Source organism: Hyposmocoma kahamanoa, unplaced genomic scaffold (assembly GCF_003589595.1).
Source record: "Hyposmocoma kahamanoa isolate Upper Pololo Valley unplaced genomic scaffold, ASM358959v1 88, whole genome shotgun sequence".
Lineage (NCBI taxonomy): Eukaryota > Metazoa > Arthropoda > Insecta > Lepidoptera > Cosmopterigidae > Hyposmocoma > Hyposmocoma kahamanoa.
Genome location: NW_020654466.1, coordinates 6,465,658 through 6,537,746, shown reverse-complemented (window position 1 = coordinate 6,537,746; position 72,089 = coordinate 6,465,658). Strand labels below are relative to the sequence as shown.

The 72,089-nt window shown below is 35.6% G+C and overlaps 2 protein-coding genes across 2 annotated transcripts in view; both read left to right on the top strand.

The window, feature by feature from the left end:
• The window catches only part of LOC113235892 (charged multivesicular body protein 2b), a 9,437-nt gene extending 6,351 nt beyond the window's left edge, over nucleotides 1-3,086 (top strand). Inside the window, exons 5-6 of the mRNA XM_026471813.1 lie at nucleotides 985-1,091; nucleotides 2,814-3,086. Coding sequence (XP_026327598.1) covers nucleotides 985-1,091; nucleotides 2,814-2,909 — 203 coding nt within the window. The 3' untranslated portion in view covers nucleotides 2,910-3,086. The remainder of the gene's footprint in view (nucleotides 1-984; nucleotides 1,092-2,813) is intronic.
• A 15,913-nt stretch (nucleotides 3,087-18,999) lies between these two features.
• On the top strand, nucleotides 19,000-45,928 carry LOC113235890 (gustatory and odorant receptor 22-like). Its single transcript, XM_026471812.1, has 9 exons — nucleotides 19,000-19,107; nucleotides 20,730-20,868; nucleotides 22,846-23,096; nucleotides 23,716-23,976; nucleotides 24,880-25,007; nucleotides 32,298-32,457; nucleotides 33,589-33,660; nucleotides 34,293-34,382; nucleotides 45,851-45,928. Exons 1-9 carry the CDS (start codon nucleotides 19,000-19,002, stop codon nucleotides 45,926-45,928), a joined length of 1,287 nt encoding a protein of 428 aa, XP_026327597.1.
• Nucleotides 45,929-72,089: the final 26,161 nt, after the last annotated feature.

Sequence of the window (72,089 nt, the reverse complement as noted above, 5' to 3'; positions counted from 1 at the left end):
CAGCTAAATTACACTTAAGTTTGTCACAGATAATGAGAATACGGGAAGGTTTTATGTATGTAACTCGTAACGTTTGTTATCGTAAGATGTTGTAAGATGTAACATCATGACCATCTGTGGGTGTAGAGCGATAATGCGAAATATCGCACGGAAACAAAATACTGTCGCAATTCAAAATTGTCGAATTAAAAAAATTCGTTATGAAAGTTCAATAATCTCAGTACAGACTACTTAAAAAACCGACCTCAAAAGTACGTGGAATTTCATCTATTTGGCAAGTTTTATTGAAATATCCCCTAGTTCACCACTATACAGGACTTGACACATGAGATAATAAAAATCGGTTCTCACTACTCAAAGTATATTGAGAGAGAAAAACGCCTTGAATTGGAGAATGGAGAAGCAAAATCAACCATTAAACTAATTGCTCTTTATAGTAAAATTTAGGCGCTATTTATAAAAATGAATGTTCATGCGTGATCAGCCACCCTTAGAGGTGGATGAATTTCTTCGAAATGAAATGGAACCACTATGGAGGTACCCTCTTCCCAACAAAAAAAGAATCATGATAATCGGTTCATAAATACCGGAGTTATCGCGTAACATATATACAAAAAAAAAACAGTCGAATTGAGAACCTCCTCCTTTTTTTGAAGTCGGTTAAAAATTTACTAAATGAAATCAATTAATTTATATTATTACGTGTAAATAAAATAATCACATAATTAGCAAAAAGATCCATTCAGTATTTTTTTTAATTTCAAATTGTGTTTTCTCAATTCCACCAATTTTTTAGTTATTACAGTATTAGTTGCAAGTGCAATATGTTGTATGTTACATTTAAATTTTAAAGTAATTTTGTATATAGGAATGAAACTATTTTTCCGGATTTAAATCTTGTATAGTAAATTTTGTATAGTATCTTTATTTTCTGTGGCAGGCTTTAAAGTCCGTTCCATAATGTTTCAAGCATGGTGTATACAGTTTCAGAAACGCTGGATGACATAATGGACGAGTCCGATGACGAACAGGAGTCCGAGAGAGTCATTGGCCAAGTGCTCGACGAGATTGGTATCGAGGTCAGCGGCAAGGTGAGATATTTTTTTTTTCATTAGCTTCCTATTTGTTATGGGACTTTATAATGAGAACAAAACGTGATTATACAGGGCTTCAATATTGTTAATTTTAAATCATCTCAGTTGTGTGTCGATAGAGTGCAATGGCAGAACGTTTGGCATCATGTTATAAGTTAACACTAGTGGCTTATCAATGGTTAGCCATCAAACTATTATTTAATTGCTGTTGCATTTTTTTCGTGTTCTGACTTGAAGAAACTACATTTAATTTGAGGACTGAATTGCAGATTAAACAAGACAATAATTGTAACTTTAAAAAAAACCGACTTCGAAAGTTCGTTCTTCGTGTTTATGGCGCCGTAAACACGCGTCATCTGCGCGCATGCGCGCCGCAGATGCGCTCGCGCGATGAGATCGCGTTGCAAGCAAGACACTTATATACTCCACTGGAGTTTACACTTAGAATTTCATGTAGTTGCTTCATTTAAAAAATTTACTGAAATTAACAAACATTTATAATTAAAACTATCTCTTATCAAAATGCGCGATACATATGCGCGACTACAGCAGATGACGCGCGTTTATGGCACGTAAAAGCCCGCCTCTCTTAGAAGTAAGGAAGTATGTTTAATAATATTGCAAATCGGCAAGTGACAAAATATTTTTTTGAGATATGTAAAACCCATAATCCAGTTTTAGAAAATTCAAATTGTGTAATGGTATTTCAGCTATGCATCGTTAGGGTAAGTTCCGATAAGTCGAACACGTGAACTAATTTTAACTGTTTTTAAAAGAGACTTTTGTGCTCTATCTTTTTCTGTTTAAAACGGTCATTTGACCATTTGCCACTTAGCCGCATTTTGGTTAGTGGATTACAAGGATTATACTGAGCCTGTTCCTTCCACGCACTGTTGTTGTTCCCACAATATTGTTATATTATTATGTTCTGTACGTATTACTGTGTGTGGTAAATAAATGGTTTAAATGTCGATTAGTGTAGAGCCTTACACATTGGCCTTTACGAGCGATTTTAAATCGAGGCGGGTTCGTCGTGAGTTCGCAGCGACAACGCCGCGGGTGCCTGGCGATATGCGAGCAATTTGAAAGATCCCGCTGCGCTGTCGCGTCGCTTTCAAGTCGTTCGCAAATCGCCAGTGTGATAAGTCTTAAGAGTGAGCAGAAGATAAATTCCTAATCTTCGATTTGATTTTAGAGGGGTATATCCACTTTAAAGTTAAAAATAAAATATTGTATGAGTAACTACACGATATATTCAAGCATAGACATTAAATCAGAAACATAAAACAATAAAGTTTTCTCGATAGATCAAAATCACGAAATGACCTCTAAGTTTCACATTTTTTCGATTTGTCCTCGAAATGTTACAGGTTATTAGGACAATAATAAGATAATTAATTATATTTATGCATGATCGACAACTGTCACTACGGTTTTTTTTTTGGTACGAATTTGGTACTTTTAATGCGCAAAATTCAACATCTCCTGTCGCATGTCACGCGAACTTCAGGCATATATTTGTTTCACAAATTTGGGCGGAGCCAACGTCAAGACATTTTTTGGCATGAGAGCTCTTATAAACGATCCAAAGTGGTTGACGTACTTAGTCATGTGGTTTCTGAACTGTGTATAATTAATTGTACCATATGCACACACTACCTTGTCTTTTTTGTAAATAATAATATAGGTACATAAATAGTTTGCTTGTTTGATTTTCAGATGGCTAATGCTCCGTCAGTGGCAGGGAAAGTTGGCGAATCGACTAAAACGGCCGATAGAGAATTAATGGAGCAACTCGCCAGACTCAAATCGTAGGGTCAGACCACAGTTGGTTAATTTAGGGAGGTCGCGCACTAATTATCCAAATCGAAGACTCGGCTACATAGTCCTGTCCAATGGTGGTCTCACAACCTATGATCTTATTTAAATAAATTAAAAAAAAAATTGAAAAATACATTTATCTATCCATGAAACACAATATCGGTACACAAGTATACAATAAAGATGAGTAATGTTAGACAGGTTGACGAAGTTCACCTTGACTATATAAAATATAATGGGTGTCTGTGTTATATTTTATAAAAAAATTGTTTTATATAAAAAAAAAATAAATTTAGTGCCTCTAGGAGATAGTTAGATACTGAATCTACTACCTATTTTGACAAAATTATATACTTATTATTACAAAAATGAATACTTATTAATTTTAATAGGGCGCCGCAACAAACAGCTGAGTAAGTTCATCAGTGAACCGCAATTCAAAATAAATTTGCTTTTATTAAGTGCGAAATGTCGATACGGTTGTAATTTTTTATTACAAAAAATATACTTAAATACATTTCTCCCTTTCCTGACAACATATCGTAACAGCGCAACTATTTTTTAACACATAGAATCTAGATCAACTGTAAGTTTGTGTCAAACATGTTCTAGCAATGAGTTGTTTTCGTATATAAAAACGGTAGATTTCGCTTTTGAAAGCCGTGTAAAGTTGTCTTACTACGATGCAGGTGTACAGGAATCTCGTCAGATGCCTGTAAATCTCAGGCTATAAAAAAACGAACTTTGACTTCCAGTACGCAAAAACGGCGAGCTAATTAAGTATTTCGTACTTATAAAACGAACTTTACCTAAGTTTAAGCAAAATGTTAAATTAAACTTTGTGTTAACTTCGAAATTGTTTGCTTAAACTTGGGCAAAGTTCGTTTTATAAATACGAAAAACTTGTTTAGCTCGCAATTTTTGCTTAGTCGAAGTCGAAGTTCGTTTTATAAATCTCAGATTTGAAATATATTCCTATTCAATTCATTTATTCATTCATTATTACAGGTATATGGTATAGATGATAATATTTTTTGGAATGTCTGCCATAGGCCAAAATGGCATACAAAGTCAATTAAATAAAAAATGCAATGTCACACAAAAACAAAGGAAAAATAAATAATAATAATAATAGGTACAATGTCACAAAAGTCTAATAATATTAATAACTAATCGGTACCCAACTGCCAGCATGGTGACATTTAACTATTTTAAGAATACTTAAACTGTCATTGAAATATTCTTCTATGTTGTATTAATTTTTCATTTTCTATTTTTAGTGGGCAACATCAATATAGTGGGAAAAATTGTACTTGATGCTTAATACATTTTTATTATCCAGAGTTGTTTTATCGTCCTCGTCCATTTAGTACTTCAACCATTCGAGTTTCAACCATTGCTGTTCAAAAAATTGTAAGAACACTATTGATGTTATGAGTATTGATATCATTACAATCGACCCATCACGACGCCTGTCAATTTAATTTGGTCGCATTTACATAACTAGCTTTATAATAATTGCGAACTTGAAGACGTTTAAACAAATACGAATTAATAAGTTAATTGAGATTATCGATGTCACCGGTTATTGCCGGGTATTGCTGTTTCAACAGATTTTTTCTCCACATGTTATTAAGTTATAAAAATAAGATTATGCATTAGGCAGTTTTTTGAGAGAAACCTATTTTCGGTCTAGCACTTTACATGTTGAGGTTTAGCTTAAGTCAAACTGGTTCCCTCGACGAACTAAATTAATGTATTAAATAGCTAAACATTCGACGACTGCGGGAGATGGTTCGTTTTTTAAATCCGATTAAAATCGTCACGCTGAGGTTTAAAAAACTAATTTTGAGTTCGACTAAGCTAAAATGGCGAGCTAAGCAAGTTTTTCGTGCGTATTAAACGAACTTTGCCTATTTAAGCAAGAAATGACGTAGTAAACTCTAAAGTTTTTTAAAATATTTTGCTTAAGCTTAGGTTAGGTTTATAAATACGGAAAACTTGCTTATCTCGCCATTTTTGCTTAGTCGAACTCAAAGTTCGTTTTAGGAAACTCGGCCTTAGTTACGATAATAATGTCACATTTCGTCGGCTAAATTCATCAACTCGCACCTCCAGTAATGTGAACTTTTGAATAAGCACAAAAAAAATTAAATGCAAAAAATTATAAAAGTTATAGGACTGTCTATGATTATATCTTTATTTTGATGTTGTGTATACTTATATAACTAAAGGTAACGGTGCAATCGTATACAAAGGCACAGAAAATATATTTTAAGGTTGATTGTCCGATATTGCGCTTAAAGAGGAAAAAGAGAATGTCGTCTAAAACGGAGTTACGAGGTTTTCAAATTTATCCGACAATATGGCAGTCATTAGGGCCAATTTTTTTATAAACATGAACTACTTTTTGGGTACAGTCGTTCTTAGAATACGTATTGTAATTACGCGATCTGAACTACCAAAAAATATGTATTGACGTGTAATGCCGACTGTACTTTAGAAGCATACTTTCAGGCTCAATTTACATTGGAACAGAATGCAAGCGAATTTTTCTAACGAAAACATAGCATAACGAACTTAATGTCAATTTTGTAACGTACAAACTAAATTCAATATCTGCGGGAATTCCGAGGTTATGTGAGAATTTTCCGGACGAAGCGTGACTTGCGACACTGCTTCTCGGGGTTGTATCAAGTTTGTACGTTAAACAATTGACATAAAATAGCTTCTTAAATTGAGCTTTAGACTTAATGTTGGTTGTAACCAAATACAATGTGAATTATAATATCCATCCGTTAATGTATATTAAATTATCAATTAAGTTATTTAGGTGTTATAAAAAATTACTTAATTATATGAATATTTATCTCGCACCAACTTTTATATAAAAATAACGGTGTTGTTAAATGTTTTAAACACTATATTTAAATGTACATATAATGTAAAAATAAATATCTGTGATATTTTTGTATTATATGATACAACGTTATGGGAGTTTCATTTTTAATTTACCTGTTATCATATTTTTTTATGATATGTTTTTTTCCTTTTTGATCTCTATCTCAACTCTCACGATTCCAAGCCACCATTTGCGATTGACCTTGATGCAACGCTGGTATACTTCAAATTTTGCATTTTTGCACTTTTGCCGACTAGAACCGGCTAAATGGCGACTTTTTACTTTTACTGACTAGTAATATTTTAAATGCTCTATAGTATACAGGGTTTAAGTGCGTCCAGGCGATTATTCTATAAATATAAGAGATATCAAAAAGCTTTAAACTGATATCGAAAGTACGTTACTTAATGAGTAAATCGAATTCAATAACTTTCTTAAAATAAAACTAGAAATATCCTAAATTTTAACATTAAACGCTCCCATACATTTAATATGACATTCGTAGAGCTTTATTTTTTGAGACAGATAGATATAAATGATAGAGAGGCTTTAGTTTTCCTGTTGTACGAGGTAACAATGAGTTAACAGGTAATAAAACTGATGTAAATAAAGTAATAAAACTATCTTGTAATTGAATAAAAATATGATGGCATAGTCATTTATTTCGTCAAGTGTGAGTTGTCCATTAAAATGAATAAAATTGATAATTCTTTTGTGGCGATTGACTCAGTTTCATGTAATGATTATTTCATTGTGCGGGACGTAAAAAATCAGGACTGCAGAAGTTGATCAAATTTAATCAATTTTTTTTTCATATTTCTTAAATTTAACTCGACTTCACTCACTGCTGGGTATATATAAAGCATTAGAGATCCTTGTGAAAGAGTGCGTCCAGGTAAGTACTGCCTTACCTATTTTTGCCGCCAAGCAGTAATGTGGGCTAAAATTACTACGTTCCAGTTTTCAAGGGTAAGGGTGCTGGTGAAATTACACGCACATGGGACTTGTCAACTTATGTCTTAGGGTGGCAGGCGCAGTGGCACTGCCTCTCAGATCTTTACGATTTAAAGTTTTGCACTGCAACTGTTATGGACAGGCGTGTAGCTTACCACCAGCCACACGGCTTGTTCGTTCCATCACTTGATATTATATATAAAAAAATAATGTTACTTATTGTTTCGATTTTATGTTACGAAGTAAAAAAAAATATTTACTTAAAAAGACTCGAAGAACTCATGCTACAGTACAAAAGTTCATTTAAGATATTATAGTTAAAAGTTGATTTAATTTGTCTATGTTACTCGTAATGAATCCATAAAAAAAAAATGATTTTTTCATAATTAATAAATATACGTTAATAAATTATAAAATCAGTAATATCAGGTTTCTTACCACGCTATGACTTCTTCTGATATTAGTGATAATCATTTAGTGAATAACCAAGAAAGTCTTAAAATCTATATATAAAATCAGTGTTTGGTTTTGGTGTCCTCTTCTCTATCAGACCGTAAATTACTTGGTATAAATAGTGTTAAACTTTTACTGATACTATAAAAGCTGTCAATGAAAATTATCGAAACTGGTAGATTCATCATCATTCATCAATTCAAATTTCACAAGCCCTGAATACTAACGAATGTACCACTTTCGATTAATTTCTAGCAAATTCTAACGAGGTAAACTATTATTATTATAATTATTATTATATCCCATAGTCACGATTGACGTCAGGTTCCGGATGATGTGATGGGCCCGAAACGTCTACTGCATTATTAAGTAGTTATATTTTATTGAACAAAATCCAATAAACAGCTACTGGTTGGTAGTTTGACGTTTGCTCCAAGTTTGCCAATATTGTGTGGTCCTCTAACCATAGTACCTATCGCAAATAGTAAAATGTATCAGTGACAACTACTTTTAAAATAAAAGAGAGACATTTCACCGGAAAGGCAGTTGAGAAATTTTTGGAAATCGTATGTTACGTATACTATCAAGTTCTTAGGTTTTTGCGATTGTTACACATAGGAAATGAAACTATTTTTTCAGCCGTGTTTAGTAGTTTTAGTCAACCGTGACCATGGGACCTGTAAAGGGCCCGAAACGTCGGTTTGTTTGAAAAAACAAATATACGCGATTTAAATCCGGAAAAATAGTTTAATTTCCTATTACGTATACTATTTTTGATGTAGTTTTATTTGCCATCATGTACATTTTACATAACTTGTGCTTTCGATTTTCGTGCGGTTTCCTTGTTTGAAATGTACTTGTCATGAATCGACACCTACTCTTCTGTAGAGCTTCATCATCATCATCATCATCAACCTTTTTATACGACCCACTGCTAGGCATAGGTTTCCTCTCAGGCAAAGATTTAGATCATAGTCATATTTCCTTTCAGGCAAAGGTCCAGACCATAGACTAATGCGGTTGGGGACTTCACACGTTTTCCGAGTTTTGTGAACCTTCTTCGACAGGTTTCATTACGATGTTTTTCATAACCGGAATGCTCATAGTAAATTTCAAACCAAATTTCGCACATACATTCTAAAAACTCAGAGATGCGATTCCGGATTCGAACCCACGGCCTCTGCTTGAGAGTTGGTAGATCAAACTATTGGGCTACTAAACGCTATGGAAATTATTTATCAGACCATCACATATCTTGTCACCCTCTGTAGACGAAGCGGAAAAGACATCATCGTAAATATCATTTAGAAATTTGAATTGTTCTTCAGTATAATTATTGTCAGGCACAGGAGATTCTAAAAAAATATATATTTTATAGTAACGTGCTTTAATTATGAAATCAGAATAAATCGTGTATATTTATTTTTTCAGACAAACAAAGGTTTCAGGCTCCTTACAGGTCCCATGTTCACGGCTGACTGAGATGGTAAAGTCGTCAACCAGTTATGTCTAATATTAGGGGTTAAAGTATGAAATTGCCGTTTTATTGCAATAGGTTCTTTGAATTTTCATAGAATATTCATGGTTTGAGGTTTTCGAATGAAACTTTTTTCAAATGGTTTCTGTGATTTTTTTTTTTTAATTTGAAACATTTGAATATCGACTTTCAATTGTTTTTGTTATTCAATTTAGACAAGAAAGATGGATACTGCGAAAATTCGAGTGATTTTTGAATACGAGTTCCGACGCGGAAGTAACGCGGCAGAAACAGCCCGCAATATCAATGCTGCGTTTGGAGAGGGGTCTACTAATGAACGCACCGTGCGATTTTGGTTTAAACGCTTTCGTGATGGAAATTTCGACTTAAAGAACGAGCCACGAGGAAGACCGCCCACACAGGTGAATAACGATGAATTAAGAGAGATAGTGGAAGCCGATCCTAGTCAAACTACCCAGGAATTAGCGGCATGGTTTAACGTTACCTTACCCACAATATTGACTCACTTGCGTCAAATCAATAAAATAAAAAAATACGAAAAATGGGTGCCTCATGATTTGACTGATCTGCAGAAAGAAACGCGTGTTGAAACTTGTGTTGCCTTGTTGAACCGGTACAGAAATGAAGGAATATTGGATCGAATTGTAACATGTGATGAAAAGTGGATTCTTTATGATAACCGGAAAAGAAAAATGCAATGGCTGACCCCAGGTCAAATGCCACAACAGTGTCCTAAAGCAAAACTTACCAATAAAAAGGTAATGGTAACTGTTTGGTGGTCTCAGCATGGTGTTATTCACTATAGTTTTCTCCGATCTGGTCAAGCAATAACGGCAGATGTCTATTGTGCCGAACTCCGAACCATGTTGACAAAACTAGCAGTAAAACAGCCCCGACTCATGAACCGATCTTCACCATTATTGCTCCACGACAACGCGAGACCTCACACAGCACGAGAAACCATTTTGACCCTTCAGGAACTGCAGTTAGAAACCATTCGTCATCCTCCGTATTCACCAGACCTTGCTCCAACGGACTACCATTTTTTTCGTGATTTGGACAATTATCTACGTGACAAGAAGTTTTCTTCCCAGGAGGCAGTACAAAATGCTTTCACACAGTTTGTGCAGTCTAGATCGTCGGAGTTCTATCGCAAAGGCATTAATAACCTTCCCATTAGATGGCAGCAATGTATAGATAATAATGGCAACTATTTTGATTAAATAAATTTGTTAAAAATTTAAAAAATAAACAATTTAGATTTTCAGTACAAATCGGCAATTTCATACTTTAACCCCTATTATTAATGCAAACCACCCTATTTTACCCTCAAAGTAAAACATTTTAAAAATCGAATCTGCCAATTTGCGAAGTATCCAGCGTAGAACACACAATTCGAATCGAGTCTACCAGTTACAATGTGTAACTGGTAGATTCGATGGATGATTTCCATAGAAAACCATGGAAAGTGGTACATTCGATAGCTCTAAGACTAGAAATAAACACGTACCTATACTATCGAAAGTGCCAGTTACAACTTTGTCGAAATTACATACACCTAGAACACTATCGAATCTCCCCTTTTCGATAGTTTTTCTTGTCTGACCAGCCATCTGATCACTTGGATGGAAAAAAAAGACACAAAGAACTAATTATTTTAAAAATATTTAGGAACTAGTTACATAAGTGATATTTTAGATAATTTATTTTTGATAGTATGAAGGGATAGAAGGGATAAAAAAATAAGTAACTAAAAGAATTAAATTTTTATTGAATTGATATTCAATTATTTTTTGTGAAATTACTCCACTAGTTTGTTATAATTATTAATACAAAGATCTAACACTCAGAAAAAACACTCAGAAAAAATTCTTTCGATCCGGTCGGATTCGAACCGACGTCTTCTTGCATACCGTGCCAGACGCTATACCAACTAAGCCACGGAACGAACCAACGGACCTCACGAATTTTTCTATGTGCTTGCGTCGTGTCTTTGTACTGGGTCTTTCAACGACTTTTTAGTCGTAGCGCCATCTATGAGAAATCTTTAACAGATTTATCACCCAGTTAGTACCTTTACAGCTACCAGTCCTGGCGAGAGATGTCTTTCTACGACTAAAAGGTCGTTGAAATCGCCTTTGTTTATTCGTCGTACTGGACTTACTGTTCTACACAATACAACTTCTCGACTCGATTGTACTTATTATAGGTTAGTAGATAATTTTAATAATTTATGAAAATTATGTTTAAGTTTAAACTATATTTTTTGTGGAATTACTTCACTACTTTGTTCTAATTATTTATACAAAGATCGAACACTAATGAAAAATTCCATCGATCCGGCTGGATACGAACCAGCATCTTCCAGCAAACCATGCTAGACCTTATGCCAACTAAGCCAGGGATCGAACCAATGGACCTTACGAATTTTTCTATGTGTTTGTTGTAGATCTATGTTTTTTTATTTTTCAACGACTTTTGCCGTAGCGCCATCTGTGGGAAATCTAATTAAATCTAAGTGAATTATTCCGAACACTTATTAAAGTATAGATGTAAAATTGAGACACCATGCGACTTCTTAACATTCATTGCAAAAACGACGTCGATTAATTTCAATTTCCAGCACATTTAATTCATAAGTCTTAGAATATTTTGTTCCTAAGTCAAGGAAATTTTTTGATCGCTATTATTGAGTTTTCCGTTTCAAAGTGATAAAAGAATTTCTATTATGTTTCCTTGTAAAATTTGCTGTAGAGAGTCACGAATTTTAGAAAACGTGCACTATTCACGGGCTGTTTTCATTTATATCTAAATTATCGTCTCGATATTACTCAGTAGTAGTGCCTACGATATAAAGTTCGTTTTTCTTCCGTGAATTATAATCGTACCCTTGGTTATTTCATAGACACTTGTGATCATTCGTCAAAAGTGTTTTTAGCACATGAAAGTCGTAAAAAATACGAACTACATGTAACAAATTATGTATATGTGAAATTTTATGTCTCCTATTTAGGTATAAAAAGGTTACCGACTAATTTCGTTCGTAGAACCTTGAAACTTCTCTCGTGAAAAGTTATCAACTTATCATTATGCAGATATGGCTTTAATAAACAAAAGTATATTACTAAAATATTTATTTAATACAATAATATTTGTTTATTTGTATAAAACCTAGGCTCCCAAAATTTTGACTCATCGCTCACTTAGAGCGCTTACACACGGCGAGTTTTAGCATCGATGCAGTCGCTAATCGGCTACCTTTATCGCTACACTTGGGATTTATAAGCGATTGCAACGTTGCAATCGCGAATTTGTAGCGATGCAGTCGCGCGTTTATATCGATGCAGTCGCGCGTTTGCACCGATGCAATCGCCTGTAAATGGCAAGTATATGGCGATGGCGATGCCATCGTGCGTTTTAGTCGCCATGTATAACCACTCTAAGGCAAGATAAAGAAATTTCATTGCTCACCACCACAAAAAATAATTGAAACCATCTACTTTTTATATTAACACAAAAAATCACAAGAAAAAGAAATATATATCTTGGTGTAGTTTATATCGATAATTCAGGTTTTTTTAAAAATTAATTAGGATCACTTTGTGAAATCGTAAAAAGCAATTCTCGAAAAGAATCAGATAGACGAAGAAATGGAGAAGTTATCGAATTACCAACTGGTTCAGAAGATGTAGTAAGAGGGGAAAATCTTGAACTAAGTCCAGAGGAAGACTTACAAGATATAGAGGAAAGACGTAGTCGTGAACTAAGTTCTGGTCAAAGACGTGAAGTAGTACTGAAAAGGGGATGTGGTAGACCCAGGACGGTCCGCACAGGACTCGCAGGCCGACCAAAGAAAACCTACAATTACATCGAAGTAGAAGAAAGAAATAGCGAACCCGAAGCAGACGAGTACAGAGATTGCATTGACTATGCAGGCGCAGCAACTGAAATGACTTTGGATGACGCTTTGCGTAGCCCCGAACGCTCGGAATGGGAAGACGCGATACTGTCGGAGGTACAAAGTTTGGTGCAGAAGGGCACATGGAGTATAGTTAAAGCACCACCAAACACCAACATTGTTGGGCGTAGATATGTGTTGACCACCAAAACGAATGTTGACAAGACGACCAAGAAAAAGGCAGTTTGTGAGCAATCCTAGTTCGACCCACTGGAAGGCAGCGAAGAGGGTCTTACGTTATCTCAAGGGTATCGCGAACTATGGTTTGATTTATAAGAAAACTGGTAAGCACGTTCAGGGGTACTGCGATGCAAATTGGGGTAGTTGCCCAATAGATCGGAAGTCTTATTCTGGTTTCTCTTTCATTCCAGGAGGTGCTAGCATTTCTTGGTCCTCTAGAAAACAAAAGACTGTAGCGACTTCCAGTTGTGAAGCGGAGTACGTCAGTCTTGCGGAGGCAATGAAAGAGGGTATTTATCTACAAAGTATCTTGAACGAAATGAACTTACTAAGGTGTGCCACTATCTCTATTGATACCGATAGTCGATCAGCTATGTTTCTTGCGCAGGACCCCGTCTTTCATGGTAGAAGTAAACACATTGATATTAGATACCACTTTATTAGAGACGTTCTAAAAAACAACAAAAGCATAAAGTTGGGACATGTACCCACGGAATCCATGCTAGCAGATGTCTTAACAAAAGCACTGCCTTGCATAAAACATTACAAATACATGGATGGTCTAGGTCTTAAACCGCGCGTTTGTGAAACGCGCACCTTGCAATTTATAGGCGATTGCATCGATATTAACGCGCAATTTTTATTTTTTTTTTTAAATTTATTTCCAATCAACTACTTAGGTATATTACAATCACAATTTTACAACATTTAAAAACCATTAAGGTTCGAGTCAATGCTGTTATTAATCTACATCGAAAAAATATAAACGGTATTATAATAAAGTATATGAAAGTATATGTATACACATACCTATACTACTTAAACTACACCACTACAAAATTACACTACTGTACTATAGAAATAAAATATTCTTAATTAAAAACAAATAAGACCAGAAAAGCAAGGCTGTGGTAATTTCTACTCTGCATTTAAATTGTTTAAGAAATAAGTTTTAAGTTTCGATTTTATATTTTTTGCATCACAGTCGCTTGTGTTGAACCATTAGGTGCAAAAACTCTATATAGGTTTATGCATATTGTTTTGTTTTCTTAATTATAAATTTAAAAGTGAAATAAATACATACATTAATTAAAAACGTGCAACGCGTTTGCGATTGTATCACTGACGCACTGCTAAAAGTCGATGTCTGTAACCGCTCTTAATGCGAAAATGCCCGAATTTCAGTACAGAGTACTAAAAAAACCGACCTCAAAAGTACGTAGAATTCTACTCAAAGTATATTGAGAGAAAAACGCCTTGAATTGGAGAAATAGCAAAATCAACCATTAAAGTAATTGCTCCTAAATTAAAGTTATAAAAATTTATAAAATTTATAAAAATGAACCTTCATGCGTGAACAGCCACCCTTCGAGGTGGATGATTTTCTTCAAAATGAAATGGGACCACTATGGCAGTACTCCCTTTCCAACAAAAAAAAGAATCATGAAAACCGGTTCACAAATACCGGAGTTATCGCGTAACATACATACAAAAAAAAGAACATACAGTCGAATTGAGAACCTCCTCGTTTTTTGAAGTCGGTTAAAAATTGAAGACAAAACACTATCACTATCGATAGTGTGTTGTTTGAAACAGTTTGGAACATGTAGTTGCTATGAATGATCTTGTCTATAGATTGAAGTCGTTGTAACACTAGCTTAGGTTACATAAAGATAATGGATCCAAGAAAAATAAAATGATGACTATAATACCTGTTTTAAATTCTCGTCTCTCTCGGGTATTGTATAGTAAAATTATACGTACTATAAAAATTATACATATTTTTATTAAACAAGGTACATTATTTTTTTCCAGGAATTTCTATTATTACTATCTTTTTAATTATTTCGTACCTAATACTATACAATTACAGTAACCTACTTAATAGGTATAATCAAACACCAACAGTGCAATTGACTAATGTAAAGAATTGTATAGTACGTTTAGTATTTAAGGGTGACACGCTCATGAACACATATTTAGAATATTATGCATGATGTCACACTGGCACAAGCGTTGATTAATAGTACGTACTTGAATTAGTGATGTCCAATGCAAGACCAGACAAGTCAAGGCTTACTCCAGCTTGACCTTGGTCTCGCATCAGTATACACGGTCTTGGTATTGCCCACTAAGTTTTGATCTTGGTCGGTTTTGGTATTGATTATGCAAAAAATATGCAAGAACAAGTCTGTGGCGTAAAGAAGCCGAGTTACGTGGCTATACATATGTAGATGGACTGTATTGGCACTTGTCATTATTCCTTGTTTGTCAATTAATAACATGATTTGGTTGCGTGCTATTTATTCTTCCTAAAATGATACGAAAGTAATAAGTAATGTAAGTAATGTTGAAATGAAATGACAATACGTAGTGGTTGGTAGTTGTAGTTGGATTTATTCTGTTTGAAATTACAATGTGAATCACTATGAAATTATAATGTGAATCTGTGAGAGAGTATGTGTCTAGCACAGCTACAGACGGCAGCCGGTGTGATTCTTCGGGTAATCCTATAACAATCTAATAGTCTGTGCCCTATAGTCTGTCTTTATTGAAGACAGTAAAATGACATTTGCAGAGTTACTAGTTTTCATAAAATTTTAAATAGTCATGTAGCTGTTGTCGACAGTTTTATCGATAGATTATGAAAGAAGACAAAATTTAGCCAAAAATGACTGAGTTGTGAATGTTACGACGTCCTAATGACTATTACTTGCTCTTTATTCTTATTTTGACAGATGGCATTCTAGTATCGAAACCTATTTTTATTTATATACATTTTATCAAGAATAGGTGGATTTGATTGGGTGTGGTTCGTAATATATAACAACAAAAGACATATTTTTAGTCGACAAAACGCTCAACAGATCTAATTAACTTATGGTACATAAACATTTGACATATTCTTGCGTGATATGAAGGCCTCTGGGTATAATAGACGATTGATATAACAACTTTCAATCTAATATACTGATGGCATAATATTCATTTTATATAAACACTTTGGATATAACATTCACTGAGTATAATGTTTTATTATATAATTTGAGTGGAGTTTAGGCCCAATGGCGAATTAACCGAATTTGTTTGCATTTGCTAGTTGGTTCGACCTCCTCCTATGGGTTTAGGTTAGATTAGTATATGACAAAGCCGAACGAGCCGAGCGAGCGCAGCGAGTGTGCCGCGGCAGCGGCCGGCGAGTGCCAGAATCGAAGTTGTTTGCATTTGCTAGTTGGTTCGATTTCCAACTGTGAGTTTAGGTTATGTTAGTATATGAAAAAGCTGCACGGGCCGAGCTAGCGCAGCAAGCGTGCTGCGGCAGCAACCGAAGTGTGCCAGAACTGAATTTGTTTGCATTTGTTAGTTAGTTTGACCTCCTCCTGTGGGTTTAGGTAAGGTTAGTACACGGAATTAAATATTGTGCTCAAAGTTTTAATAAATATATTTTATAACACAAAAAGCATTTAAAGCTATAAAAAACAATTATATTTTGCGATAGCATGTAATGAAATAAAACAATTATTATCAACGTAATATAGGGCGCTTCAACTATTCGTAAAACGAAATACTGTGTTATATTATTTAATACATTATACTGGTAGTACTTATACCATTTGTTCATTATGTCACGTACTCATTATATCTAATGTTTATTATACTGACGGTTTGTTATACACATTGAAATTACGCCTTATGTTGTTATACCTTTTGTTGATTATATACAGTGAGTGATTATATCCTTACCATTTATATGAAATGTTGTTACACAAAGTGAAAATAGATTATTTGTTGTTCCATTACACCCGGATTTGATTATCTAAAATGAATTAAAATGAAAAACTTTAAAATATATCTCCTCTTTGTATTTTTCATAGACACAGTTCTAAATACAGTAATATGTATGTATGAACTTAGAAAAATTGACAATTCAAATGAACCTGTACTCAGTAATTAGACGGCTATTTATTCCAAAAGCGTGACCAATATTCAGTCGATAGTCGATAGAATATTTATCGACTGCAATCACTGGCTGCTTGCAAGCGGGCAATACTTTTGCGCAGTGAATTGTCATTTTACTCCATTTTCAAAAAAGATAGACTATAGTTTGGAAACCGCACGATGGGACAAAGTTTTGTTCATTACACTTTGATGGCACTTTGATCAATGCACAGATATATGAAATAACGACGGAACAGAAGTGGTAATAAGAAAATGAATTTATTATATGGATAGATGTGTTTCGCGAGACTAGCTGCCAATATCAATACCAACGATTCAACGCCAGTTCTGTTCCAGTTAGTACTCTAATCATTCGATATAATTGTACATTGCATAACACAGGAAGAATACCAAACAAAGACCAAAATTGCAAGACCAAGACTGATTTTGGGCAACACTAACTTAAATCATAAACGCAAAAGGTTTTCATTAATACTCCAGACGTTAGTACATTTCTGCTTAACTGTGGTACGTATAAATAAATACAACAAATACACTTAGTGTCAGCCAAGATCAAGTCATTTTATGGATGTGTACTATTCCTGTAAAACCGTAATCAAGGACTTAAAATTTTGTTAATAAGTAAAAAGTAAAAAATGATTTTGTTGGCACTTGTCGCAAAAAATGGAATTCGTTGGTCCGACGTTTCAAGTTAGGTATAAGAGTTTTATTTTGTTTATGTATTTATTTATTATATTACATATTGCTTACAGATTAATATCCAAACACAATTATAATTCTTAAGCTAATATCATATATTGAAATAATAATGTAATCATATTTAATAAAGAATTGATACAAAATAAATTGAATGAAAATTTACAAATCATTGAATTTTATATATTGCATAAAATAAACTGAATAAAAAATTAGATAAAAATAACAAGTCATGGAATTGGACAAATCGCAAGTACATTATTAACAATCAAATTTTAAAACATTAACATAGTATTAATTATTCGGGACGCACAATACTTATGTGATGCTACTGTCCATGGTCACTGACTCGAGATATCGTCCCGCGGAAACCGTAAAATGGGCTTCCGAGCATGCAAAGAAGTCCAAAGAGGAGTCAAAGATAAGCATCCGATTGAAGTACTTAAATGCGCAGGACAAAGGAGCCAGATCACTTGCCCTAGAACGTGTAGAAGGAATAGCAAATAGCTTTCTTCTGTGAGACCGCACCAGGCTGGTCCTACTACTACACCCAAAAGCCCATCATGGATAGTATGAATGGATTGTACAAGATTCCACGCACTAAGCGAAATATGTAGGCCATAAGAGCTAGATTGCCTCTTACTTCCAACGTTCTGTAGCCGACCATACCCAAAATAAAAGTAGTGGGGTAAAGTAAGGGGTGATAACCGTAAATTTTTCTATAAAGGTTACGAACTAATGACTTCTGAATTTTCTCTAACGTCGATATGTGATTATAATGAATGGGATTCCAAATGATGGCGTTACTTTCTAGCTTGCTACGAACAAAACTATTATACAAGAGACGAGATGTGAGGTCACTTTTGAACGATCTTGATTGTCTCAGTTAGTTTAGATCTGATTACACTTCGAAAATTAAAGAATCAGTTGCTCCTTCGTAACGACTTTTTACGTGCCTGGTCTCTCGATTATGATTATGCTGGAAAAAGGCATAAACTTTTCAGGACGCGCTTTACAAAATATTTAATATAGAAATGAAAACTTGTACAAAAGTTGTTGTTGTTGATTATCCTCTGCACGCAGTAAAAGAAGGGCTAATGTAGCTAGATCTCTGCGCTGAAAATGTAAACCAATTTGCAAGCTAGTAACTAGGTACATGCAAATGACTTGCCTAGTACAAACGTGCCTAAAGTAAGTAGCTGTTAACTTGCCCTTGGGGGGCCGTGGCATTGGAATTCAATGAACGACGCCCTCGTTTACTTTAAAATTTAATGACATTTACACATTGTGTTTACCTGCTCGACAAATTGCTTTGTGGACTTTGTAACATGACTCTCCATTAATCTAAGCTTATTTACAGCCATTTTGGAGACGTTACCAGTCGCGTTAACAGGTTTTCTTTATGAAATTACTAAACTTATAAGCTATCTGACCTTTACCTTGAGAAAGTAAAATCGTACCTATTTTCTTCGAACTGTACACCATGATCGCAGATCATCTTTTCGATGAAAGAATCGGCAACACCTTAATATATGATATGAATCAAATTCAACGTAAGAATTCTATCTACGAAAAGTCGCAAAAAGATTATGTAAGTGAGTTTTGGAAATTCTAATGTACTACTTTTTTTTATGACGCGAAGAACAAGTCGTGCGCCTGGTGGAAAGGGATGCGCGTGTCCATAGCAATTGTAGTGCACTTAGAGCTTTAGGGACACCGCCACTACGCCTGTTACCCTAAGACATAAGTTGATAGCTCCCGTGTGCCTGTACCTAACTTCAACCTTTTTCGTTCAAAATCAGAACGCGGTAGTGTGAAAATTACTGCTTGGCGGCAGATATAGGTAAGTTGGCAGTACTTGCTCTTTCACAAGTAGCACTTCTGCTAAAATACTTATATAGCAACTTATCCTATCGTAACTTTTGAGAATTGACCATTAAAGTTTATTAAATTAAGTTTAAATTATAAAAAGTGAAGGTGTTGTTTTCAATGTGCGATATAGTGATTTGGCGGATAATATAATAACGGCTGCAGTTTCCGTGGCGGATTTGTTTTTTTATGATTTTATATAAATCCTCTCTTTGCACCCCGTAGAAGTAAATAATACCAGTCTCATACTAGGTGGTTAGTCCAGTAAGGTAGTTGGGATGACATCTGGTTAGCGACGTATATAGTAAAACAGGAACAGTCTTAGCTAGTGTCTTTATTCGTTCATGTTGCAAATAAAAGTAAATTAACAAAACTTAAGTAGGTACAATATAATGAATCTTAACCAAACTTCCTACAAAACGGAACCTAGTGATCTATTTAAGATATCAAGTTGTTTCAACACATTGCATCAGTATCTAAAGTATCTCAGTGAACGGACTCGGACTCGGGCGCGCTCGCATTGTTTTCATTCCATTTTAAATTTGAAAGCAAAGCTAATTAACAATGTAAATAAAGGATCGCAATTAAAAACATAATTCATTAAGTATACCCAATTTAAATAATCATTATATAACAGAAATTACTTTTAGGAACTGCTTTGGCACAGTGAACACCACGCTTTTCAAGAACAGGGTTTAAGAGAATTTTAAAATGAAAGTCTAATGGCTTAAATTTTTCATTGAATTGATATTCAATTATTTTTTACGTGTGTACTTACTCCACTACTTTGTTGTAATTATTAATACAAAGATTGAACACTCTGAACAAATTCCTTCGATCCGGCCGGTTTCGAACTGACGTCTTCTAGTAAACCGTGCCAGACGCTATACCAACTAAACCACGGAACGAACCAGCGGACCTCATGAATTTTTCTGTGTGTTTAATGAACACCAGGAGTCCGTGGCGAGCCTACCTGTTTTTTGTTTTTTTTTAACATAATGGAACACAACCGTCACACTAACTATTCACATACGGAATTAAGTAAAATTTTATCGCAAACAATTAAGGTAGTAAAAGCTAAACCTACTTTCTTGTCTTTTCTGAAAGGGTCCGTGGGCTCTTTGACATTTTGAGAGAGGAGAGGTTAAGGAACCCTGGCCTAAACCCTCACCTGAGAGGAGACGTGAAAATGGGTTGACGATTTTCAGCAGCCAGTTAATCTACACTAACCACTCATAGGTGTTATTACGCCATATATATTTAAAAATAATTTTGTCGAATGGAATGTCGAATAACTTAAGTTACAAGTGTAGGTAAGTGTTGATTAAACTTTGTGTGATACAGGAACAAGAGCAGCGCGACCAGCTGGATTCGCAGGATGGCGACGTCTGCGAGATCCATGATCAGTTCTATCGCGACCACAAGTTGTTGCTGGTTCTTTTTCGTGCGTTGGCGGTCATGCCAATTACACGTTCGCGACCAGGTGTGTACCACCCTACCATTACATCGCATAGTTGAAGCCAATACTGTGTAGTATGTATTTCAATGGAAATATCGAGTTCTTAAGTTTTTGTACTTACACGTTACATTAGGAAATGAAACAATTCCTTTTTGGATCTAAATAGCGTTTACTTGTTTTTTCAAACAAATCAACATTTCGGGGCTTTTGGGAGACGTGATCATGGGACCCGTAAAGGGCTCGTAATGTTAGTTTGTTTGAAAAAACTAATATACGCGATTTAGATTCGCAAAAAAAAATGTTTCATTTCCTATTTAATGGAAATGACACGAAAGTTGACTTATTCGTTTAGTGACGGTAGTGATTCTAACGTGCGATATATTCTGGGAGTTTTTCTTTCATAATAACAAATAAGTAATTAAGGTCTTTATTGAGTCAAGATATGTGTATGATATCTTAACATTAAGTGACATAATTATGCTAGGAACATTGAAATGTAACGCGTTTTACTAATTGCACAAATGTTTCTCTACATGGCTACGCAATTTATATCAGCTGTAAATACAGTACAGAATGAAATATTCGTGTAAGGGAATCTCAGCGACGAATCGACTTCAGGCGGTCAGAAAAAGCTATATGTTCATACAATTAGAGCGATAAAGACGTTGCAACTTTCGCTTCAACTTCGAAACATTAGTTTCGTGCATGAATTCTATAGGCTACATAACCGTTTCTTTTCTTATCGACCTCGGTAGCCCAGAGGTCAGCACAGTAACCACTACTTGACGAAGTCCCAGACTCGATTGGTCCTGGTTCCGCTTTGGGTATTCCGGCTATTGCCCCTGAAGTTAATTTCGTTACTTTGGTATTCATAAGGATGTTTCCTGGTTTGAGACCAGATTATTATTGTGGTCATATGGCACATTATTACTTTTGACCAAAATAAATTGTAATCAATAAAAACAGTTCCGTGATTTAGTTGGTATAGCATCTGGAATGGTTTGTTAGGAGACGTTGGTTTGAATCCAGCTGGATTCAAGTGATTTTTTTCTAAGTGTTCGATCTTTATAATTATTAATACAAAGATCGAACACTCAGAAAAAATTCCTTCGATCCGGCCGGATTCGAACAGACGTCATGTAGCATACCGTGCCAGACGCTATACCAACTAAACCACGGAACGAACTAGCGGACCTCACGAATTTTTCTATGTGCTTGCATCGTATCTTTGTATTTGGTTTTTCAACGACTTTTTGGCCGTAGCGCCATCTATGAGTAATCTATGATATTTCGTCACCCAGTTAGATAGATACCTTTATAGCTACCTGTAAATTGTTCGATCCTTGTTCAATAATTATAACAAACTAACGGAGTAATTTCACAAAAAATAATTGAATAGCATAGTGGTGAAACATCCTGCTTCAATCATCCTGCGCCTGCTAGCGGTAAAGGTACTGGATGAAGGCGCTGAATGAAGAAAAACTTTCATAGATTTCTCACAGATAGCAAACGGCAAAAAATCGGTGAAAAAACCAAAACAAAGATCAATTCGTGAGGTCCGTTTGGTTCGTTTCGTGGCTTAGTTTAGCGTCTGGCACAATTTACTACGAGACGTTGATTCGAAAGCAACCGGATTGAAGTGAATTATTCGACCTTTGTATGTTTGTATAATTTCACAAAAAAATAATTCAATATCATTAAAAACACAATAAAAACTGGTGTTAAAAAGACAAATAAATGTACAGTCAAGAGCACATCAAGCTTGACACTTTGTACTTTGGACCGTTCTTATCGTAAGCGGCATAGAGTTGGATTAAAATCTTAAGTGTCAAGTTTGATATGCTCTCCATCCTGTACAACCGAGATCAGCACTAGGTTTCCATTTATAAGAGATTTCGTCAAAAGTGAATGGTTCAAAAGTTCCGATTATATTATCAGCATTGGTATTGGACACTTGCTGAATCAACAACGACTATTTATTATTATTTTCTTGTCACTTAGGTGCAATAACATTCAGCTGGACATCAAGTGCAACAATCTACGCAATATGCTTCTATATATTAGCTACAATTGTCGTCTTAATGGTCGGCTACGAAAGAATTTTGATCTTTAGTTCGATCCGCAAGTTCGACGACTACATCTACGCGATCCTGTTCATTGTATTCCTCATCCCTCATTTCTGGATACCTTTCGTGGGTTGGGGTGTCGCTAGTCAGGTTGCCATTTATAAGACAAATTGGGGAAAATTCCAAGTAAGTAATGCTGAATAATTCTGAATTTGATACAACTAATACAACTTAATATTTGTAAATCGTGTTTTTTTTTTAAATGTAATGATATTATTATAAAATGTTTATTTCTTGCTCACATGTTTTAACCTTTTACCTTTTTATTGAATCGATTCACTTGAAAATAACATTGAAATTAATCGATTAAAAAGTAGTTAGATCGTATACACTTGAATCGATTTTCATAAAAGTCGAACTGTAATGCATCCCTAGTAGTAAGTGAGAATCCACAGGATTACGTGGTGGGTATTGTGTGGAGTTGCCTCTTTTCCGTCTAAGAAAAATTTCTTTCATCGAAATCCTAATAATTATGGGATTATACCAACTTCCGTATTATTTCACGCGTATAATGGTTTTCGACCACGATTTTGGGCAGAAATGAATATACATATATATATAAAACAACATTACAACATAAATAGAGAGGTGGATTTGCAAGGACACGGAACTACATATCGTATTGAGTATAAGACAGTTTTGATACAAAAAAAATAAAAATACGTAATAATTAAATAATCAACAGTATAAAGATAAAATTTGTGCATGATGTTAGTTTATTAATTAATCTTCATTCAATTCCCAGGTCAGATACTACCGAGTAACAGGCAAGAATCTGCAGTTCCCAAATCTAAAGATCTCCATAGTTATTATAAGTGTGGGCTGCCTCCTCCTGGCGGTCGGCTTCCTTATGAGCCTCTGTGCTCTGTTAGACGGTTTTTTGCTGAAGCATACGATGGCGTATTTTCATATTATTACCATGATTAATATGAACTGCGCACTTTGGTACATTAATTGTAAAGCCATTAAGATTGCCTCACAGAGCCTCTCGGATTGTTTTCGTAAGGTAAGATTTAAGTTATAACTATTGTATAATTAATTATAGGTCCTTCTCGTTCGTTATAGCTACGCTATTGAAGGTTTGCTTGAAATTCTACACAACAAATTACTATAATTAATTATGTATATTTTTATAATTATATAAATAATTATGTACATTTATACTATATACATATATATAAACGATTAAAGATTTTGGGACGTAGATTTGTTGTTGTGTTTTTTTATAATATCAAGTGACGGGACGAACAACTAGTGCGCCTGATGGTAAGCTACACGCCTGTTCAGTGCCACTCAGAGCAAACATCTGAAGGGCACTGCCACTGCGCCCGTCACCTTGAGACATAAGTTGACAAGTCCCATGTGCCTGTAATTTCACCAGCACCCTTACCCTTCCAAATCGGAACACAGGAATGCTAACATTACTGCTTGGCGGCAGAAAGAGGTAAAGTGGCGGTACTACCCTGAACGAACTCTTTCACGAGGAACTCTACTGTTATTAAAATAATGTGTGACTGTTCCTTAAAAATTTAAATCGATTTTTTCGAAGTAATCGGTGTTCTTAGGTTTTCGAGATTATTACACATAGGAAATGAAACTATTTTTCTGGATTTAAACCGCGTTTATTTGATTTTTCAAACAAACCGACGTTTCGGGTCCTTTACAGGTCTCATGGTCACGGTTAAATCCGGAAAAATAGTTTCATTTCCTAATGGGTGTTTATATACAAATAATGTAATAATGTAGTAAATGTAAATATCAATATTTTCTCAATGATTTTAAGCTGCACTCACAAGCTCTTAAGCGCCTTAAGCTCTTAGAGACAAAGTTAACTTTATAAAATTTTCGGATATTTTTGAACGCACCAATTATTTTGACGCTGATTATACTTAGTTTGAAAATAATTCAGGACGTTGACGAAAACTGCACTGCCAGTGTGATATCGCGGTACCGCTTCCTTTGGCTGAACCTCTCCGAACAACTGCAACTCCTAGGAAACGCGTATGCCAGAACTTACTCCACTTACTGCCTGTTTATGTGAGTGTCAACAATATACTCTATTATAAGGCTCATTGCACAGAAGCGGTGACGAGCTGTGGAATTGCAACCAATAGAATTACAGTACTTTGATCATGCGGCTCAAAGACGTCACAAAGAAATCAGTTGCTGAAAAACAGCCCTTGACCGCTCGGTTTTGAAAGGATGATATCATCATAATGTTCATTTATTGTCCGACTGTACATGGTGTGTCACGAACTTGCTCTAGACGGCCTGTGACTTTGACGATGTCGAAGTTGTCTACCCATCAACTAATTAGGAATGAGGACATTCCTATTGCAGAATGGTCGGTCTCTCGCTCCGTTCAATCTGTTAGGAATTTCTAAAGCGTCACTTGACACCGACACATTATGATAAGTCTTTCAATAGCTGGGCATTCAGGAAGGGAGCACCGGCGGCCACTCTGGATAGAAACATCTGACCAGGTGGCTGTTAAAATATTTATTTAAATACAATTACGAATAAACCAATATTGTTAATTGAGTCTGACCTTACACAGGCTGCGGGACGAATATGTATCCACTTTTTGGTCACTGTTCGGTTGTCGCTATTTTTATTTCTACTCGATATATTCATAACTCTGAAATCATTAATCATTTATTTCTGGCCAAGAAGTTGTATATTATACTAAGTTGATAATAACAAATATAGGTATCGAGTTCTTAGGATTTCGTGATTGTCACACATTGGAAATGAAACTATTTTTTATATTTATTTTTTAAAACAAATTAACGTTTTGAGCCTTTTAGGAACGATGCCCACATAAGGGCGCGACTTGCCGTAAAAAGCGCGAGATACGGCTATTCTCGCATAGAGATCTCACGCTTTATGTCTGCTATTGTGCTAGCCCTACTGAGCGGTGATGCTACGTTGTACTACGTATAAACTAGATCTTTTTTTTTAACATCAAGTGACGGGACAAACAAGTCGTGCGCCTGATGGTAAGCTACACGCCTGTCCATAACAGTTACTGTGCCACTCAGAGCTTTAAATGGCAAAGCTCCGAGGGCCACTGTCAATGCGCCCGTCACCCTAAGACATAAGTTGACAAGTCCCATATGCCTGTAATTTCAAATCAATCTAAAAAATTTACAAGAAAACCGCTGTATTCAATAGGTACATTTACATATACCAATGATTTTTTTAATATCAACTGAACTAAATAGAACATATATAGTATACGATATACATTTTTCAATTGGCTTTAATTTCGCTTGTAAAAAATAAATTCTGAAATAAAGCCGCTCGACCAAGCAAAATGAATTAGTATGGGAAACATTTGAATTCGAGCTTTCTTATTATCGTGTTGCCGACAAAACAGAAAAAGCCCCGAGGGCGGCCTTCTCTCGTTTCAAAGCTAGTTCAGAATATAGCTGACGCTAATTATCAAAACATAATCTCAATTACCTTTAACCTCGTAAGGCCCAGTGTACATCAAAATATATGTAATGTGAGAAGTGATTCAGACCCAGATATTATTATTTATATGATCACGTAAACACCAAATGTACATTATAATGAAAATATCGCATTCAAATTTAACGCTGTATATTCTATATACCAGGGTATCTAGAAAAATACATAAAAAATTATGGATGCATTTTTCGTACAAAACTGAGGGCATGCGTACTTGGGCCTGAAGCATATTATTATATATTTATTACATTTTACATTGTACATTGGGCGTTTAACAATTTTGCCATTGTTTATTGGAAGTAATCTTCTCAACCAAATATTCGCTTTCTAACTTATAACAGGTAACAGAATAAAGAGTTTCAGTTCAACCTATTATCCCGAAATGTTGGGATAATACACCTACCCTATTATCCCGACGTTTCGGTTTCGTTTACATTTAGAAATTTCTTCATTGCGCGTGTCGCCGTTTTGTATCGTCAGTATAATGCAACGCGAAAGTTAGAAGCGTATATAGTTTAGTTCAAGTACATTTTTTGCTATAGTCGTCACCAAATAAGAGGCCAATTTGACACTTGTCATCGTGACGCGAATAGGGATGTGGACTAATCATATCGGTAATCACTTTATACAATTTTCACGAGAAATCGATTCAAAATTTTAAGACTTTGTGATTGTTTAGATTATTTTTCGGATCATTGTTGTTTAGGGGGCCTAAAAGGCCAAATCGTGCAATACTGTTAAAAGCAATTAATTTGCAGAATTCCATGCATTTCTGTAGCAATTCCTCTTATTTTCTTAAAATTGTCCCACATTCCGATGAATTGTATCCATTTCTTTTAATTTCGATTTTATAGATATTCATAAATGGTTTATTACGAGAATTTAGTGTAAATAAGTATGTATTTCATAAATTTTCAATTCAAAAAGAAAATACAAATCTGGCTATGAGGCTCTTTTAAATTTGATAAATTACCAATTTATTTGGAATAGGTGTGGTCATAGAAATAATCTAAAAAAAAAATAACACCAATTTTCGTACATATTTGTTTTAATATTTAATAAGTCAATATTTTTTCCGAGAAATCGAAGTGACTCGGTGAAATTCGGTGATTAATTGCTTAAAACACTATTATTTAAAAAAAAATTGTTTGAGGACGAAACAGTTACGTCCTCAAACAATTTTTTTTCAGGACGTTTCGGAGTAACTCAAAATTGCATTTTATTTTGGAATTCGTGCGAAAATAGTACATCAAATATATTTTGTCATATTATGTAATGTTTTAATAAAAATTATGTATTTTTTAAAAACTCAATTCTGCTAATAATTGTTTGTTTATTGCTTCGTTGATCGCATTCAAAGTTACATACTATCGCCTTCGTTAGCTGTCATATTTGGCCTCTTATTTGGTGACTATAGATCTAGAACAATAGATTTTGAATTGTCAAACAACTTGATGTAATATTATGGAATGTGAATTATGTCGATGCGCATCAGTTTTTCTTTTTTTAACCGACTTCAAAAACAGAGGAGGTTCTCAATTCAATCGCATTTTTTTGTGTGTATGGTACGTGATTACTTCGATATTTGTGAACCGATTTCGATGATTTTATTTTGTTTGAAAGGGGGTAGCTCAATAGTGGTCCCAATCAAATTTGAAGATTCCACCTCTAGAGGATGAAACCAGTTTATTGGATTTCACCCATTTACCGTTAACCGATTTCTATAAAACTTAGCAAATGGATGTAATTCAAATTTAATACAAATTTTTTCGATCGATTTTTTTTAGACCGAAGAAATTCGAAGACGAACTAAAGTTCAGGACATAAGACATCGGATAATGGACGTATACTGGTGTTGGGTAGGATATTTGCGAGGCCTGGTGAAGACTGATCGAGTAATGGGACAACCGAATTGTGGCCACGAAATGGTTATACATTTCAGGTTACAGATCGAAATTTTAAATGTGGATTTCGTCACAACCTCCAGAATCACATTTTTATGCTAGTTTCAAACGTGAGGAATGTTTTGAGGAACGATCGAGTGATCCCGTTCGTAGATTGTGAAATTTGAATGGATGACGACAAGAAAGCGCTTCAATTAGACACTAGTTTCCAGTTACTTAAGCTTAGTTAGCTTGAAAATCTACACACATCAAAACTGCCTAGGGATCAAGCACGTTTTTGATAGTTACTGAAAATCAGGTTTTATAATTTTTTTTAACACTAATGAATTTTTTTTGGTCAATTTCATTTTCAAATTTAAATTACAAATGCTCGATCCCTAGACAGTTTTGTTGTATGTATTTACAACTTGGGCCCCAGAGTTTCTTTGAGAGATAAGTTTAAAGAAATTAATGTTCTTATACTGACGTCGCAGTACATTTATGAAAATGTAGTTTATGTTAAGAAGAATAGTAATTTTTTCAAGAAAAATAGTATTAGACATAATATTAATACGAGGAATAAAAATAAACTAGTTGTTCTTGATAGTCGTCTTCACAAAGTAAGGAATTCATTTAAGGGGCAATGCTTTTACAATAAGATTCCAGTTGATGTTCAGAACTGGCCGTTTACGATACTTAAAACTATAGTGAAAGAAAAACTTAATACAGCTTCTGCGTACTTGGATGACAAAAATGCGTGGTACCTGTTTAAACAGCAACTTTATAAAAAGCAACCCCTAGAGTTTCTTGCTCATTCTTCTCAGGGGAATCTGCCTTATGAACGAGCAGTATCGTTTATCAATATGATGATTTCAAGCTTTTTTCTTAGCATTGTGGGCAAATTGTATGCAAAGATTTTGATAGAGAGAGTTGTGAAAGAGAAGGAAGGGAATGGGATGTACGGACTAAGTCTTCTCCTTCTCATTACGGAGAAGTTTCTGGTAAAGAGAAGAAAGTGTTTTGCGCATTTGTGGATCTGGAGAAGGCTTATGACCGAGTGGAGAGGGATATACTGTGAAGGGTGTTGTCCTAATATGGAGTGGGGAGCCATTTGATACACGCACTGAAATTACTGTATGAGGAACCCAGTGCGTGTGTCAGAGTTGACGGCGCATTTTCTGATTGGTTTGGCATCTCCAAAGGTCACCTTAGCTCTTAATTTTTTTTTTATTTTCTTTTTATTCTAATGTAAGTGTGCATTTGACCTCCATCTCACCTGATGGAAAGGGACAATGAGGTCGACGATGGAGCATGCACACCTAGATAATGCCTATTCACTCTCGCCTTGAAAAGGTCCAAGTTATAACGTTCAGGGAACAAGTCTGCAGGCAGGGAATTCCACTCCATAGCCGTTCGCCATATAAATGTGGAAGCGTAATGCTTCGTGCGAATCTTTGGAATATCCACAACATAGGGGTGGAAGTCAAGCCTACGCCTAGTCCCCCGATGATGGAAAGGGGAAGGCGGAATTAAATCGTGTAATTCCATCGCACACTCTCCGTGATATATCCTGTAAGATACCGATACGCAGGCAACTTTATGGCGGTGTTCAAGGCTCTGCAGCTTCGCCTCTACTAATTCAGAGTCACCTATAAGGCTCTTGGCACGCTGTCAATTGAATCCAAGGTGGCCAGTTGATATGTAGCAGAGCCATCCCAAAGGTGGCAACAGTACTCCATACATGACCGGACTTGTGCTTGATACAGCTGCAGCAACTGTCCCGATGTGAAGTAACGCCTCACCCTGGAAAGGATGCCAAGCTTCCTGGCTGCATTTTTGGCCATGGATTCAACGTATCTGCCGAAGTTCACATTGGACGACAGGTCCATTCCAAGTAGCTGGAGACGGTCGGCTATTGGTATGGATATATCACGAAAAGTCGGAGTCAGCTCAAAGGGACTCCGTTTAGTGGAGAATAGACACGCCTGCTTTTGGTAGCGTTAAATTTGACAAGATTGGCATCGCCCCAATCGGAGACTGCCTTGAGCGTCAAATCTAAACGGCTAACCATGGGCTCTAACAGTGGGAGGCCCATAACATGGAAGCTTGCTTAAAAGGCTTGCGTGCCAGACTCTGTCAAAGGCTTTAGAAATGTCCAAAGACACTGCAAGTGCTTCGCCTTGCTTTTCTATAGCCTCGCTCCATATGTGACAGACATACACAAGAAGATCCCCGGTAGATCGCCCTCGTCGGAATCCATACTGGCGATCGCTGAGGAGGTCATTGTCTTCAAGGTATGACAGGAGACGGTTGTTGAGTACACGTTCCATAGTCTTGCAGAGTATAGAAGTGCCTGAGATAGTCTATAGTTGACAAGGTCAGCTCTGCTTCCCTTTTTGGGCACAAGTTGCACGTTTGCAAGCTTCCACGACCTGGGAACTACACCAGTATCAAGTGAGATAGCGATACAGGCGTGTAAGAACAGGAGACAACTCAGGCGCACAGTTACGTAGGACTACCGCTGGAATTCCATCTGGCCGGCTAGCTTTATTCACGTCAAGATTCCGCTGAGTTCTAAGTACATCTTTTTGGCTTTTGCGAACTGGCGCCATAGCGCAGCCAGCCTGAGGTAAGGTAGGTGGTACGTTCCCTGCGGCATCCAGACGCGAACTTATTGCAAAGAGTGAGACAAAGAGATTCGCCTTCTCTTCTGCAGTATGAGCCAGCGTGCCATCCGGCCTCAGCAGAGGTGGCAAAGATGGGTGACAAAAGTTACTTTGGACCGCTTTGGCCGCGGACCTAAAGGATTTGCTACCTGCTGGATAAGAGGCAAGCTTGGCCCCTATGCGGCGCACGTGGTCGAACTTGGCACGTAACACGCTTTTGCACTTCTTGGCGGCTATATTAAAAGCTTTCTTCAGATTCCGAGTACTCGGAGCTTTGCGCAGTCGAGCATCTGCCCATGCTTGGTACGCGGACTGCTTTTGTGCTTCAGCACGACTACAGTGAGCGTTAAACCATGGACGAGTTTGGGGTCCATTGGGTACATCGGAGTATGGTATGTAATACTCCATACCCAAACGCAAGACCTCGACTACAGCATCAGCACAGCTCGACGAGTCTTCTGAAGAAAAGCAAACCTGCCAAGGATATGACGCAAAGAAATGGTGCATTTCATCCCAATCTGCTAACCTGCATCGCCACATCCGTCTTATACCACTAAGGCCCTGATCGGGTGGGGAGGGAGAGATTTGTTTATGGACAACTGCATTCATGCTGGAGCTGCGTGAGAGTGATTATGGAGTGAAAATGGGCAAGTCCAGCATCAAATGCCTCGTATACGTTGACAATCAAGCGATCCTTGCGCCGTTGGAGAGAGGGTTGCAAAAAATGCTAGATATTATGAATGAGTCATTTAGAAAGAAAGGTATGAAGATTAATGCAGAGAAGACGAAAGTGATAGTTTTTGAAAGAAATGAGAACGTGATAGATACAAAATACAAGGTATGAATATTGATCAAGTGAATGAATTTGTGTATCTGGGTAGTGTGTTTACAAAAGATGGAAAGTTTGATGAGGACCTTGAAAGAGGGGTACGAAAGGGAAATGGAGTAAATGGAGCCGTAAATGGTCTAATAAGGAGCAACATCTTATCCAAAAAAGCACACATGTCCATACACAATGCTTTGCTGGTTCCCACAGTGATGTTTGGTAGTGAGAATTGGGTATGGCAGAAGAAGCATGAAAGTAGAATTAATGCAGTAAAGTGGCGTTCCGACGTCTCTGCCTACCCCTCCTGTGGGACTATGGCGTGAGTTTATGTATGTATGTACGCTTTTAAGTGTAATTTGCTTACGTATGAAATAAAGATTGTTTGAGTTTAGTTCTCTTACAGGAAAAAATATTCCTAATATAGTTTTAGATAATTATGAGTTGATGCAATAGTTTAGTATGTTTTCATCTTTACCAGGTTCGTCAACATAACGATCGCAATTTACGGTGGACTCTCGGAGATAGTGGACCACGGGTTCGGGTTCAGCTTTAAGGAGATGGGGCTTTTCGTGGATACAGCCTACTGTTCTACATTGCTTTTTATTTTTGTCGACTGCTCGCATCAATCTACGCTCAAGGTGTAACAAATTTGAATGTTATATTAAGTATATTTGGTTGTACTTTTCGCTTGTAAAATCTCTGTTTCTCTGATGCGTATTTGATACATGAATTTTCTTTTCTAGACCCTTAGATATACAGTGTGTTGATTTGCAATCTCACCATATTTAAGACATTAATAATAGAAATCATGCTAAATCATATAAACATATTCAAAAAATATTCTGTTCAATATTTTTACTATTACAGTTTTTGTACTATTAAAGTGTTGCATAATTGTCATCTTAAATTATATGCACCGCGCGAGGGCAGTGACCCCGCCACCCGCTTCACCAAGCGATACGTAATCTTTCTCGATAGCTTATTTACCTATTTTCTAAATTATGATTATTTATTAGTATTCTTATAATTTATTAATTATTTACATTAATTAGAAAAGTTGACTGGTTAATGTTTTGGTTTTTTAAGTATTTGGTACTTACCAACTTTAGGTTACATGAAGTATTGCTAGAAGTACCTAGCTCCACAACTGGTGGCTTTGCAGAGATTTGCACGTGAGTTTCGTTTCAACTTCTTAGCACAAATTTGACTTCACAACTTTAAAAGCAGAGACGATTTTTGCAGGCAAGTTTCGACACTCGTAATTTCCTCCGCGAACGAAACGTTTCACATAATATCATAAGAATGCACTTGCACTTGATGGTAATACAGGTTCTGGTGAATATGAGATAGCAATACTTTCGCGGTTCCTCCGGCTGCGCCGTTTTGGTAGCACGTACCGTACAAGTCAATGACCTTTGGATTAAGCGGATTAGGTGATTGCGAATCGATGTTAACCGCAATTAAATAAAAATAAGAATTTAGGGTTTTTTTTTCGATTTTTGTTTTTTTTTTTAGCGATTTGGGTTCAGTTTCGGATATGCAATGACCTCTGTAAATATGGTGAAAATGCAAATCGACATATTGTATAATGTGACTTTCAATAATTTTATCAAACAAAACTATAAAATCAATTGAAATCTGATTAGGTACGTACTTGCTTTACTCTACACGTGTAGAGTCGAGTTACGGCGTAGTAGATGCTTAGTTACTACGCCGTAGTTGCATTGTATTGTATTGTATGTTGTGTTCATGAAAATATTTTTTTCTAGGTAGCGGCCGGAGTTCAAGACACACTATTATCAATAGACGTTCTAGCTGTCGATAGACCTACACAGAAAGAGGTACAATCACAATTAATTTAAATTCCTTTTTTAAGTCCACACATATGTATCGAAATATTGCGGACTCTATTTTTTTTAATTGTTACAATAACTACTTAGGTACAATTTAAATAGCCATGGAAGGAAATGGTAGCGAATTTCTGTAATAAAATGTATATAGCATAATGAGCAAACATTACGTCCATTGTTTAAAGCATAAACATTTTTTTTGGTCTTTGGCCTAATGGTAAGCTACACGCCTGTTCATATCATTGCAGTGGCACTCAGAGCTTTAAATCGCTAAGATCTGAGGGGCACTGCCACTGCGCCCGTCACCCTGAGACATAAGTTGACAAATCCCACGTGCCTGTAATTTCATTAGCACCCTTACCCTTCAAAACCAAAACAGTGATGCTGACATTACTGCTCGGCGGCAGAAATAGCTAAGGTGGCAGTACTTTCCTGGCGAATTCTTTCACTGCGGAGAATTCTCCGAAAAACGCGCGACCTGTTACTCGTATGTCGTACTTTGCTTTAACAGCAGTTGTAAATTCTGCGTAAATCAAACAATATTTAAATTTAAGAAGTCGGTTAATACCATTCAACATCCCCATGCCAATTAAAATGTATTGAATGGAGCGTATAATCCGCAGATAGACCATTTCATCCAGGCAATCGAGATGAACCCAGCCGTCGTCAGCCTTAAGGGATACGCCGACATCAATAGAGAGCTTCTTACATCGGTAAGATTAATTAAATTGTTAAAACAAACCGGTGAAATTGGATAGTAAACAATATTTGCTTTGTGATATTGATTGTAATGAATATTATGATATTTTACTTCCATGATATTATTTTTTTGTGAAATTACTCCACTAGTTTATTGTAACAAAGACCGAAAAAAAATCGTTCGATCTGACAGGATTCGAACCTGTGTCTGTATGTCAACCGGGCAACCGTCCTTGTCAATATCAGATAGCTGTAAAAGTACCAGCCTCCGTAGTATGCCGCTTCGATAATGCTATTACATCTACATTTAGCTCTCAAATTCGAGTGATAAACAGGCATTTTAAATAGCTCACATGACGAGTGCCTGCAAAAGATTAACACAGTGTCAAACATGGCTGCAAGGTCATAGCTGATTTTAAAACATTTTGACAGTTTTATCAACGTAAAAATTGAGCGCGATAAACGAGGTGAAAAGTAATAATAAAAACAAAGAAATTCATATATAGTATAAATTATCGGATAAAGTTCAGGAAAACATTTTCAATATAGTTCACATGAGAGTAATTAGAATTACGTAAATAATAAGTAATATAACGTAAAATTTGTAAAAACAGAAACTACAAAAACCCGACATTTTGCGACGATGATCAAATGACAAAGATATAGATAGCCATAGGATACGAAATCGTGTATATAGCTAATATATGCAATTTTATATCGTTGTCATTGTTCTTTAAAATGTTTAAGAATAATAAACAATCCAAACAAACAAACTTGGTTGATAAATCAACTGAAATAAATAAGTTGTCACGGGGAGGTTTATCACACATAATTAAACTGCCCTGCAACGGTCACTGGTTGTGTGAAGAAAAACTTTCATAGATTTCACACAGGTGGCGCTGGCCCTACGGCAAAAAAGGCCGTTAAAAAACAAAATACAAAGATCTGTAACAAACGAATAAAGAAATTCGTAAGATCTGCTGACTCACAGAACTGCTGTTTCAGTTGGTTGTGCAGTTGCCCTAGATTGGCATACAGACACACGTTCGAGTCCTGTCATATCGAAGGAATTTGTCTTTGTTTTCGATCCCTATATTAACAATAATATTTGCTTTGATCATTAAAACTCTTTGAGTCTTCTTGCCAGAAGTTCGTTTTTTGTATCATCACATCGCGATGTGGGTCTCTGAAGGTTAAATAATGTAATCGGGCCTTAGAGGGTGGAAAATCGAGCTGTACGATTTTCTTTTTTTTACTCAAAATATTTTTGCTTCCGATTCCGTCGTGATATTCTTTTTTTAAATAAATTACACAAAATTCAAACTTTTTAGATGTTGTTATCACTAAATAACATTGACTTACAAATAAATGGACGACGGGTCTAATACAAAAACTACGAAAAAAATGTCCCAAGTCAACCTATTCGAAATTTAAATTGTAATGTCATCGCAGTATCGCGCTGTCCGTAAAACAAATGAAGACTAAAGCGGAGTGTCGCGCTCTGTATACGATTTTAGCGCCTTACAAGTGCGGACACTTTTTAGCGCGGACCCGACGTCCATATAATTGTAAGTCAATGCTAAATAAGTAAAAAAAGAAACCGCACTAACTACTATCAGTAGGAACCTAGCCCACTCCACTGAGTATTTGATATATACTCCCGGACACATAATTCGAGTCACCTTGCATTTTCAATATTGAATGCCCTTACCTTAAACAATGATCAAGAACTGATACGCAACTTTGAAACTGGAAAATTGAACGTCATTTCCTTAAGTCCTTATTGAAAATTTGAATTTAGAAAACCGGAGAAAAATTTTGTACGGTGCCAATAATATTTTTATATTCCAGCCCTTTATGGATAAAAATGCAAGGTGGCTTAAATTAATTAAATTATGTGTCTGGGAGTGTATAATGTATAGAGGTATTATAACACTTTAAAAATCAAAATGAACCTAACCTTATTCATTAAACTTTAATTAGAAAAAAATCCTTCGATAAAAAGTCTTTTAAAACATTAAAAAAACCATAAAACTCGCAACAAGCACATAGAAAAGTTTGTAAGGTCATTTTTTTCAGTGTTCGATCTTTGTTATTAATAATTATAACATTCATTCACATAACATTCTTTATTATAATTGTTGAAAGCACTTAGATGAATTACCGGTATTTGGAAAAACTTATTTTAAGTTTATTAAAATACAGTTTAATATATGTAATTGTATTATAAATAAATAGATAAAAAATACATGAAATTTATATCAACTTTTTTGGCCACAAATCGGTTGAATTTTTGTTTGTGTTCTTCGATTTTTGTGTGAAAAATAATAACAAACCAGTGGAGTATTTTCACAAGAAATATAATGAATATCACGGTAGTAAAAATAATATGATATTCAATAATAAATATACAAAATAATTTGAGGTTTCTTTGTGACTTACTTCATATTAATTTTATTTTTTATTTAGATACACCATCGGCACATACATAGAGAAATTGATTTACCATGTAAATTTTTATGCAGTATATTGTACCATTGCAGGGGTATACAGCAAATACGCAAGATCAAAATCTTTATTTTAAAAAGAAAACAGAATATAAAAAAATCTAAAAAAAAAAGAAAACGGGAACTACTATCCAAGATAGAAACAAAACCCTTAAGACTTAAAGCAGTTGTGACATTCTGTTTGAACTTGTATAATGAGTCGTGAAAGATGTCAACTTCGTCATTATCAACATTATTGAAAGTTCTCATGCTACATTAAATTGGAGAAAAATGGCCAATGTTAGTAGACGGTACTGGAACAAAGTACATAAATATATTTCTTTTATTAAGTTGTAACTGCTCGGTCATGGTTTTAATTTGGTATTATTGATTCAAGAATTAATTAATAAACTGTAGTGCGTTTAAACCTAAAATCTTAACAAATTAAATAATAATAGGGTACATAATAATCATTCCATCTATAGAAAATACGATTATACAGAGAAAAATGTGGCGGAAAACTATATTGCAACCGCTGGATTTGACCCCAGCTTATATTAGCATTAGTTAAATTTATTACCAGCGACCCAAATACGTAATGCTATTCACGGGGCTCTTTTAGAAAGAGAGTTTAGGCCCTAATCCACTAAACTACTCAATATGGGTCGGGGAATGAATACGTCTTCGAAGAGATGTGATAAGGACGGCCGAGACACGCCTGGTCGGTCAGCAGCAATAAAACAAGAGTGAAAAATAGAAGTTTTATTCAAGGTTCTTAACAAGATGTATGAGACCTTTTCTACTGGTTTCATTACGTTTTCCAGCATTATTAAAGCATGTGCTTATTCGAAAACTTTTTATTTTTTTATAGTATCAAGTGACGGGACGAATAACTCGTGCGCCTGGTGGTAAGCTACACGCCTGTCCATAACAGTTGCAGTGCCACTCAGAGCTTTAAATCGCAAAGATCTGAGGGGCACTGCCACTGCGCCCGTCACCCTAAGACGTAAGTTGACAAGTCCCATGTGCCTGTAATTTCACTACCACCATTACTGCTTGGCGGCAGAAATAAGTAAGGTGGCAGTATTTCACAAGGAGCTCTACTTCTACTATAGAAACTAAACTACACGTCGCATCCTAAGTGTAACAAGGCCTACCAAACGACAACTTTTCAGGAGGGAGGTTTAAAGATTCTACGAATGAAATTACTGGATAACGTTTTATGTTTTCGGAGGAGATCTATAAAATCTCACATACACATAATTTGTTTCATGGAGTTAAGTGTTATTTCTATGACTTTCGTGCACGAAAGGAGCCTTCCCGCACGACGTAGCATTCCTTTGCAGCACCTCTGGCACACCCTGGGCAACAATCGGGGAGAAACCGATTGGCAAATCCTTTCGCCAAGATGGCAGCATTACATACTATATCCAACCATTTATTTAATTTTTGACAGCTCGAATTCTAATCAATTAGTGATGTCCTAATGCATTTCCGATTCGATTGTTTTATAGCAATCAATTTTATTTATGTAGGAGTTTAAATCGTGAATGTGAGCGGTAAAAAAAAGAGATATTGTCTGATCGGGATCATGATGTTACCTTTGACAATTTGCGTACTCAAGAATTAATAATTAATGTTAATGAGGATTCAAATGATTTGATTCTCGTTCACATGGAGAAGAATCCGACTATTCGTTATAATAAACAATAGAAATTTATTATAATTATTTGTAATTTATTTCATTTCATTATATTAGACAGGTACCAAAATTCATCAACTTGAATAATCTTCGATACATAATCTGTTGGCTCGATAAATATCGGAGCTAAAGAGCACGTAGCTTACTTAAAATTAAAAAATAAAAGAGGCCAGAAGGAGAAAGCTTACAGGATGGAAAAAAAATAAAGGAAAGGAGCTGCCATATCTACGGAATAAACGTCCCTACTTAAACCAAAAATGTTCACCACAAATGGCGGATTTAGTGTTGTACCATAATCATAGATAAGTCAATATCGACATGCAAATATATGGCTTGAATGTTGAAACTGTTGTTTCTGTGTTTTATGTTTGCAAAATTGTGTAGTTTACTGTAATCAAAGTATGATTAATACTAGGCTATTATTACTAGGCAACTAATGAGCCATTTTAGTCAAAATTAAATATAAAGTTATTTGCCAATAAATGTAACGATGGAATTGCATTATCATGTGATCTAGTTACATTCAAAATTCTATTTAAATTTGAATGGAGCGAACAAACAAAGATGGTATTTGATCCAATGTTTATGTTCGGCAGTTCTATAATTTCCAATCATTCTTTCTTTCTCTTTTTTATTTGTAGGTAAATTTTAAAAATAATAATAATGAAATAATAAAAACCTCGTAGTGAATTGTTTCAATAACAGATTATCTATAATATGTCTGCTTACAAGAACAACACTATCTCAAAATAATCGTTAACAACAATCATCAAAATATACTAACAAATAGGCCATCTGAAGTAACAGGCAATCTAATAAGTCTACATGAGATATTTCGGCTATTGTATGATTTATAGGCAGAAAAATAACACAAGTGCAATGTAACATTCGGTTGATTTCCGCTTTTTCTACTGCCGCACCCCTTAATTCTGCAGCGACGCATTTTATCAATACTTAACTGTTCTCACTGTCAATATTTTTGTACATTTCATTACAATTCATGCGAATAATTCACGAAAAGATGTGGCCAAACATTGGTTTTGACATTTGATGTACTTCCCTTTGACAACCGGATACGGATGTTAGAGGGTACTCCAAAAATGGTAAAATGAGGACCGTTGGCATTTAAGATGACGTTACTTATTTTCGATTCCCGTGTTTGAATCAATGCAGTGCTATCTCTTTTGGCTTACGACGGCACGCAGTAGTTAAACAAAGATAATAAAATGTTTATGTTTTCACCGTCTAAATGCATCATATACATATAACGTCTGATTTGTATATGTCAATATAACATGTCCTTTCGTTTCCATAGTCTAAGCCTAAGTCTAATAATTACGGAACTTCGGAGGCATGCATAAATGTCCAAAGTTAAATAAATATATGGACGGAGTGTGTATGCCAGCAATATGATACGAAGATGACTTTCATATCATAAAAACAGTTTTAACGCAAGATCGTTTTATTTGATGGCCTCCACCGTCGTGTGGCTTCCACACCGGTTTTCATGGTGTCACCATCTCTGAGGTCCCGGGTTCGATCCCCGGCCGGGTCAGTGTAAAAAACTAACTTTTCTATATTGTCTCGGGTCTGGGTGTTTGTGGTACACAACCTCTTAAAACAATATTACTTTAACCTTACGTTGACTTTTCGTACCATAACGCGCTTAAAAGTAACCATAAAGTAACCTTAAAAGTAACCTTATTGTAATGTTAAGACTATGATGTTTTATTGGCAGCTTTGTGACTATTCATTCATTCAGTTCGTACCATAGATATAAAAAAAAGGGGAGATATGTAATGACGCTATGTAAGATCGGGTGCCGATGTCGCCAATTTTTAGCTTGTGTGCAAACTTTACGCTCTATTATCTACTACCATAACTTAAAGATTTTCATTGGGTAGGGTTTAAAACGTGAAAACGACGTAAAACAATTTTAAAATTTAACAAAATTATACTTACAATCACTTGAATAAGAGTTATATTACAATATTTCAGTATTTTTTTCATCCTGGTTCAGCCATTCACCAATAGGTGGCGTTTTAGTAAAAATGCTACCAGTATATAATAGCTAACTATTACATGTTAGATGGCGCTGAAACTCATTTTTCGTTACACTAAGAACTCACGGAGCGGTTTTCACCCGCGTCTGCCGCGGGACCGCGGCATCTGTACAATGTAACAGTTAAGTATGTAAAATTAGTAGCACATTTCACGGCGCGTTTTACGCCTGTAGTAGTGACGGTTGTTCGCGGTTACGGGTACTAGTAGAACCGCGCAGGACGCGATGACCTGCGCGGTTGGCGGCTGTCGTCGCTCGCCATTTTGGCGGTCGGTTCAGGCGCACGCAGGGTGAGTGCAATTAACTCCCACTAACTTCGCGGTCTGTTCCGCAATCGCAACGGTTTCGTGCCCGCAACCGCGGCAGCTACGTGCCCGCACAAACTTGCAGGGTCGTGAGTATTGATATAAAACCGCTGTCTAGTAGCACCGGCGGGTGCGGATGGAAACCGCTCCGTGAACTGTTAACCTTATTAACCTTAAACTGACGCTACTCAACGAGTGATGTGGTCCTACCTAATGGATAGATGGAAACCATGTGGCTGTTTTAAAAAAAAAAAATTCATACTATATCTACGCTGGTATTGGTGTATTATTAAATTAATATAAATTATTATTATTTTCTTAATGGCGGCCACTAGGCTTAGACCAGTGTCAGTTTATAAGAATAATATAAAAAATATGGTGTACGGTCTATGACCGACAATGCGCTCCATCAGCACTTTACGCCATATTGTAATTTAAATCAGTTCACGATCAGCCACCGCGCAGTGTACTCATTTCAATCATCAATCTATCAAAATGTATCATTATCAGTAATCAAGCAAATAAATCTACTTATCAATTAAAAAAAAAAAATCGTCAACGAAGTGTCCGACATGGCAATCGAATGGCATTTCCAGGCTCCATCATGGCCCAGCGCGTGAGGGCTCTGGGAAGCATCCTTCTTTTATTTTGAACTTATTGGAAAAACTTACAAATTAAAAATACTCTACATTTAATCTACGAGTATAATGGAATTTATATATCTTAAATATCTAAAACACATAAATTTTTCTTCAAGCAACAGCAACATCCAAATTGACATGAAATTGAAACGATTGTCGGAAATATGAGTTGTGTTAAAGTTACTCGAAATAAAATGTTTAGTAATAATAATAATAATAAAAGAAAAGAAATCAATTTAACGTTAATGCTTTTCGCTTCGATATTTTAGGGATTTTAATTACAAAAATCATAGTAATAAATTCAAACATTTCAGTAAAGTTATTATATTATATTATATTATTAGATTATATATAAAGTTATTGTCGATAAACATCAATTTTCGTAAATGAACATCACTATATTTGAGTCTAGAAATTTCTATGGAGACAAAAAGAAAACATTGAATAATAATAGAAATAGTAACTAAAAATGCAAATAGCCGGTGGAATAGTATCTCACTGGTTTTAATATTTTTGTTTTCACTCCAATTTTTACAAGGTGTATCGCTACAACTTGGCATTTTCACGTTTTACGAGAGATCTTGTATATACAACGATCGCCATGTCACTGTGGCGATGTTTGTAGGCGTGTCACCTCGATATGGTCATTTTGACCATATCGAGGCGACACGAACCACGCCCCCATACCTTATCTCCCTTTTTTTTCTATATCTATGGTTCGTACTATGACGTGACTTTAACATTAAAGTAACATTGCTCTTATGTCAAATTTTGAAATCTTAAAAGAGTTACACGGATGCAATGGAAACAATATTATTTTCAGTTTTATTGTCTTAATATTGATTTGTAATCATTAAAAGTTAAATTGAACTTATTTATTTACATATATCTCTCCAATATTTTGTTTATTTTTTATTTCATAGTACATAAATAATTTTGCGTTAAATAAAAATACGCAATGTTTATTTCGTAAAAATTATAACAGCGCCATCTATATGCTCCTTGGCGAAAACATTATACTACGATAGGTAATCGGAACATCAAAAAAGAAAGAGATGGCATTATATAGTCTACATAGCGGTATCTCTTTCCTAATTTTAGTAAGGAATAGACAATATTGGGAAATCATGCGTTCTTTCGATGAACCTTTCAAAGTCCTGAGTCGTTGTTTCCGATTTGCATAACACAAGTGCTTTAGCTACTTACTTTGAGATCAGAGCAACATATGTGATATTGTCTAAATATTTATATTTATTTATTATTATTTAATTGACTTGTAGTTTTTGTTTTTTATTTTATTGTTATTATTGATTTAATTTATTTGAATTTATTTCATTTTTTAACGTAATGTGTGTGTGCGCTTTATAATTTTAGAATTTTGTATAATAATATTTATGGAATATTGCGAAATAAAATTATTTAAAATTTATTGTACCACGTGTATGATATACTAAAAACCTGTTGAAATTGGATAGCGAACAATATTTGCTTTGATCAATAAAACTCTTTGAGGCTTCGTGTCAGAGGCTCGTTTATTGTATCATCATTTCGCAACGTGGGTCTCCCTTTGCTTTGTTCATGTTCAACCTAAAGGTTAAGTAATGTAATCGGGCTGTACAATTTACTTTTTTTTTGAAGTAAAATTTCTCCGCTTCCGCATAATTAAGATACAATTCACAATTTTTATTACTAAACGTGCTTTAAAAAGTAAAGAAAAAAGAAAGAAACTATACTAACTAATATCAGTACGCTACTGAGTATTTGATATACATTCTATATTCAAAAGGGGAATGGCCATCGAGAAATTTTTTTAGGGCCCCGAGGAATTTTATTTAAATGTAATAAGTTTTGTCTAGTATTATATTTGTGTTTAAGCGCCTTGTAAATATTATACAATAAAACAAAATCTATGGGATCAGCTAAACAACATACAAATCTAGCCATTACATCTATATTATAATACTCTGGAAATCAATGAACTTGACGATACCTTATTCATTAGAAATTCTTCATTTACTTAGCTCATTATTATTGTTTATAGTTTGATTTATGGAGATGAGAGGTAAATTACCTTGTTCATATTGTGGAATTTAGATTTTTTTTTTACAAACATTGATAAAGAATTCTAAAAATCACGAAATGGTAAAAGAAATTAAGTCCTATTGTCTTTTTTTTTAATTTCACATATTTAATTTGACTTTAAAATTGATTTTAATTGTCTAATTAAGACCTTCATTCTCTAACACTCTGTAGTAAAAATTACTGTTAAGTTTACTTATTGAATTTTCATGTAATATATTTTTATTGGGGCTACATCGGGACTGTACAGAGGTTGACAAAGTTGAATAATCTCATATTTTGCCAAAAGAGAAAATTCTGCTCAAAGGGTGTCGGTTTGACGGCACAGAGACGATTAAAAGAAAATGCGACGAGTGCACGGAAGGCTATTCGGAAAACTGACTTCCATAACGGCAGTGTGTTGTTCAAGCGAATGGTGATTACTTTGAAAAATGCCACGAACCGGGTGATTAATAGACCCAGCGGAATAACGGACGAAAATCGGATACTTTTGGGACAGATCTCGTATTCGAATAACATTACCATCGGTCATAAAATATTGACTGATTTATTGATTGATTGTGTACTTTTATATTTCTCTTTTTCCTATTTCCTTTTTATACATTTTTTTGTTCACGGACTTAACATGGTAATCTCAATTGTCTCAGATCACAGATCGAAATTCTACATTTGGGCATCGACACGATCTGAATTGTATTTTTTGTGCTAGTTTCTATTTTATACCGACGGCCGAGTAACTCCGTTCGACTATACATATATACAAACTATCATATATACGCTTGAAAGGCTAAATGGGATAAGCGACACTTTTGGGTCATATTGAGTTATTGTACCGTTAGAATCAGAAACATTAGCTGATTCCAACTGTATATATAACTCAATATGTCCAAAAGTGTCGCTTATCCCATTTTGCTTTTCAAGTGTCGATATGATTAATTTGATTCATGTATATAAAAAAGATACATTTTATTTTGAGATATTTCATATTTAAGTTGTAACTATTGAGTTGTTTGTTTCACGCGATTGTTACACATAGGAATTAAAATTTGTTTTTCTGATCTTAATGGCGTATATAACGGCGGGTCATCAAAAGCGGCATTTATCAAGCTCGATTGCTCGTCCATTACGAGGAATTTCTTCCAAATAATAACGCAGGCGTGTAGATCAATGTGAATTTATTGTGTTGCAAAACTAAATCACTTGAAAATATATTCAGATAGGCGTGATGTCTTTGGATGTCTTTACTCCTCGGCAATCGGAAACAGAATGAATTTTGAAAAAGGCGGCCGCTCGGTTAACCTTAGCGAACTGTCCACTTAAAAAAAGGAAGCTAAACTGACTTCCGGCCGGAGACAAGCCAGTGTTGCCATTCTAATAAAATAAAAAGTATCGACAATCACGCCATCTTTACAATCGAGTACAATCGAGTAAGAACTAAAATTAAAAGAAACAAAATGGAACTGTCACTTTGACGTTTTAGGTTTAAAAAAAAAACAGCCTTCGCAAACGTAATGTTGGATGTTCTCCGACACGGCCATTCTGACAGTGTCACGCGTCCTCCCGTGGGAGTTCAATCTGAAAGAGAAAATATTCACCGCAGTAGATACTACTTTCAGTCACTCCTGACTACAAAAGAGTAAGGTTTTGAATTGTAACTTGGTACTGCAATAATTGGAGACACCGTTAATTTTAAGTTTCTTTAATCATTATCAATTCTTATTGACTTGTAATTACAATCATGTACTAACAAGAAAACCACAAACTGGTTTTTTTTTTTAATTTATTATCACTTGACCAGTGATTTTCGTCGTCACTTGACCAGCAACGATCTTAGTAGTCACTTGACCAGCGACCATTTTAAAATTTTCCGCTTAACCAGCGATTTCACTTTACCAGTGATTTCACTTAATCAGTGATAGGATGCATAGTTGGATGCGCATCGCACACTCTTCGGTTAGACCGGGGCGCTACGACTACATACCAACATATGCAACTTGAAGTTATGAAACCATTTTGACAAAATCAATTAATTAAATCAACAACGTACGCTAAAAATTATCATTACAAGCAATACAATATTACGTCAGGTATTTGATTAATCATGTTTGTTTTCAATATCTTGCTCTTTAGAAACGCTTTCAACAATTGGTTCAACTTGTGAAACAACAACAACATTTTTTTGTTACATTCTAGTTATTTGTTTTCAGGCGGTGGGTATGATTACAATCTACCTACTCGTGCTTCTGCAGTTCAAGATATCTCTACCCAAAGAAATTACGCCGTAATCTATAATCGAGTATAGAAAACGTATCAAACGGTGTTTTATAGAAAGGGCAAAAACATAATTTCACAGAAATTTTTCAGGGCAGCATGTTTTAGTTTTTTACGACTGTTTTATAATAATTACGTCCAGTTTTCAATTCAATTTTAAAACTTTAATTAAAGTCAAAATTGAATTTTTCACAAAACCCTTATATAAAACACCGATGATATATGGAATCACTGATAATCGACATTCATATAAAAATGTTCACAATGGCTATTAGTTAAATAATTCCAGGGTGCAAGTCTCTTATAATTTGTGCTTTGTGTTGTGTTGTTCTTTAAGTATTTTAGAACTTAAAATTGTATTTTGTTTTTGTAAAATAAAAAGTAGTAGAAAATCGTTTATTGCGCTATTTATTTATTGAATATAATGTTTTAATGCTATTAAATATATATCTTTTTCAAGAAATAAAGTTTTCTAACTTGTTTTTGATCTGGGTGTTCTGAGTAATGCTCTGGTCAAAGCATAATACACACGCGACGGGCGCAGGTCGGGTCCCGCGCCCGCACGTGGTATGTTGTCGTCCATGCCGCTACACGAACTGCTACACAGAAGTCTCAGGTTCGATTCCCGAGTGGGGAGAAATATTTGTATGGCTTACATTTATTTCTCTCGTGAGGTTGGGTGTAATTTGTGGTTGTCTATGTGTATGTCCATGGTACCCGCGACACAGGGTTTCCCTAGTGCGGGGCTATGTTGAGTGTGAGCGTTATTATAAAAAAAATGTAAAAAAATACTATTTCTTTTTCTTCTTATTCTTGATTTTATTGACATAATACAACATTTACATTATCGTTTTTGCGCATGTGAGTGTTTGATAATTTTTAGTGAGTTCTTAAGAATTGCGGGCTCTTAATATTTTCTTTGGATTTATTGTATTCTTTGTCAAATAATAGAGTTAGAGAGAAATAGCTATAGAGAAATAGAGAGCCGTGACAGCCTCATGGCAAACCATATATATAGGTCAAAACCTACCGCAACTCAAGGTTCATGGGTTCCAATCCGGGCTTGCTCATCTGAGTTTTTCGTAAGTTTTTTTATAGCATCTAGTAACAGGATGAACAAGTCGTACTAATGGTAAGCTACACGCCTGTCCATAACAGTTACAGTGCCACTCAAGAGCTTTAAGTTGCAAAGATCTGAAGGGGACATAAGTTGCCAAGTCCCATGTGCCTGCAATCTCACAAGCACCCTTACCCTTCAAAACCGGAACACAGTAATGCTGACGTTACTGCTTGGCGGCAGGAATAGGTAAGGTAAGGCGGTACTTCCCTGGACGAACTTTTTCACTGCTGGCCATAGATCTCCTCTCAAGCAATGGTTTAGGTTATAGTCTGCCACGTCCGCAATGCATGTTGGTGACGTCACAAGCTTTCCGAGGGTTATGAACCTTCTTCGAGGTTTCATCACGAAGCAGTACTACCCTGGACGGAGTCTTTCACAACGACCTCTACTGCTACTAAAAATTATGTAATTTATGTGCGAAATTTAATTAAGTATGAACCATGATCGTTTCGGGGAAGGAAAACATTGTGAGTAAACCTGTTTACATCTCCAAAGCAATTTAATGATTATATGTGAAGTTCTCATTCCCGATGAGCCTGCGCTGCAACTGCAGCTCAAGTCCTCTCATTGTAAGACGAGGTCTGTGCCCTACTGTTTACTGTTTTTTTAATAAAGGCAAAAATTACATCGCATATTTTGTTATTATATTGTAGAATTTGAAATAACCAACAGAACTGAAATACGAGCTTTCATGCTCAAAGTCGTTACTGTATTCCGTAATTTCAAGGCCTCAAAGTAACTTGTCAGCGGTTAGACACTAGGACGGGTGGTTTTCAGGTACCTAACTTAAATCTCTAAAGGTATGACTTGTCCTTTAATTCGATTGGAACTAACTAATTTGTCAACGTAGCTTTGTAGACTATGGCTGCTAACAGATTGACTGCTTGTTTGCTATTATCAACTTCATACAATCGAGGTCTCGGATAACGTCCCCACGCATTATCTGACTAAAGCGGCAGACATTCAAACCATATTTGTATTGCAAAAACGAGCGATTCGTTCTGTGTATCGTTAAGGTTCTCGGGTTTCTCCCATAGAAAAGTTTAAGGAGACTGGTATCAAGACTGTGGTATCACAGTACATTTACTCAAATGTTTTATATGCCCGTAAAAATATTTTAAATGTTTTAATTTCAATAAGAAAGAAGATTTCCATAATATTAGCCTTAGAGCTAAGGCCAAACTCATGGTACCACGATTTCGTTTGACCAAGCTGAACGACTTTTTTACGTGGAACTGTATACGTTTTACAATAAGATTCCGAAGCATAGGTATATTATTATTATCATTTTCTAAGTTTAAAAACTACATTAAAAATATTTTGATTGAAAAGTCATATTACAAAATTGAAGACTACGTGTTAGATAAAGATTTATGGGGAGTCGACATGGCTCTAGATACCACACAAATTTGATTCAAAGCATTTAAGTTTATTCGGAAAGGGCACTCACTAGAGTTTCTTGCTCGTTCTTTTCAGGTAAGTCAGCGTAGTGAACTAGCAGTAGCTTAAATGTGATGTTTTTAGCGTAAATTTATTTTACCTGTGGATTAAATGCCGTACCTGAGAAAAAAAAAAAGAGTGAGTTTTAATAACATTTTGAGATACCCAAATTGGCGTACAAACTGCTACAAAATGGCGCTTACAATGTAATGCTTGTCAAGTACGGAATGATATTTTGACTTGACTTTGACTTTGACCTTGCAGTCGAAACTTGATGCAGCCGAGGTCGCCTGCATGCAGTTAATACGTGAAGTCGTTATCAACTTCATACAGTCGCGGTCTCTGCTGCATGAAGTTGATTACGACTTCACGCATTAACTGCAAACATGCAGTCAATCTGTTAGCAGCCTAATTAGGGTGGTGGCGCCAGTGACCAACAAGCACTAGTGTTCAACATCTTTTTAAATTAATTCTAATAAGATTATAAGAGAAGAAACTGCCTCTGTGGCCGGACGGTTACCATGCCGGACTGCCACGCAGAGGTCCCGGGTTCGATTCCCTACATTTATTTCTCTCGTGAGTTTGGGTGTAATTTGTGATTGTCTATGTGTGTGTCCATGGCACCCGCGACACAGGGTTTTCCTAGTGCGGGGCTATGTTGAGTGTGTGCGTTATTATTATTATAAGACATTTTTTATTGATGAGGACAATTACTGGGTGTTCGTTATTGGGGATAACGAAATTGTAATTTGTAATAAGAATAAACGAAAAGTGGACTGTAATTTCAGCTGGTCGGACAAAACGTAAATAGCAATATTTTTGATCTCGGATGACCATATAAAACCCACCTACCTTTAATCTCCTTGTATTCGGCTCCTCTGGTATGATATGATGGATGACGTCACAGCTTTGCCTACTTTTTGGAGCTCCAAAGGTCCACCGTCACAATCAGTCACCAGTAGACACCAACACGACACCAAGCAGTCAATAATAAAAATTATGGATGAATGAGAAGGAGTGCACATAAAATATCACTCTGTCGAGCCCGAAGAGGAGAGAGTTCTGGCGGGCGGCCTCCCGAACCAATATAAGAAAAAATGCAGGTGAGATTATATTGCAATCCAGCAACTTATTATAAAACTACCTACATATTGTCCGAGCGCAGATTATTGAAATAGTTATGTTTTAAGGATGTTTACACATTTACGAACAATTGGTGAGTGTCGATACCTGGTTAGTTGATTAGTGGATTTTGGTGCTCATTACTGGAGATTTAGAGACATTTTAGTTTAGGTTTTTTTAGTGAATAGTCTAATAGCTAAATATTTATTGAACTGATATTCAATTATTTTTGTGTAATTACTCCACTAGTTTGTTATAATTATTAATACAAAGATCTAACATTTAGAAAAAAATCATTCGATCTGGCCGAATTCGAGCCGACATCTCCTAGCATACCGTGCAGACGGTTTACCAACTAACACATAGAACGAACCAGCGAACCTCACAGATCTTTGTATTTGGTTTTCAACGACTTTTTAGCTGTAGCGCCATCTATGAGAAATCTATGAAATGATTTTGCCTACCTTTGCCTACTTTTGCTTACATACCTTTGCAGCGACTACCAGCCCTAGCTAGAGATGTCGCTATTAATTGTAATGAAATATTTATTGATATTATTATAATAGCTTTTTTATGAAACTTGATCTCAAACTAGGGAGATTTCTGAATTATCAGAGCAATGAAATTCACCCCGAGGCGCAACCCAGAATAACCAGAATCATTATTTTTTTAAATTGAAGTGAAAAGTCCCAATTGGACCTCTCAGGAATCGAACCCGTGACCTTCCATCCAGCGTCCACAGTATAAACCCTTCGCCCACCGAGGTCATCAAAATATATACAACACTGTGACGTTACGTAGATTATATAAAAATTTAAAATTAGATGTTGGTATCACGTATAATCACAGCGTATAATAACGATTAGTAAATTAACTTAATTTGAGTAGACTTCTGTTAAGGCCAACTGGTTAAAAAGATTTACATATTAAAGATTTACTTTACAATACTTGATCGTATTCTTTTAGGACGTTGTCGTCGGACATCAATGACAAAAAACATTCCAAAAACAAAGCATTTTAAATATCGTTTACACCCTTCTGATCTGCCAGTTGCACCGACGTGGCCACAATGGACAGTCATTAATCAACTTTTCCAATTTTCCACAAATCTAACCCTCTGCTATCCAATGCCATGTCTAAGTTCGATGACAACACAAAACCAGAATTCGACGTTTTTAATTTAAAACGAAGAATTCAAACGAATAATTTTCTGCCACTCGATCACGGCAAAATAAAGAGTAATAATGGTAATAATTCATTTCTTTAAAAAAGAAGAGAACATAAATCGATCTAAAAAATCGATAATCTATAATCTCACTACATTAATACTGCCTCCGCAGCCGAATGACGAAATAGATAAGTAAATTAATAAATAAAAAAAAATAAGTTTGAATAAAAGTTACTAAAGACTTTAACGTCACAGACAAGAGTTTTAGCAATTGTTTTATTACCATTATAACGTAAGAGTAATTTGCTTTACACATGCGTCTTACAACAATGTAGTAAAGCTCAAGTTCGTTATAAATGTATCATATTATACTAAATTTTTGTGTTTTATTTTCAATTAATCTTCGATTTTTTGTAACCACCTTTTTTTTTTCCAAGATTTAATTGTTTTAACAGCACCATTCGGTAAAAATAAAATCGACAAAATGTATATTATTTATATATATATATATATACATTTAGATTATATATATATATATATCTCTCTCATTTTTGCCCATTTGGTGGTTACGTTAATTGATCCTACAACTGACGATATACCAAAGTTGGCTGGTAGCGGTTGGCGTGCTTAGGGGGAGTTTCGTGTCTGTAGTTGTGCATGCGTGTAAGCTACTGATAGCAAGAAGAGATAAAGGAAAAGATTCTTATGTTTTTAATGCTTTCATGCATTATTTGAACCTTTTTGTTTGTAAATCATGCATACTAAGTGTATATGTACAATGTATATGTACTCTAAGCTCTCACTCTAATTCTAATGCTAATGGTGAATCTAAAAGTCGCTAAGTTTTGTAATATAGATAGTACAGTCAATATTTTCACCTATATATTACTTTCAAAGATATTCCCTCTGTTATGGCTAGCACCACAATTATTAAACTTTCTCGTAGAATATTTTTGCAAAAAATTCATATTACCAAACACAAATCTCGGCGTTGAGAAAAAATACTGCCTATTTCAAAGCGTCGTTCGTTCTCAAATTTTGTCACGTCTATCCATAGATAAGCATACAAAAGTAGAGGGTGTCAATCACAGAATCCGTGACTATCACAATGTTTGCTTACAACGGTGTGTAAGTTGCGGTTCGAAAATACCGACGACCTATATTCCTTCTATTCTCTGAGGGCTAAACGTCACATCTAGGAATTTCTATATTATTGTCAGAATGTTTCGGATGGATGAACATAATGTACTCATGTCAGTAACCTAGGCTTTATTTCAGAATTTACAGACGACAGCACATCAAGCTACACATTGACGGATTTTGTTCCGTTGCATTGGAGGCGACTTTCGAATAAAAATGTGTAGCTTGATGTGTTGTTGACCGTACAATGTCTTTTTATTTGATGTGAGGACATAAGAGGCCTCGTGAGGTGTCTCCATGGGAGACCTGTACATAGCCTGAAACGTTGTTTGAAAACACCACATGCAGCTTATATCAAAAATATACGTTCATTTCATTTTAATTGCCTCCGTGGCCGAACGGTTGCCGTTGTCGTTGCCGTTGCCGTTGTCGTTGTTGTTGTTGTTATTGTTATTATTATTTCGAATGTGAACCTGAAAACTCGAGACATAAGATATATTGAGTATAAGACGGACATAGTAGGTGCCAGAACTTTGGTAAATATTACAATTTATGGGGAAAACAATAGTAAAAAAGCCGTTCTAGCCCAATGGTTCGAATCTGAACTCACAACATAGAGTTTCTCATAATTTATGTGCCAAATTTAATTTGATATTTACCATGAGCTTTTCGATGAAGGAACATCGTGATGAAACCTCGAAGAAGGTCGAGAAAGGTTCATAACCCTCGGAAAGCTTGTGAAGTCTTCAACATGCATTGCGGACGTGTCAGACAATGGCCTAAACCCTCGCTTGAAAGGAGACCCGTGGCCAGCAGTGGGACGTACAAATAGATTGATGATAAGCAATGGCTAGAGATAGTAGAGTTCCTTGTGAAAAAGTTCGTCCAAGGAAATACCGCCACCTTACCTATTTCTGCCGCCAAGCAGTAATGTCAGCATTACTGTGTTCCGGTTTTGAACGGTAAGGGTGCTGGTGAAATTACAGGCACATAGGACTTGTCAACTTATGTCACAGGGTGACGGGCGTAGTGGCAGTGACCCTTAGATCTTTGCGATTTAAAGCTCTTGAGTGTAGCTTACGATCAGGTGCACGACTTGTTCGTCCCGTCTTGTTATTATAAAAAAAAAGATAATTTTTGGTCTCGAGGATGTAATTAATTCAGTACTAAGCGCATATTTATATTCATTTAAAAAAATCGATATTGTATCGGATGACAAAACTGTATGCACAGACTCCGTACTTATTACTATAGCGGGTAATTTATGTTTATTACGTTACCACGTAACATTACGGCATGTCTATTACTAAAATAAACAGTTTTTACTCTACTTAAAAAAAATATTTTCTTGTAATGTCTAAAAACAATTCTGAATACGAATATACTTACTTATATATCTTTAACAACATAATTATGTAGATTCGCTCATACATCCAGCATCATAGGTTATTTGATTTGTGTGGAAAGTAAAAGTACTTATCGAGTTCTTATATTTTCACGATTGTTCCACATTGGAAATGACACTATTTTTCCGGATTTAAATCGCGTACATATATATTTTTTTTCAAACAAATGAACGTTTAGCCCTTAATAGTTATTTTCCCAAGGTTGGGATGGCATTCCGGCGAAGGTTTTAAAAAAGATTGCGCATTTCATTCCCAGTGTTCACCAACCTTATAAACAGTTGAATCAGTACAGGTTCCTTTCCCGATGCTTTAAAAAAATCCATTGTGCATCCAATCTATAAGGCGGGGTACATTCAAAGTGCTAGTAACTATAGGCCTATCTCCATTCTCGGCTCTATGCCTAAAGTTTTTGAATGCATTATCAATAAAAGATTTCTCAATTTCCTTGCAACCCAACATATCCTTGCTAAGACTCACTACGGTTTTAAAAGACATAGATCTACAGACGATGCTGTTCATGACCTTACAGACCTTTTGGTTAAAGAACTTGACAGTGGAAAAAAATGTATCTCTGTATTCATCGATCTCGCGAAAGCCTTCAGTACAGTCCCCGTCGCAGGCCTCATAGAGAAGCTAAACAAAATTGGCACTAGAGGAACCCAATTGAGTTTACTTACAGATTACCTCACATATAGAACTCAACGCGTCATACTTGTGGACTACCTGAGTGAAGAACTTTCTGTTACACATAGCGTCCCTCAGGGTAGTATTGTCGGCCCAACCCTCTTCCTATGCTATATTAATGAGCTCTGTCAACTTCAAATACCTCACTGTAACTGCATACGCAGATGATACTACTCTTACTTTCAACGGTGATTCCTGTGAGGAGGTGTTTATATCTGCTCAAAAGGGTTTTAATATTGTAAATCATTGGCTAGCAGCAAATTCCTTAACACTGAATGCTGATAAAACGAAATATATAACCTTCTCTATTCATAAGACAGCCTTTTTCTCTGGTTTAGACTGTAACATTTATGCCCACAAATGCTCGTTCCCCTCCCACTAGTACCTGCTGCTGCAAAACCATTAGTAAAACCCAAAGTATTCGTTATCTAGGTATAATTATTGACATTAACCTTTGTGTCTATCCACATATTCAAAATGTATCTAACAAAATTCGTAAACTTATTTATATTTTAAACGCCTACCACATATAGCTGACAACAAAACCTTACGAAATGTATACCTGGCGCTGGCGCAGTTTCTTCTTAATTATTGCATCACGTTTTGTTGTGGAGCTGCTAAAAGTAATCTCATCATCTTAAAACGAGCTCAAAGATGTCTGTTGAAAGTAGCATTTTCCAAAACCCGATTTTATCCTACATCTCAACTCTACCTCGAAGCGAACTTACTATCAGTTCGACAGTTGTACTTACTTCTAACTCTTATACGGCAACACTCAATAATACCCCCTTCCATAATCTTTGTGAAAGTGAAAGTGTGAAAGTGTGAAAGTGGGCTTAGTTGGTATAACATCTGGAACGGCATACCAGAAGACGTCGGTTCGAATCCGGTCGGATCGAAGGAATTTTTTCTGAGTGTTCGATCTTTGTATTAATAATTATAACAAACTAGTGGAGTAATTTCACAAAAAATAATTGAATGTCAATTCAATAAAGATTTCATATATAAAAGTGAGTTACTGATTTCTTTTAAACTAATAATTAATTTGTATTTTTGTTCATTAACTACTCCAATGTTTTATTAAAGAATCGATATTTGAAGTGAGGGACCTGGTTTCCTACATTACTTAGTTTAGGTACCCCTTTCTTAGAAACATAATGTTAATATCTCTGTCTGTGTATGTTATATTTTGATTCTAATGTAACTATTTTGTTTGTGGAGAAATAAAAAAATTATACAGGTATGGGACCTGTATAATTTTTTTGTTTCTCCACGGTTGACCGTGTATTGGACCTACCTGTAAAGGATCCGAAACGTTAGTTTGTTTGAAAAAACAAATATACGTGATTTAAATCCGGAAAAATAGTTTCATTTCCTAAGTAAAAGTACTGTTTTAAAAATATTGTTATTAAAAGAATGAACCCGTGCATAAATCACTGATGCAGATATAACACCAGTATGGAAATAATGTAAGTATACCTAAATCTCAAATAGAATTTAGGTTATCACATTGTCTATCTTAAAGGTTCTTTGAAAAAGTACTTACATCAGAAATATCTACCTACCTCCTTATAACTTAATGGCGAAGGGTTCCAAGGATCCACTTTGACTGATTCGACAGATAATGAAACTCAAATAGAGTTATGATTGCTTCCACGTCACATTACGAGTATGAAATTAAAGGGAAATTGTGAATAGAATTCCAACTTCCTTAACTTCGAATCAAGAACGCGTATTTATTATATTTACGTACAGCTGATGTCATAACTTCGGAAAACTTTCGGACATTCAGATAATAGTCATTTGTTATAGTTTGCTGCTAAGTTGTTGTTTCATGCGAGTGCTTGCATTGAAGTCTGAGGAAGCGAAGGGGTCCAAGATTGAACCACGAACGAAGCGACTGATTCAAAAATAGAATCCATGTAGCGAGGGTTTCAAGGCACGAGATGCAACACAACTTTTCACCTCGTTATAGCGAGCAAAATGGTAGATGAAAGAAAAACAGTTGAACTATAACAAACTTGTTTTAATAAACAAAGTTAGTTATCGTTGTCAATTTAGTGTCAAAACAATAATGAATAAAATATACCAACGGATTTATATTACATAAATAATGTACGACAAATCGCGTAGTTGAACGTGTCTGTATGTTTTTTTCATCGAAAGAAAAAGTTAGCTGTACCACAGTTCATTGTCAAGTTCAAATTTCAAAAACCTTTTCCACTCGTGGAAAAAGTGCTTTTGCGCGCAGTTCATGAGAAATAAGCTTTTCTAAGCCAGTAGTGAGGTGAAAAAATTATTTCTGCCGTCCACTTACTAAAACGCTGTTAAGTGACAAATGGTGCAATATCCGTTTTAAATAGCAAAATATAGAGCACTAAATTCTCTTTTAAACAGTTAAAGTTAGTTAACGTGTTTGACTCTCATGTGGGGTAAAGCGCCAGATATTCAAACCATATTTGTATTGCAAAAACGAGCGATTCGTTCTGTATACCATCTAGGCTCTCGGGTTTCTCTCAGTGAAAAGTTTAAGGAGACTGGTATCATGACTGTGGCATCACAGTACATTTACTCAAATATTTTATATGCTCGTAAAAATACACATAATTTTAATAAGAAAGAAGATATCCATAATAATCATTTCGTTTAACCAAGGTAAACAACTGGGGAACTGTACGTTTTTACAATAAGATTCCGGAGCATATATTAAGTTTATAATTTCCTAAGTTTAAAAACTACATTAAAAATATTTTGATCGAAAAATCATATTACAAAATTGAAGACTACGTGTTAGATAAAGATGTATGGAAAGACGACACGGCTCCAAAATCCACACAAATTTGATTCAAAGTGTATTCCACAGCATTTAAGTTTATTTGAAAAGAGAAATCCTTAGTTTCTTGCTCGTTCTTCTCAGGGAGGTCAGCGTAGTGAACGAGCAGTAGCTTAAATGTGACGTTTTCAAGTGTAAATTTGTTTTACCTATGAAATAAATAATCTTTGACTCTGACTGTGACTTTGACTTTGACTTATCGGAACTTACCCTAAGGATGCTGAAATACCATTAAACAATTTGAATATTCTAAAACTGGGTTGTGGTTTTTATGATATCTCAAAAAAATATTTTGTCACTTAGCCGCGTTTTAGTTAGAGGACAGCAGATTTATCCACCCTACACGCGTAGACACTGTCTACGCGTGTGTCCAGAGCGTAGCGTAGTATTTCTCGTAACCCATTAAAGACGTAGCTCGTCACGAAGCGTCGTAGCACAGGAACTATTTTTCTACGTATTTTCAATTATATTATAATTGTAAGTCAATGATTATATTCAAGTTTTTATAATTTTTGTATAAGGTTCGGAGTCATTCGAGGTTTACGGAATCAGACGAATATAATATAATCTAATGACAAAATCTTTACTTCAATTTAATGTTAATTTAAATATAAACATAAACCTTATGACAAAACAATCAAGATAATTGGTTATGTATTATTACAATGTTGTCATACTGACGTGTAAAAGACATCTGATGATGTAAATAAGGAAACTTTTAATTGCATTAGCAAACTGCCGAACGAGAAAATTGTAATGTCAAATAAATAGAATATATTAGAATGAAATAGGTTAGCAATTCAATCCGAAATTTGGACTTTACAAAATAACACCTACGAGTACATTCTGTAACTAGCATTTTCATAGTAAGTAGGCATTTGTTTAAAAGTAACAGTGATTTCATATCGCGATACGGTTCCATCAATAGCCATTAGCAATAGTAACACATTTAAATAGCTTACTTTTATATAACGTCATAAGTAACCATGATATACATCACCTATTGACGCAAACAACATAATGCAATTCGGTAATCAGATAAAAACCATGACATCAATAGGTAGCGTTTCTTCTGCCGCCATTGGCCACTTCACGTCGAGTACTTTATTAACTTTCGAGGGCACTCTAGATAACTAAATAGACTGCCTACTGTATTATACAGCGAAGTCAAATATTCATTTATGTTTTTTATTGTAAATTGGCTTCCTCTTGAGCAAATGTTTCGCTTTAAATTTATTTGAGTTGCTCTGAAACAGACGTAAGCAGATGTAAGGAGAAGTTTCTCCAAATTTTTGAGTTGTGCGCTTTATTGTAGAAGCTATAGTAGCCTAAAAGACTAACCACACACATCAGGGTCGTGGACGGGCCGTGGACGGGCCACGGTCTCAAAATAATATCGGTGCGTATATTTTGTATGAACTCGTTCACACATGCCAGTCCAGACATTCATATGAACGAACACGGTCCGTCCACATCCCGGTCACGGCACAGATGTGTGTGGTTAGTCCTTAATGGTTTGACCTACTGTCTCTCAAGCAGAGGGTCGTGGGTTCGAACACGGCTCGCACCTCTGAGTTTCTCGGAATTTGTGTGCGCAATTTATTTGAAATTTAACTTGAGCTTTTTGGTGAAGAAAAACGTCGTAATGAAATGCACTTCGAAGAAGGTTCACAATTCTTGGAAGACGTGTGAGTCGCCTACCCGCATTAGGCGACTGTGGTGGACTGTGGCATAAACCCTCAAGTGAGAGGAGACCCTTATCCAGCACTCGTATAAATGGGGTGATGATGATGCGCTTTATATAAGACGATGATGAAAATGTAAAGCAGGCAGAACAAGCTTGTGGACTTCTTTGACACACTGCCTGAAATATAATCTACAGAAAACCGACAGATATGTGTGTAAGTGAAACTTAACCGAATATTGGTAAAATATCATGGAAATAATGTTTAAAAAATGTTACAAAAAAGTCTGAATTATTCTGTTTTCAAATTAAACGTACTGGTATATGTGGCCAGTGGTTCGTATGAACATTGTTATCATACTTCATATACTCGATGCCATATTTCAATTTCGAACTTTTTCGGACACATAATTCGGGCCACCTCGCGTTTTTGCCTCAAAGGGCTAGAATACAAAAATAGTGTTATCATCGAAGAAAAAGGTTTCCCCCGGTTTTGCAAGTCCAAATTTGTAACAAGGACTTATGGAAAACACTTTTAACTAGTTTCGAAATTGCATAGGATAGTTCTTGATCAATCGAACATTGTTTAAGTTTAGGGCATTTAATATTGATGCGAGGTGGCTCGAAAGATGTATCCAGGAGTGTATATTCATGATTGCAATGATATTGTACTGATTGTATAGAGAAATAATATAAAGATATTTGATGTACCTTTGTATCATTTCTCTGTTATAAAACTTTGACTTTAGACCCATCTCGTTGACAGTTTTAAACAGCTGTTATGTATATGATACATACAGTACACTGTAACTTTATTAAACAGCAAATTCGGACGTTATTTAAATATTTCTTTAGGTACAATTGGCAATACTAATTATTTTTAGAAAAAGTAGATGATTTTCTCTAGCATAATATTTGAATTGAGATATTAATTCCACAAAATTAGTTAATGTACGACTGACTATTTATAACTCACAATCCGTTTATTTGTAGTCCATATTGTGTTTTTTGGCAACACATTATTATATTGTGATGGGTTGGCCAAAATGCGGTATTTGCTACCAGCTAACTTTACACAAAAAAAGATTTTTTTCTCTTTTAAATGTTATATTGTCTATGGTCATTTTTAAAACAATACTTTAACGCGTATTTTAACAATAGGCAGGCATGAAAACCGCCCAGAACTGGTAAATCGTACAACGATATTGAAGTCGTCAAAAACTATTGCAGTTTGGTTAGGAAGTAGATAGCATATTCATCATATTCGCCCTTTCGGATTTTCCCTTATTTCGTTGTTTACAAAATTCTTTCAATGGAGACGACTTTGATAACGTAGACACCATTACCACGACACTTATAACTGTATTTTATAAGACACGAAGTTTTATGAAAGGGAATAGACAGCTATATGATACACTTTATTGCTCACACACAAAACAATAACATTACATAGACAACTTAGAATTAATTTAGGCAAAGGCGGCCTTATTGCTGAGAGCGATCTCTTCCAGGCTACCTTTGAGGCAGAGGAGAACTGAACACAGAGGGAGACATAGTATATACAGACTAAGTTGTAGACTAAGATCGAGCCAGAAGATACTTACGCAATCCAGTTTTAAATATAGGAAGCGATTTAGAATGTCGCATTTCAGCCGGGAGTTCGTTTCATAACAGTGCAGCCTTAACAGTAAAGGTGTCTTTAAAATACTCTGAGCGGGTGGAAGGAGGTTTCAGCAGGTTATCCATTTGATATCTCAGTTTACGGTTGTGATCCGTACCGAGGAAGCAAAAACGATCCCTAGGGTATGAAGGAGTGCGAGGGTCATAGAGCACGTTATAGAGTAAGCTGAGAACGTGCTCCTCACGTCGTAACTTTATGGGGAGCCACTGAAGCCTTCTCCTATATTCGGACACATGGCCGAACTTGAGCAATCCGTAAATGTATCAGATGCATAGGTTCTGCAAGCGCTGGAGTTTGTTTAAAAGATCCTCATTGAGGTCAATCATCAGCATAATCAAGTTTAGGTAATAGCAGCGATTGCGCAAGTTCCATCTTGATCCTCACAGGAAGCAAATTTTTCCACCTGCGCAACGAACCGGAAGCAGCAAACACTTTTCTAGTAACTTCAGCGATATGAGGTGACCAAGACAAGGGTGGAATCGAATAGAACGCCAAGGTTTTTGACCACACTGCTGCAAGCCCATGGGAAGGAGTCGAACAAGAGCGGGGGAATAGTTCTGTTGTTAAGCTTGGCAATCTGCTTTGAGCCACCAATGACGATGGCCTGCTACTTGTTAGGGTTGACCGTAAGGCCATAGGTTCGACTCCATTCATGAATTGTCACGAGGTCGTCATTAAGTTTGGCGATTACACTGTCCACGTCGGAAACAGGAGCTTAAGAATAGATCTGTAGGTCATCAGCATACAGATGATACTGACAAGAAAGTAAGGGCGAAAGGGGCTTAATAAAGATTGAAAAAAGAATAGGAGAGAGGACCCCGCCCTGAGTGTGCACCAGGGGAATTTTAAAGATAACCCGACGGATGACAAAAGATTGTAGGCGAACACATCCAGTAATGAGCAGTGGTTAAAACCCAATCAATCCTCCAGAGTTTTAACCAGGGTGCTACACCAAAATCGTGGGCAGAAACGGCGAATATGGCATGTGATATTATTCCATACATTTTACAAACGATGAAATATCTTTATTAGACGAAAAAGAGGAAACCCCACACAATGTGGGGTTTCCTCCCTGCAATCCTGGCTACTAACGATGCACGTTACGATTTTAATTTTATGTAGATCGATTAATGTGCGTACATACGATCTAATGATGTTTGTATCGACTTATTTCAATACGATTTTCAAGCGAATCGATTCAATAGAATGGTAAAACGAATCGTCTATATCAGGAAGCAATAAAAATTTTGTGATAATGTCATTTAATTTGAACAAAACTCGATTTACAACAAATATTTACTTACTTAGTTAGTTGGCATAGCGTCTGGCACGGTTTGCTAGAAGACGTCGCGTCGGTGCGAATGGCCGGATCAAAGGAATTTTCCAAGTTAAAAAACAATTGAATACGAAGATAGTAAAAGATCGTGACATTCAACAAAAACTTGAAAATATTTACCTATAAATAGTTTTTGTTATCGATTTTGGGTTTTAAAGGGTTTTTTATTCGATTTAAACAAGCAGTCAACAAAGCGCTCGGGTTAGACATGGACGTGTTCAGCGATGGGCACAACCTAATCGATTAAAATTTTATGGTAATTTTTTAAATGGTTTACATTTATACTAGTAGGTATATTTTTTCTCGCCCCAGCAAAACATTAGACAAACAAATGTATGGCACGTATATTGTAATAAAATGGATTTCCACAGTGACCATGCCATAGGGGACGAGTAGAGCATCTCGATCCCTGTGGCATCTCTACGTGAACCAAAACAAACAATTGAGGTTAAAAGCAAATATTTGACACCACTTAAGAGTTGAAATAGAACACTCCAAGAGTTACATATTTAATGTGTCAAGTCGCACTGCCTTCTCGGGTCGAAGATTTTTTACAGCTCAAGAATCTGCAACAAAATCAAAATATATGTATATAAATTTTTTATTGAATTGATATTCAATTATTTTTATGTGAAATTACTCCAATAGTTTGTTATAATTATTAATACAAAGATCGAATACTCACAAAATGTTCCTTCGATTCGGCCGGATTACATGTATATGTATATATTTGAACTTTAAACATATTCAGATATGAATAAAAAATTATATTTATTTATTTATTTTATTTGCGACAACAGTTTATTATTTATAGATTACATTGAAATGATATAAAACAGAACAAAGCCAATATAGTTATCCTCTAATTACATGTAAGAGCGAGATACACTCATGAAATTACTGTGTGAAACTGCTTTGCACAAACTAGAACACTAGATATTAAATAAACTAGAAGATGTATTAATAATAATACATCTACATACGCTTACGTACATTCGCAATATAACAGCTGGGAAAATTACAGGCACATGGGACTTGTCAACTTACGTGTCAAGGTGACGGGCGCAGTGGCAGTGCCCCTCAGATCTTTGCAACTTAAAGCTCTAAGTGGCACTGTAACTGTTGTGGACAGGCGTGTAGCTTACCATCAGGCGCACAACTCGTTCGTTCCGTCACCAGATGTTATAAAAAACAAAGATTTTTTAAAATCTCCTGAGAGAACGAGAGAAATGTAGTTCCTTCCAAATATCTCTCCCGGTCCGGGAATCGAATCAGATACCTCTGCGTGACAGACCAGCATGGTAACCATTTGGCAACGGAGGTAGTTTTAGTAGCAGTAGAGCCCGTTGTGAAAGAGTTCGTCTAGGGAAGTACTGCCACCTGACCTATTTCTGCCACTAAGCGGTGACATGAACATTACTGCGTTCCGGTTTCGAAGGGTAAGTGTGCTGGTGAAATTACAGGGACATGGGACTTATCAACTTATGTCTCAGGGTGTCAGTGCCCCTCAGATCTTCGTGATTTAAAACTCTGAGTGGCACTGCAACTATTAGGGACAGGCGTATCGCTTTCCACCAAGCACACGCTTGTTCGTCCGGTCGCTTAGTAAAAAAATAAAAACAGTGGAATCCCTGTGCTATGAGTGCCAGAGCAACGGAATTCACTCTAGGCCACTTCCTAGAATGCCCAAAGCAGAATCAATTTAGAAAAGTTCATTTCCCACCTTGATCCTACCGGGAATTAAACCTGGAAACTCCTGATTCAGCGCCCACAGCATAAATCGTTGGGCCACCGAGGTCGTCAGAAGTAACATAGGTTTTGCCCTACCTTTCTAATTGAAGAGTCAAGGGAAATAACCATCAAAGTCACTTGAGGAGAATTTTAGGAAAATAATAATTTAATTTCGAGAACTTTTAAATATTAGTGAAAAAGACACGCACAAATACTACGTGAAATAAAAAGCTGACAAATGTATGTAACGCTGTGTAATCCATTTTAACTAAAACGTTTATTAATCATTTTTAACTGTTCTACCATTTAGTCGCACGCATATTTATGACTAACAGTAAAAGCGAAGATTTTTAAGAATATTGAACCTTATAGCCTTTTTCTGATTTAAGCAAAGTCAATACTTTCCCTGTTAATTTAATAGTATTAAATCAACCTCACTTGTGGTCACCTTGCATTATAGATTTTCATACATATAATAATAAACGAATATCTTTTTAATTAAACAATAAAAACGAAATCTGGAACGGCAGATATTTAGTAGTAAATTACTACTAAAACTTTACCAATCATAATCTTTATGATACTTACTAATCCAAATATATTGACGTTTGTTACTTTTGCAGCAAAGTGAGGGTTGAGTGATCACTTAAAAAAAATATTATTCAAAATCGTATCACATTAGTGACTTGTTTTATGTTTTACAAAATCATATGTAACTTTTACTAAATCTAGACGTAAACGAAATTTAATTCTCTTATTTGGTACTTAAGAAATCGTTCATTCTAAAAACGGGCGGATTGAGTGAGTATAAGAAAGTATTTGTAAAAATTTGAAAAAGGCACTAATCGAACTGTAATTAAAAACGATAGTTTAACAAAACTTTTACTAAGAACTAGTACAATAATATTACATGCAAACTTAATACTTTTGTAGATCTGACTGGCCCTCTGTGAGAACTGAGCGAGCACACATTAAGTTCTTTTTCTCTTGTTTTATCTTCTTACAAATAGAAAGATTGGTTTCTACAATTTCCTTAGAACTTTTATTAAATGACTAATGTACTTTGAACATCTTACAGAGGGTGCTCACTTAGTCCACACATACGTAACTTTTAAGGATATTGAACCTTACAGCCTTTTTCTGATTTACGCAAAATATGCTCATCGTTTATCGAACTGGATGGCGGTACTAACTCAAAACGTGTTTTAAGCAACTTTGATAACTCTTTCCCTGTTAATTTAATAGAATGTTAAATCAAATTCAAAGCACTTCAGTAGTTTCGATGAATACTTTGGAGGAAGTTGGCTCTGTCGCATAGTGTTGGAAATTATTTCAAGCAAGCTATACCTATGTACTGTGCTAGCTAATTCCATCGCCGTCATTCAAGTTCATCTCGGTTGAGTAGACCAATGTTTATTTTCAGTTACTACAGCCGTTTGAACACGTTGAAAAGTTGTCATTGGAAGTTGAAGTTAATTACTAGAATGTGTTTTCTTGAATTTCTCTGTTGACTTTCGGGTCTTTTTCAGTGACATCAAAGAGAAGGTACTATAACTTACTTTTTCTTTCTTATTTTTTTTAATTTGATAGATATATTGTCCAGTGTATGTGCATAGTTCGTGCTCACGCTCCCAGATGAACAAGAACTGTCTGCATTCAGGGAAAATATATTTATTTAATCATTAGAAGTCCTTCATATGGAATAACCCCATCCCATATGTATGTTAGGATATGTTGTTAGGGTTATATGTGAGTTTGTTCTTGTTTGTTTAAAGAAAGTGAGAAAAGCTGATGGAACGTGGATAGCTGCATGATGAGGACTGAGGCAACTGGGAGATCAATATTGATGTAACCCAGTGAACATCCGATGGATGCTCAAGCCTGTGTCGTCGTTGTGGCAGCATGCACGTTGAAGACAATTTAGGGAAACAGTCAGGAAGTTTTAGTAGTGATGTTTAGAAATTTTGTTAGGATCATTCAGCCAGGCTAGGTCGCTGAAATAAAGTGTTAGGGTTTAGTCAGGTTCCCTAATTAGTTAGGGTAGCGAGTAATTATATTTTGATTTGTTTGCTTAGGATGTGGTCATGGTCTGTCCTTTTAGATAGGTTTTTGGCAGACTAAAGCCATAGCCTCCTCGGTGGTTACTTGTTGGTAAGGTAATAGCTTCCGAGCAGTGTGTGGCTAGCCTATAGTAAAGGCTGATCACTTATGTAAGTTGCCTATCATAGGTAGAGCACCAGCTAGGGATATTCACCCCTTCAGCTGTGAGGAAGAGGGATGTAGTCTAGGCTCTACTCTATGAGTAGACTCACTGGCTGAATGAATAGTTTTGTATTAGAATGTGTTTTGAAAAATGAAGTAAGAAAAGAATAGAGCATCTTGATATAACGAAATATAACCGAACGCCGAAAGCATGTAAAAAAGTGCAATAAAGTATATTTTGAAGATTATTCCAGTTTAAATTCATAAAAGTACCTCTCGCTACGCAACTCAAGCTACAACCCAGTTACAGTACCTACTGAAAACGAAGTATATTTTGACAAAAAAGAGGGCTTTATGTCATGAGAAAAGTTACAGCTTTTATTTTTAATCCACTACAAGAAAGGAGGAAGTTCTCTCTCAATTCGACTGCATTTTATTTGTGTGTATGTAACGCGATTACTTCGATATTTGAGAACCGATTTCGGTGATTTTTTTATCGTTGGAAAGGAGAAACCTCAGTAGTGGTACTATTCAAATTTGAAGAAAATATTCCACCTTTAAGGGTTATTAATAGATGAACCCGGTTTATCGGCTTTCACCTACTTTCCGTTAACCCGTTTTTTGGTAAACATATTTTATTTGTTATACGAATCCCACGTAGTTTAATCTATGAATTAATTGCCTCAATGTTGAAAAAAAAAACGTGTCGTCTTGTCAACTTCATATCAAAGATGGGTTATAGTTATATAAAATTTCATAACATAGAATCAACTCTAATAATTTTTATTTCATAGGCAAGCAAATTACAGTTGGAATTTTCATATTGATTAAACTCTACTGCTCATTCGTATGGCTGAGAAGAATGAGCAAGAAACTCTAGGGTTTGTTCTTTGTAAATGTACTATTGTTCACATTTATAACTTATAATATTTATTTAAATTATCATAATTATCAATACGCAGAAGCAGTATAATATACCTTTAGTATAGCAAGCCAGAAGAATGGAGGACACTGGGAGGGACCACTTTGGGAAACTATGGTCTAACTAAACCCACCCTAAGAAGAGACCTTTCATAGCAGTGAGCGGTGATGATCAATAACTGTAATGAGTTTTATTAAATATAATATTAAAATACGAATAAAGGCGGGTACATATCTCAAGTAGTACGTACCTTTGATGCTACGTCATACCATAGTATCAATTTGCGGCGCCACTTTATAAAACAAGTGAAACAAAGATTTATTGCTTTAATGAACACCTTCATATGTATTTTGTGTCAGAAAATATATCATTGTAGATAATATATTGTCAACTTGTGGATAAAAAGCACAACACTTGATAATAAAAAGTAATAAATTAGAAGTAAAAGGATACCAAAATAACAACGTTTAGTCGAGCGACATTTACAAGGGGCAATATATTATTTACAGAGGTCGAATAAAAAACTATAGAGATGGACTATCTGATCGAGACTTGTGTGCTTTTACACTGGTCGTAAGCATAAGGTATATATAACATCATGATGTCCCTTTACGTACTATTAGCTTCTGACCAATACAAGAAGAACTTTAATGGTGATAAAGTCGCAATTTACAATCGAAGTTCTATCATTACATCGGTCATATGAATAATTTGAGTAATGTTTATATATATTCTGTTACACTATTACAGCGACACGTGTATAATTTATTGATGTGTTTTGACATAGCATAATAATAACACAAGTATGGTAACTCTATACAAACGTAACGGCGTGGCTTGTATGTGTGCGCGTCCTCCGCGTGGCGTGTACAGACACGGATCGTCTCAGACGCCTTTCATTATGCGAATGTGTGCGTCCGTAGACGGCGGGCAGCGACCAGCGGGCATGCATCCAAACAAGCCGCTGTTGGAGGGATGAAGTTTCTGGTAAATACCAACTAGCCACACTGTACTCACTATAAAGCGTGGCAAGAGGCTTACAGGTGACTCGAATTTAGTAGACAAAGCTTTGAATGCCGCTGTTAAGTAGCCTGCTTATCAGTATTCTACAAGATATTCGACTCATCCGTAGAACAAAGATCTGTGTGCTAGACTACTTGTTCTCAGGACATATTACATTTCGTTCGTTCTTCTTCGCTGTGGATGTCAGATCGACTGTTGTTCGATTTTATATTTCCGAAACGAAATAATGTATATAAAGTCTCAAAACACCTGTACACCTGCCTTATTTTGAATAACGAAATTGTTCTCGTAACGTACTTATTCTCTTTTCGTTATTTAATCACATCGGACTCTGTTCTTCGGATGAGTCGATATATCCATCATCGTAGGACTAGACGTAGGCTGCGGTTCCACGTAGGCTGGGGTATTGTGGATATTCCAACGATTCGCACGAAACGTTTCGCTTCCACATTTATATGGCGAACGACAAAGGAGTAGAATTCCTTGCTTGCAGACTTGTTCCCCAAACGCTATAACTTGGACCTTTCAAAGCGGGAGTGAATATGCACTATTTAAGTGTGCATGCTACATCGAACCTCATCCTCGTTTTCCATCAGGTGAGATGGAGGTCAAAAGCACACTTATTTTTGGAGTTAGTTACCGTACTTGTCATATGTCATGTTTATTTACAAAATATTCAATAGACAAGTTCTACATTTTATAGGATAAAATTTGCATCGATGCAATCGTCTATAAATCCCAAATTTAACGATGCAATCGCGCGTTTGTACTGATGCAAGTAGTCATGTGTAACCGTTCTCATAGTATAGGAGATGAAACAATTTTTTATTTATTTTTTCAAACAAACTTACAATTCAGGCTCTTTAATGTCTATATGAACTGACTGTCAGGCGTGACTCCGAAAAAATGGTTTCTATTTCTATATGTAACAATCGCAAAAACCTAAAAATGTTTAACGAAAAAAATGTACTATATACTCATTTAGTTCAAAGTAGGATAATTAATCGGGGGCCACGCCCTTAGGCTTCGTGGCCGAGACTGGCAAAGTTTCGTCTTTGTATCCTTAGAATTATTTTACAGTGGAAATAGCTGCCCTTCTTATGGTCACAGGAGGGTTCAACGAACCCGTAACAAATTTCCTATTTTCCTTCAAAATGAGAGTATCGTCTAGCATTTATCAAAGTATTCTCCGTATTATTCTTTATCCTTTGCCACAACAATTACGCAAAATAATTAGAGCTGCCCTGTATATGACACGAACAATAATAATTGAGGCCTTCCTTGTTTGTTGAGGACGCATGGACCTTCTGACTCAGCGAGAATGGTTATTTATTTAAACCTTTTCTGGATAAAGAGCTAAATATTAAAAATTAAGTGCTTATTCAGGTGTCCTTAAAAGAGCCATAGATAGTAACAGGTATAACTCGATGCGAGTGAAGAAAGGTAAAGCGATTATGTCAGTAGTATATCCCAGTGGGAGATAGACCTGATAGCATGGAAATGAGTATGTTAGTGTAAAATTGATTAATTAAATGCAATAGAAATAAAAACTTGAGTAAAATAAATTGGACCTGAAACTATTTTTCGGATCTGAGTAAATTGCATGTATATATTTTTTTTCAAACAAACCAACTTTTCCTTGGGGACAGGGATTTAAAAAAATAATTCGATTTTTTTGTATTTGGTTAGTGGTAATTACTCCCATTATTTGTTATGACTAGTCACAGTTATTACAGGAAAATTGTAATAATTTACATTTTGATTATTTTTTTATAATAGGTACTAAGTGACGGGACGAGCAAGTCGTGTGCCTGGTGGTAAGCAACACGCCTGTCCCTAACAGTTGCAGTGTCACTCAGATCTTTAAATCACAAAAATCTGAGGGGCACTGCCACTGCTCCCGACAACCTGAGGCATAGTTGACAAGTCCCATGTGCCTGTAATTTCACCAGCACCCTTACCCTTCGCAGCAGACAAATCGTTTCGATTCATTTAGTTACAAGAAGAGTAGAAATCGAAATAGAAACTTATTTACGTGTCTAAATTTGTATTGAATTGATTTTCAATTATTTTTATGTGAAATTACTCCACTAGTTTGTGATAATTATTAATACAAAGATCGAACACTCAGAAAATATTCCTTCGATCCGGCCGGATTCGAACCGACGTCTTCTGGCATACCGTGCCAGACGCTATACCAACTAAGGCACGGAACGAACCAGCGGACCTTAAGAATCTTTCTATGTGCTTTGTCGTATCCTTTGTATTTGGTTTTTCAAAGACTTTTTTTAGCCGTACCGCCACTATGAGATGTCTTATGAAAGTATTTCGTCACCCAATTAGATACCTTTAGGCAAGAGATTTCGCTGTTCACTGTATTTAAATTTATATTGAATTGATATTCAATTACTTTTCTGTGAAATTACTCCACTAGTTATTTATAATTATTAATACAAAGATCGAAAACTCAGAAAAAATATTTATTTACATGTTGTTAGTTCTTTTTTCAATTTTTGTTTTTATGTTTTCTTAAAAATGTGTGAACATTCTAGTTAACGCAGCCATGGAAAATAACAATTTCTGTGTACAATAAAATATTTGTGTCTTAGAACGTTATACACGCGATTTTTAGCAGCGATACAAACGCTATGCAACTGCGCGTCTGCATGATACAAACGCGCGATTGCATCGCTACACTTAGGATTTATAGGCGATTGAATAGATGTAATCGCGCGTTTGTATCGATGCAGTCGCGCGTTTGTATCGATGCATGCGCGCGTTTGCATCATTGCTAAAAGCCGCCGTGTGTAACCACTCTTAATAACTCGAAAAGTACTTTATCTATTCTAATGCTTTATGTCTAATTTAGCTTAAAGTTTTTCTTATTTCAATGTTACTGGGTAGAATAAGCGAGAAAAAAATTACTACGGTACTTGGCCGAAACACGTACCATTACTTATTAAGTACTATTAGTAAGATTAGTAGTAGAGCTTCTTGTGAGAGAGTTCTTGTGAGCTTCTTGTGAGATGGGTGCTGGTGAAACTACAGACACACGGGAAATTATATGTCCCAGGGCGATGAGCTCAGCGAATAAAAATCAAATTTTTTCAACATATTAAGAATATATTATGATAAAAACTATTTTAGGGAATACATTGAAATCAAAATTACTATTTTTATTATTTTTCTTTTATGGTATCAAGTGACGGGACACGTAAGAAAATATTTAGTAGCAGTAAAGCCTTAAACCTTAACCTTAAGCCTTTAAGCAGTAAACCTTACCTATTTCCTCCGCCAAGCCGTAATGCAAGCATTAGTGCGTCACGGTTTTGAAGAGTACGGGTGCTGATGATAGTACAGGCACATGAGACTTGTCAACTTATGTCTCAGGGTGATGGGCGCAGTGGCACTGCCGCTCAAATCGTTGCGATTTAAAGCTACTGCAGCTGGAACGTGGAAGCTACTGTAGATAATATTAATTAATGCATAATGATAAATAGAAACCAATTCTAAGTCTTGGGACGTAAAAACATCATCCTTTTTATAGGTTCATCCAAGTGTTTATTAATAGAGATGAGTGGTCGTACCCAGCATATGTGAGCGTTAAAAGACTTGCAAATGTTGAGAAAATAGACGAAAAGGACCGCATAAAAAGAAAGCTTTCTTTGTATATAACATTGGGAGCAACTTTCAAAGCCATGATAACAAAGACGACATAAGTAAATATTTCTTCAAATGGGCATTATATATTTAAACGAATTCAATGTTAATGACGTACTTCATCCATTGTAACTTATTCTATGTATTCCTGAATCGTGAACTTGGATTATATATGACGATGGAGTGAATATAATATTTACGAATACAATGAACATATTTCCCTTACCTGTTTCTGCCGCCAAGCAGTAATATCAGCATTATTGCGTTGTGGTTTAGAAGGGTAATGGTGCTGGTGAAATTACAGGCACATGGGACTTGTCAACTTTATGTCTCAGATCTTTGCGATTTAAAGCTCTGAGTGGCATTGCAACTGTTATGGACAGGCGTGTAGCTTACCATCAGGCGCATGACTTGTTCGTCCCGTCACTTTATATTATATATAAAAAATATGATGGATTATCGACATGGCTTATACCTATTTATGAATGTACATAGAGTGCATTTATTTTCTTTTTAGCCGACTTCATAAAAAGGAGGAGGATGTCAATTCGACTGTATGTTTTTTTTTGTATGTATGTATGTATGTTACGCGATAATTCCGGCGATCATTTCTGCACCGATTTTCATGATTCTTTTTTTCTGTTAAGAAGGTGGTCCCATTTAAATTTAAAGGACATATTCCACCTCTAAGGGTGGCAAACTAGGGGATTTGGAAGGGAACGAGAATAGAAGCTCTTAACTAGATTTTGAGCTGAGCAGTATCATTGAATTTTTAATGTTCAAATTACGTGCAGGTTATTTAATAATTACCACTTGTATAAACGGCGGCAGAGATGATCTTGTTAAAGTCTGCACGTCGAAAAACTTTTTGTAGATTGTCCCCAACTTACCTTGTGTCTAAGATACCGAGATAAACATAGATTAATAATAAAAAAAATTTGAATTATCTACGCCACATCTTATGGACGTTATCATGAGTCGACTACGAGATAGAAATTAAGTAAGGACTTAATTTTGTACGTG

Bases quoted from the DNA above. Each gene is read 5' to 3' on its own strand.
- LOC113235890 (XM_026471812.1), top strand. From the start codon at position 19,000: ATGATCGCAGATCATCTTTTCGATGAAAGAATCGGCAACACCTTAATA. The intron at 23,097-23,715 runs GTAAGTAATGCT...TTCAATTCCCAG, and splicing joins CAAATTGGGGAAAATTCCAA to GTCAGATACTACCGAGTAAC. The intron at 34,383-45,850 runs GTAAGATTAATT...ATTTGTTTTCAG, and splicing joins ATAGAGAGCTTCTTACATCG to GCGGTGGGTATGATTACAAT.